Source organism: Ursus americanus, chromosome 26 (genome assembly GCF_024610735.1).
Source record: "Ursus americanus isolate L20-20 chromosome 26, mUrsAme1.1.p, whole genome shotgun sequence".
NCBI lineage: Eukaryota > Metazoa > Chordata > Mammalia > Carnivora > Ursidae > Ursus > Ursus americanus.
In genome coordinates this window covers 7624440-7696528 of record NC_142152.1, presented here as the reverse complement: position 1 = coordinate 7696528, position 72089 = coordinate 7624440, and the positions used below count along the sequence as shown (strand labels likewise).

Below are 72089 nucleotides of genomic sequence, written 5' to 3'. Positions count from 1 at the left end.
TCTCACGGGCTGGCTGTGGTCTCTGAGGGGCTGGCCCAGAGAGGGGGCCCAGCCCAACCTGACTCTTGAGAATGGGTGCTGACTAGCCAGCCCATCAGATCTTCTCCTGGGGAATTTGGATGAAAGGTCTATGGAGCTCATCAGTTGGTGGTAGCAAAAGTAGTAGAAACAAGTTGAGTCACACGTGCAGTGGAATCCTGGACGTGAACAGAATGGCTGCCCATGTGTCAGGGGTTAGAGCTGGTATGTCCTCGGATGGTGTAACCCTGAGGCTTTGTCTAGCTGAAATTAAATCTATACTTAAAAACATGTTTACTCTTCTACAACCACCATCCCAAAATATAACATACTATAAAAGAGTTTGGGACTATAAACCGAAATGAAAAACAGCCAAACGGTTTCTTAGCTGAGCCCATTGTTTAGAAATTCAGGACGAGACCAAGCACTGTCCAGTGCCTGCACCTGCTTTCTTCCTCCCCTTCCTCACCCAGCTCTGTGTCTCACATGGCTAACTGGAATGGGGTCTCTGGCCATGCAGGCTGCTGTATCCAGACTGTGGGTCACCGCCTTGTTCTCCAGAGGGGCTGTGGGTTGAGCAATCAAACTGTCTGACTGTTGTATTTCTGGCTGGCCAGGGAGGGGCATTCCCAGGATGTGGTAGATGCAGCTTGAGGTCTACTGTTCCTGTCTAGTGCCAAATAACAGATGCCTTCCCATTGGTGGGGGCTTTTCATCATTTTCTAGGTAATTTTTTTCCCCAACGTGCATTGACTTTTTTTTAATAATAATTTTTTATTATGTTATATTAGTCATACATTGACTTTTTCTATCCTCATTATAGTTTACTTGTCTCTGGATAATGGGGAATTGAGTATTCTCAATAAATCTGCATATATCCATATACATCCATATAAGATGCAAACATATTTACATGATGGGCATTACCAATACATGTGACATCATAACCAACAATAATAACTACATTCTAGGAAATAAGTGTTGGGTTCGGCTAATAACATGATTTTTTTTTTTGCCATGAAGTAAAATACATTGGTCAAAACACATACACCTTGCAAACATGTATTGCCAAGTGTCCACAAAAACCATGGCTATGTTAATCTTCATTCAAGAGTGTATAAGTTCATATGTTCGCACACACTGACCAACACAGGATCTTATTCTTTTTTGTTTTCGCCAGTCTGAGAGGTGACAAAGAACACCTACGTAGCAGCCATTAGTTGTCCTTTTCCTAGTGGGTGGCAGCTGTCAGGAAAACAGAAAATTTACTCCAGCTTTGTAGTCCATTGGTGTGAAGTAACTTAAAAAGGAAACAAAATCTGCTGGCAAAGGAGAAACGTGGTCGAAGGGATTGGAGCCCTAGCATCACAAGGTGGAGTTGAAAAGAACAGATTTGGAGCTGCGCCTTTACTTTCGCTTTGAGATCAGAAGATTTCCATCGTCCCTGGAAGTTCATATTTCTCCTGTGAATTTGCTCTCCATAGACAATGCATCTATTGCTTTTGCATGGTCTTTTTTTTTAATTGAAGTATAGTTGACATGCAACGTTACATTAGTTTCAGGCATACAACATCGTGATTTGGCTTAACATAACATGATTTTGTAAAACTACAAAATCTCCTTTCCCAACCCGTTGTAGATCTGACGACATCCCGCCTGAATGCAGTTAGAGAAAATAAAATGTCACGGAGTTTCTGTTAGGATATTTTTATATAAATGTTGCTTAGAAGACAGTGGTTCCTGAAAGTTCTGATCACAGGTTGGTTTATCTAGGCTAAGACTTTAAAGTGTGGGGTTGTCAAGCAGCAAGGAACTTTGGGTTCTAGTCAAGATGGAGTACTGGGGACCAGATTTATCCTTCCACGTGAAACAGTTAAGGACATCTACAGAATATATGCAACAAAGGTTTTCAGGACATTGGACAATCAGACAGTAAAGCACCAGGATCCCTGAGAGAAGGGAAACATAAAACATGAGCCCGTGAATGCCAGCTCATTGCCTGGGAAGAGGCTATGTCACAGGGAGGGGAACAAGGTGGAGACTGGTGACCCCTCCGCATTGGGCAGACAGAGTTTGCAGCCGGGGGAGCTCAGGCACTAGAGTTCTCAGGAGAGAGTCTCTGAGAAAACTGAAGAGAAAGGGCTCTCTCCTGCAAGTCTCCACTGAGCTCCAAGCAGCACAGCATGTGAGGAAACCACATAACGCAGCTGCAGACCCGCCAGCACTGGATAATGTATATATATTGCACATATTCCGTATTCCAGGAGCCACTGTCTTCTAAGCAACTGAATGTGACTTTGGTGTAGAGAATTGAAAAAGTATCACCCTCTATTTGTTGAATAGAGATGACAGGTTATAATAAAACTCCCTTTTGCACTGGCTACTAGAAAGCCCCAAACCAAGCAAAGCCCCCATGACATGCGTTCTATATACTAGCCTTACTCCAGGCTTAGTCTTTTGCTATTCTTGTTTCGGGTCTTAGTTGGGGCTGCCATACAAAAGTGCCATAGACTGAGTAGCTGATAAAGAACAGAAGTGTACTGCTCACCGTTCTGGAGGTTAAAAGTCCGAAGTCAAGGTGCCAGAATGGTTGGGTTCTGGTAAGGGCCCTCTCATAGGGTGCAAACTGTCAACTCCCTGTATCTTCACACAGCGGAAAGAGCCAGCCAGCTCTCTAGCCTCTTCTCATAAGGGCACGAATCCCACTCCTCAGGCCTCCATCCTCATGACCTAATCACCTCTTAAAGGTCCCACCTCCAAATACTATGACATTGGAGATTAGGGTTTCAACGTATGTATTTTTATATATGAACATATGAGACATTTAAACATTTAACCCACTGTATTTTCCCTAATCCCCAATCTTTCTCTTAAAGTCATTAGTATATTTTTGAAAACTAACTTTGAGAATAAGGCGTAAACAAGTAGTCAAATCAGGACTCATGTTTTGAGAAAAAAAATTCTAGTTTTGACTTTTAGAAAAGCCAGTGAGACAAAGATTAGCAATGAAAGTATGTCTAAAATGTTTAGGACTGATGGAAAATAGTAGAAATCTACAAGATGTAAGAGAGGGAATATAATACTTGAAAGGAGGTGAAGATTGATGTAATGTGCTCTCTGCGATAAATGCTTTTAATAGCACATTATCAATGTCCAGTCTACTCTCCAGGGCACATTATCCAGACTCGAGACCAAACCCGGGGGCGGGGGGCGGTGAGGGAGAAAGCTTGGGAATGGGTGAAGCTCAGAAATGGAGCAGAAGTCAGGATGGGATGGCAGTCAGTCAAAGGCCAAGCTCAGGACTGGAGCAGGGACCATCGGTGGGTTGAAGCTCACGATAAGGAAATCAAGGATGGAGTGAGAATATGCTGGGTACGTGTATTAATTTTTAAAAAGCTAAAAGTCGGAAAGAAAAGGGAAAGCCTTTCCTCATAGTAGAATATAGAAAGTATGGTGTTATAAAATCAGCTGATGCTAAAACTGGGGGTGGAGTTAGATGAGGAAAAGACTACACGGTCTCAAATCATCTCCCCACCAAGGACACATTAATTACAAAGGGAAAAGCACAGACGTCACAGTGGAGACGACCAGCAGATACCACCTTAATCGAGTGATTAGAGAGAACATCACCAAGAATGGGACAAATGGATAAGCGGGCCTCCCGACGCGGTGCATCCGTTCTGTGGTGGTCCCGCCCGGACTGCATCCTCTGAACCTAGTAATGAGAAAACACCGGAAAAACCCAAGTTGAGGGATATTCTCCGAACAACTGGCTTCTATTCATCAAAAGTGGCAAAGTCATTAAAGACAAAGGCAGGCTGAGGAACTGTTCCACAGTGAGGAGACGAAAGCAACAGGACAGCTGATGGCCATGCGTGATCTCGGCTTGAGCCCTGGGGTGGAAAGAGGAGCTAGAAAGACATTTTGGTGCAAGTGATGAAATTTTAATATGGACTGTGGATTAGGAAACTGTATTTTATGAATGTGATATTACCTGATGGTGAGAACTGGGCTGAGATTCTGTAGGAAAACGTCCTCGTTCTCAGGAAACACACGTGGAAGTATTCAGAGGTGAAGAAGCCCCGTGTTTGCAGCTCATCCTCGGGCAGTTCAGAGGACAGCATTGCTGCTACAACAAATAGTGGTGCCTCTGTTTACCCACACACTCTTGCCAGTTGCTGGTTAAATTCACCATTTAGTACGTCAGCTACTGAAGGCAAGGACCAAAGAGTAGATATCACAGGGATTTCCTGGACTTGGAACAGTAACTGATGACACTTTGTATTGTCTCCCTCTGGGGAAGGGCTAATGCATTTTTTTCTTTCTTTTCTTTCTTTTCTTTCTTTCTTTCTTTCTTTCTTTCTTTCTTTCTTTCTTTCTTTCTTTCTTTCTTTCTTCTTCCTTTCTTTCAATTAAGTTCAATTAGCCAAACTATAGTACATCATTAGTTTTTGATGTAGTGTTCAATGATTCATTAGTTGCATATAACACTCAGTGCTCATCCCATCACGTGCCCTCCTTAATACCCATCACCCACTTACCCCATCCCCTCACCCACCTCCCTTTCTGCAACCCTCAGTTTGTTTCCTAGAGTTAAAAAGTCTCTCCTGGTTTGCCTCCCCCTCTGATTTCTTCCCATTCAGTTTTCCATCCCTTCCCCCACGATCCTCTGTGCTGTTTCTTATGTTCCACAATGAGTGAAACCATATGATAATTGTCTTTCTCTGCTTGACTTATTTCACTTAGCATAATCCCTTCCAGTTCCATCCAAGTTGATGCAAATGGTAGGTATTCAGGGCTAACGCATTTCTGAAACTTGCATTATGTGAGGCCGGGAGCATTTGGGGCAAGTATAGGAGTGAAAAAGACGTGGATGTAGATACTGGGAGACCAGCAAGATGATTTCTAGCGGACAGTCACTGTCGGTTGTTGCCGAGTATTCACTCCCCCTCCTGGGCTCTGTTTCTTTTAGACAGCCTTATGTATGGTCTTGGTGCCTCTAAATTTTGGCGTCTGCCTTACTATGAAGCTAAGAGGATAGATCTTTCCTCTAAGTACCATTTCCAAGCCTGGTTTTCTAGCCTTCTTGTAGGTCTGTGAGCTGCTGAGAACCTTGCTATAAATTTCACTTTTTGCTTAAGTTATCTAGAGTCAGGGTCTCTGGCCTGGAAAGGAAGAGCCCTGACTGATCCGTTCACTGCGTGGTGGGCACTGCGGTAGGTGTTTTGTATACCCTGTCAACAATTCTCAGAGCCATCTACCAGGCTCATGGAGAAGACAGGCATATAAAGGCTAATTGCCAGTAGCAAGAACCACAGATCCATCGTCTCGGCTAATCGGGAATTTTAAATGGGGAGCATGAGTGTGGTTTTACTGTAGGAATCGGGGTTGATCGTCACCAGCCGGGGGAAGAACCAGTTTGTAAGCTTTCTGTCTCCAGCCTGTGCCCGGTGTCAGGTGAGGCAAGAAGAGAAATCCATCATCATAAATAAACTTGTTAATCTTTTTTTCTTTAGTTAAATTCAATTTAGCTAACATATACTGTATTATCAATTTCAGGGGTAGAATTTAGTGATTCATCAGTTGCATATAACACTCAGTGCTCGTCCCATCACGTGTCCTCCTTAATGCCCATCACCCAGTTACCCCATCCTCCACCCATTCCCCTGCCCACCTCCCCTCCAGCAACCCTCAGTTTGTTTCCTGTAGTTAAGAGTTGCTTATGGTTTGCCTCCCTCTCTATTTTTATCTTTTCTTTTTCCTTCCCTTCCCCTATGTACATTGTTTTGTTTCTTAAATTCCACATATGAGTGAAGTCACATTGTATTCATCTTTCTCTGACTTATTTTGCTTAGCATAATACCCTCTAGTTCCATCCACGTTGTTGCAAATAGCACGATTTCATTCTTTTTGATAGCCAAGTAATCTTTTAAACAAATGGTGCTGGGAAAACTGGATATCCATATGCAAAAGAATCAAGTGGGACCCTTATGTTATGCCATATATAAAAATTAACTAAAAAATGGAACAAAGACCTAAATTTAATAACTGTATAGCCCTTAGAATAAAACATAGTTGAAAATCTTCATGACCTTGGCCTAGGCAATGATTTCTTAGGTATGACACCAAAAGCACAGGCAATAAAAGAAAAAATAAATCCGGCTTCGCCAAAATTAAAAACTGCACATCAAAAGACACCATCAACAGAGTAGAAAGACAACTCACAGAATGGGAGGAAATATTCACAAATCATCTATCTGATAAGAAATTAATATCCAGAATACATAAGGAATTCCTACAACTCAACACACCAACAAAGCCGAACAACTCAGTTAAACAATGGGCAAAGGTTAAACTAGACATTTCTCCAAAAAAGATACACAGGGAGCCAGTAAGCACAGAAGATGCTCAGCAACCTTGGCCATCAGGGAAATGCACATGCGCACCAGTGAGAGACCGCTGCGTGCCCATCAGGACGGCTGTTATTCAAACAAAGAGAAAAGTGTTGGTGAGGATGTGGAGGACTGGAACCCTCATACATTGCTGGTGGGGGTGTAACATGGCACAGCTGCTGTGGGAAACCATCCTTACCGTCCTTCAGCTCCTCAGTAAGCTGGCCACAGAGTTACAATAGGACCCAGCAATTCTAAATTGAAAGAATTGAAAACTAGGACTCAGATTTGTACACCTATGCCCATAACAGCATTATTAATCCCCAATAGTCAAAAGGTGAGAAAAGCCTGTCCATCAATGGATAAATGGGCAAACAAACTGTGGTATACACATTGTTGGAATAATAGCTATAAAAAGGGAGGAAATTCTGCTATGTGCTAGAACACGGATGAAACATGAAAACATGGTGCCAAGTGAAGTAAGTCACACGTGATAGACAAACAGTGTATGATTTCACGTATATAAAATATCTCGAATAGGTAAACTTCTAGAGATAAGAAAGTAAAACAGAGGTTGCTAGGGGCTGAGGGGAGGGGAGAATGGGAAGGTAGTGCTTAATGGATACCGCGTTTCTGTTTGGGGTGATAGAAGAGCAGGATGGACGGTGGCGATGGCTAAACACCACTGTGAATGTACTTCATGCCACTGAATCGTACACTTAAAATGGCAATTTCGTTATGTACACGTTGCAATAAAGAAATTATGTCAAGATAGTAAAGCTGGTGAGATCTTCCCTGAGAACTTAATTTGGGTGGCTAAAGACCAAAGATGTTCGAAAAAAATACTGTTTTTCCCCCCAGCATGAGTTGTTTTGTTTTGTTTTGTTTTGTTTTACAGGTTGTTATAAATCATGGCTGGAGCTAAGTCTATTTTAATTATTAATATTTCTCAGCTTATACAATAATCCATATACACTAGAATTTCTATTTGTCTTTTCCCTGAATCACAAGAAAATGATTGGAAGGATTGTCACCAAACTCAGAGGCTGGTGTTAAGTTAGTCTAACTTAAACTATAGGCTCTGTGGCAAACCTCAAATTCACTTTGGTGCTCCCAGAAGCGCCGGAGAGAGACACGATCATTATCTGCGGAAGACAAGGCTGAGCCCTGCGGATGTGCTCGGCGCCCCCCTCCCCCACCGCCCGCCCCCGGCGCACAGTGGGCGGCAAACGGTTTCCACCAGACCTGCCGACTGAGTCTCCGATGCAGGTGAGGGGGGCAGTGGAGAGGCCGCTGACCCGGCCGCTGCAGCACAGTGCAGGGGTAGTGACAGCAGGGGTTCTCTAGTTAATACTGGTTAATGATTGCAGCCAGCGAGGAAGGGCAGGAGGCTGCAGCAGCAAGAAGATGAACTGGCCAGTAAGCAGGCAGAGCCCACGTTGGTGCGTTTTGCTTTTGTTTTGTTTTGTTTTGTTTTCTCACCATTTATATTCAGAGAACGTCTCCAAAGAATTACATTTACTAAGAAGAAAAACGTAGGATTGTGTTACGGTGTGTCCTAGCCACAACTGGTAGAGGTTAATGTTTTAGAATGGAAGGAAGGAGGGCATAGTAGGAAGAGGGAAGCTTTCTGATAAAACAAAGCCTCTTGCAAGGTTTGTCTCCAAATTGTCATATTCACAATGAATGGGCTTGGGCAACAGTTTCTGAAGCAGCTCAAAAATATAATTATTGTACATCTTAGAGTAGTCCTATCAGAAATAAGTTGCTGATAAATTGGAGGCTGCTTTATAAAGTGTTTAATTATGAAATGGGTTGTCCATCGTAAAACTTGAAAAACGACAAGCTATCAAATGCTTAACGGCTCTTAGCTGACTCCACGTTCTGAGTGTTGAGGTTATTTTGTTTTGGCTTGGAGGGCGGTGGTGGCAGAGGGCAGCAGCAGCAGCAGAGCTGGAGCAAACAGGAAACCTCAAACAGCATTTCATGTGGTCCCCGCCTCTCTGCTCCCACGCACTTGCCTCAAAGTACACAGTTCAAGTTCGCCCCGGGCTCCGGGCTCATGCTGGCCGCGGAACGGCCAGGCCGGCTGGGGGCGGGGGTGCTCAGCCCGGGTCCTGAGCATGTTCTGCCAGAGCTTCTGCCAAGGCTCCTCTACAGCCGTATCTGATCCAGAGGCTCCAGAACACTCCTGGGGGGAGGACGTAGCAGATAAACTTTCTGGGCAATCAGCCCACATTACTGACCGACTGCTAGGTTTGGGGCGGCCCTGCGCTGGTGGCGCCTGAGGGGGGGGGGGGCCTGCCTGTGTGACTGCAATGCCGCTGGGGTGAGGCTGATTGAACATACGCAACGTCCTAATTCGTAATATAGACTTGGTGGAAAACTCTTCTCAGGAAGCAAAGGACAGAGAAAGCAGGTTTCTTAGTGAGGTACCTTTAAACCTCTGCCATTCCCCGTCGCGGGGGTCCGGGCGCGGGAAGGTCCTGCTAAGCCCGTCCTTCTCACCGCCCCAGCGACTTAACCTTCACGCTCCTTTGCTCATCGGTTTCCTCTGCTTGGAAAACTCCCCGTTTAGCTCTGTCTATGCAAATCTGACCTCACCCTTAACACCAGGTGTTCCACTTCATCCCCAAAGATGCAAGAACGCTGACCTCTCATATTTACGACATGAAATCATGCCATGTGGTCCCAGCCTCTGCTGCCAGCACTGGCCTCAAAGCGCACAGTTCAACAAGACCACATCTCTAGGAGTGTATTCACCGGTCTCATTTTCTGCGGGCACGTACACACGCGCAGGCTCATTTATCCAAGCGCATATTGTGCACCCAACATACTTATTAGGGTTATTCACGAATATTCTGGTTTGTTCCTTTGAGGTCTCCTAAAGTTAGATGTGATTTGCTTTGGCCAATAAAACCATCCGAGTAGAGGGAACAGTAAAGCAAGTTCCCCTAAGACCCCTGGGATTTGAATGAGCCAGGCATGTTCTAGGGGCAGCCAGGAGACCGGTGTGGCTGAAGCAAGGCAGGGGAGGTGGGTCCGAGAGGTCTCGGGGACCACATCAGATAGGGGGCTTCGCAGGCCGCTGTGAAGGACTTTGGCTATTACTGAGTGAAACTGGAGCCACCTCAGGAATTTGAACAAAGTATCCTTTGATCGAGGGGGAGTGCAGGCATTCCCTGGGGATGGCAGAGGAGAAACCTTCCAACTGAATCTTCACTGATGATTTTTTAGGTTTCCAGGTCATTCTACCTTGTGGGCAAGTTGAGAGCCACTGCTTCAGAGAAGCCAGGGGACCCATTAATAGAAGGGAAACCGGCAATCCTTATCTTAAACTTCATTCGTATTGCTTTCCTAATGGAATGTACAAGTGACAGCTGACAACTGCCGTTCAGTCATCCCGCTTACCCGCATACAGGGCCTTTGGAGGGACTTAGTGGAGGGAGAGCAGGGACCAGTGATGCATATTGACTGCTATAAAAACGTAAGGATTTATGGACCCTAATTTATTGTTTTTAATTTCAGAAAAGTAGAAATTACCTTAAAAAACCCCGATACCTTGTTTTTCACTTTAGAACCTCTTCTTCTTGCCCTTAGTATTTATCGCCTTTCCTTCCCCTCCACCACATTCTCTTTTCCTCTTTCTCTCTTGCCAAAAAGAATATTTTGACTTCATTAAATGACTTCAAGTTAAAGTCTAAGAAAATCATGGATCCAAGATTAAAAAGCACAATGATTTTCACATAAAGCATTCAAATTTTTATACCTGAACAAATGATTTTTGAGCAAAAGTGCTTGACTTTCAGCCCAAGAATCTAAATTATTAAAACAGCTCCAACAGATTTAGGGGACCAACTACATGATCTTCAAAAACTGCTATTGCCTTCTGATTTCAGGTCATGAAGACTCGCCTCCGGGAAGCTTCTCTCCGAGCCCTGCTTCTCCTGAGATGAAGCCTTTACTGACACTGTGGTTCTGTCAGATGCCAAATCCATCTGGTCGGGAAGCAGCAAACCTCTCCGAAGGTCAAGTTGAACCAGTAACACTAGCGACAGGCACTTGGAGTTGACCTTCAACAAGGATATTTATATATGCGTATATAACACCCTTATAACCATATTGTCGTTTAAACAGTCCAACCTACATATATTGAGGAAATTAGGACAGAGCACAATGCAAAGCCTTAGGATATGAGAGGATGCAGAATTCAACACCCTCAGACTTTTCTAAAAAAGTATTTACATAAGTCCTAAAGCGAATGTAGTCTAGCAACTTACATATTTAAAACAAAACCAAAGGAAAAACACAAGGCGAGCATTCTGATTTCAGACATAAAAGTAAATGCTAAGGAAGGCAGACACCAAGCAAGCTTCCCTTCTGGGATCTAGGCACATTAGCCGTCTTGTTGCCCTTATTAAATGCTAAGACCTCTGTCTTTTTATTTTATTAAGGATCATTGCAGCAAAGTCTGTCAAAATACATCAAGAAAAGTGGACAGTTATAAAAGCTGAATTTACGTCAGCTACATGAAGACTTGTTTGCTTAATGCCATTAAAAAGTCACTTCCTGGGCCCGGCGTTATGGGTTCGAGCCCCACATCAGGCTCCTCCGCTATGAGCCTGCTTCTTCCTCTCCCATTTCCCCTGCTTGTGTTCCCTCTCTCGCTGGCTGTCTCTCTCTCTGTCGAATAAATAAATAAAATCTTTAAAAAAAAAAAAAGTCACTTCCCAGGTGCTTCTACCACATCAAATCACTAAAACATTATAGTTGTTTTGTTAGGAATGATCTGGAGACTTTTAATTTAGAAAAAGCTTTCAGCTTAAAAAAAAAAAATAAGGGGCGCCTGGGTGGCTCAGTCGTTAAGCGTCTGCCTTCGGCTCAGGGCGTGATCCTGGCGTTGCGGGATCGAGCCCCACATCAGGCTCCTCTGCTATGAGCCTGCTTCTTCCTCTCTTACTCCCCCTGCTTGTGTTCCCTCTCTCACTGGCTGTCTCTCTCTGTCGTATAAATAAATAAAAATCTTAAAAAAAAAAAAAAAAGCTTTCAGTTTTGTTAGTAAGCAGTTAAAAGATCCATGGCTAAAATAATTGAAAAAAGCTCTGCTTGTATAATGATATATAGTGAATCTTTCTTTTCTTCATTAAATAGAATCAAATATACAATGAAGATTGTTATACTGAAAATTTAAAAGACAATCCTTAGAATAGTTTCAGTATGCTAATGTGAGGTACGGATATAACCCATTTGACCTAGAACAGTCACAAACTCTTCTAGCAAACCCTTTACTTTTTAAATACTAAACAATTTTAATCAGTTGGTAGCAAAACAAACACAAATAGCAAAATACAATACAAAAAGGATCTTTAAGGACACAGCATGGCTATAATCTAAGTCAGAGTTTGTCCCCTAGTTGGAGCCCTCATCCACCCATAACAGAGACTACACTTAAAAGTATAATTTTCAGAGACTTCAGTGATGTCTCAGTCAGACTGAGTTGGATCCATAAATCTCAATATCCTTAGTGTTTAAAAGGAACTCTCCACTCACCTCACTTTTGTGTCATTCAAAAGAAAACCTTAAAATCATTTCCCCATCTTATTTTTATGCTATATCATAATCCAGCATTAGCACTGAAGCTCAATATTATTTCCTCTGGGTCCACTACTGGAATAACATTTCCCATAGCAATGTCCAAGCAAGCTGATCTATACTAGAGTATCCAGAGGGGGCTTTAGGAAAAGCTGAAACGATGAAGATTAAGTAATTTAAAATAAAAACTTAACTTCAAAGTGGGAATTATTTGGTATTGTCTATATTTATCAAACTTCATGTATGCAAATTTTATATATGTATTTTTCTTTAAACCTGTCACCCAGTTCTAAGGGTCAATTCTAAGGAGACATGATTAAATTGAAATAACAAGAGAAGTACTGACTTGCAATCTGATCATTCAAGAACAACTAACTTCAGAAACTATGAAATTGAACCAAATAAAACTGCCATTTTTGTAGATCAAAAACGGTCAAATTACTAATTTGAAATTAGAAATTTCAATTAAAGGGGTGCCTGGGTGGCTGGCTTAGCTGGTTAATTGTCTGGCTCTTGATTTCGGCTTAAGTCATGATCTCAGCGTTGTGGGATTGAGCCCCAGGTCAGCAAGGAGTCTGCTTGTCCCTCTCCCTCTGCTCTCCCCCCACCCCCGTTTGCTCTCACTCACTCCCTCTTTCTAAAAATAAAATCTTTAAAAAATAAAAAAAGAAATTTCAATTAGAAATTTCAATGGTTCTAATTAACATCTGGAAAAATTCTTGTGTACCTATAAGGAAAGCCATAGAGAAAAGTGCTTTGGTTTGGGAGACCCAAGCCCGGACCTAAACTATAAGCAGAGGAGGACACATAGGCAGTACATTTAGCTAATCTACTATCTAGGTAATGGTACAACTATTAACATGAAACACAATCTTATCAAAAGCTTTTTAGATTCTCTGGATCACCTTAGATAAGGTATCGGAGAAATTACTGTGAATCTCACTTAGACAACAGGCAGCAGCAGAGCACGAATCCTTCCCTTATCTCTGGTAAGTGGAGGGGTTTGTGGCAGGTAAACCGAACCCTATGGACAGCATGCAAACTAAGTTTTTCTGGGGTAGTTCATTTAAGAACCGATTTTTCAACTAGAATCAATATTTGATTTGATGGGAATTTCAGTCTAAGCAATTAAGTGGTAACAAGGAAAGGGTTCCCCAATATTAGTTTGGTAAGTAATCACTTAAAGGGAAAAAAATAATTGAAATAAACAATTTTTACTTTTAAAAAAACCCTACCTTCAATGTTTAAAAGAATAATTACAAAAACCAAAAACGGAACTCCACGATACAAAATTACACTGACAGGTGAACAGATACTAGTTACACGTAAGCCGAATAAATTCCTACCTGCCTCCACCTTATTCTAAGACTTGCTACCTTTAATTTATTAATGTGTTTTCATTACACATTCTATAATGAAAATAAGCTTTTGCCGTTCACAGGACTTCACTTACAACACCAATTCAATGTACTTTAAAATCCCTAATTCAATTGTGCAAGCCGTATAAGTCACACTCTCAGACATGAACACAGGTAATAAAACAAAATATCACAATTAGCAGAAGCATCAACACACATACACTCAGATACACACAACCCACTTGAAGTGAGCACTACACCAGGGACACCAAAGAGGTAAGTTCCAGACCACTCCCAATTCCCGATTCTCCAAGGGAGTAAGAAATCTTTATCATCTGTAAGAAGACAAATGGGAATGTTCTTGTCAAAGAGGAAGGACTTCCGGCTTGTTTCTGGAATGTTTTTATGAAAATAGCCATCAATTCAAACTTACTTGCTTTCAGTAATCTTCCTAAAATCAAGAAGGGGCAAGTCTAGTTCAAATTATGACTATCAGTTCTATCTTTAGCCAATTAACCAAACTGAATTGAACAAAAATTCTCTTAAGGTATCCTAATAACTAACTTCAAAGTTTCCCTGTCTCTAGGCAGAACAAAAATGCTGCCTGCAAATCAGACAATCATAAACACACGCACATTATGCAGTTGCCTGTTTATTTAGTGGCACCAGCTTTGCAAACTAGAAATTACTTCTACTTTTCATCTCACGTACAATCTGCAATCATTCACAGGCTGAATGCAATTTCTTCAACAGACTTAGAAACAAAAAGTACATTCTTAAAGTTAGAACTGAATCCACATGTTTTCTTTGGACCAGGAAAATGGTACATAATACAAAATATACATTTATGGAATTTCTTTAAAAGTTTGGATCACATAAATGGCAAACAGCGGGTGAGTTAACTGTGGATAATTTTGTTATACACTGTTTAGGAAAAATATTTCTGCAGTTTTATTAGTTTTACATTTATAGATTTAAAAAATGAATATATATATATGTGTGTGTGTGTGATGCAACATGCTTTAACATGTACATGGTCTCTCCACTCATAACATTTATACAAATTAAGTGAAATAAATCATTTCAAGAATGAAACCAACTACTACTGGGGCATATTACTACAAACAAGGAATTTTCCTGCAGATACGCTGTTGCCTTAATCAATGGCTAACTCCAAGTAAGACAATGGTTTCTGTGTTTCAAAATTCCCACAAATGGGAATTAAATGAGCTATAACTGAACATCCAATTTTGGCAACAAATGCAACAAGCTAATAAATTTTTTCATGGTCGTTATATTTTAGTAGAAATCCCATTAATTCTGTACATTAATGGCTGTATGTTACATCCTATTTTAACATTCTGTATCAGTAAGTAAATACCTAATTCCTTAGAATCTGAAGTGAATTAAATGTTTAATGAACTCTAAGACCAGGGAGCTCAAAACCTGAGTGAGATCTGACAATTAAATGTGTTGTGAATATACTGTATTTGTACTATGCAGGGAGGTCAGAAACATTCCAAACTTTCAATTTCCATTTTTAACCTCTTTTCTGTTGAGTTTCAAGTAGCAAACTTAGAGTGATGTTATCCTCCAAAACTAGTCCAAATGCTCTATTTTATTCATTTTTAATGACTCGCTTTTCCCCAAAATACTGTATTTTCATATCAGGGTCTAGCCGAGGCTGCATCCACCTCTTCTATCTTCTAAAAAGTGAACCACTTCCTTAAAATAGGCTCAAATTATTTTGATGCCCCTGAAATTTTTATGGGTTTTGCAGGAAGGAGGCTGATGAACCACTGCAATATTGTAAACCTTGGGGAGTTATGGACCTTATATGAATTTTCCTGGGTAAGGAAGTCCCGAGGATTCACCAACTTCAAAGGGCCCGGGAACCTAAAAAGTTAAGAACCACCTGCTAAAATGAATTTGTACCACTCACTGCACCCAATTATTTCCAATTTTGTTTGGCAGCTACGCAATCTCCTACACAAATCTTACTTCACATAGTACCGTACAAACACACGTTACTCAATGTCCTTTACTGGATCATAAAAGAAAGGAAAAACATTAAATTTTTCTAAACATTTAATTCGATAGGAAAGCTAATAGGAAACTGAGTTTTGGAGCAATTAAAAGGACAAAAGGATTGGGTTTTGTGGTGAATATACATTGCATTTATTTTTCTCGGTTTTTAAGTTGAAGCAGCAGTGATTTTTACCATTATCTCCCTTGCTGGAAAAATCAAATGATCTGAGAAGCAAACGTTGGTTCTTGCTGGTTTATGTGATGCAACAGTTCTTAATAATATACAACTAGGCCCAAGGAAGACCTTCCAAGGCCTTAGAAAATAATTAAAGAGTAATCCTGTCTTCCTCAGTGGCATCTCCCCACCCCTCCATCTCCCAAGTTTTCTTATTTTTGGCCCACTTTTATATAGTGTTAATTGGCCTTGGTGAGATAATGCACCCAAGAAAACAGAACTGGCCTGCTTAGAGAGAGAGAGAGAGCCATCACCAAGAAGATAGTAGAGGAAATCAAGCAACATTTCATGCTGGACGAAGGAGGGAAAGAAAAGTCACTTCTTTGTTGTATCAATTCAAACAACATTTCCCCCCCATCTAATATGTTGTCAACTACAATTTCAATATATCTGAGTTTTTCTAGTTGGTGCACCCCTACCTGCTGGTAATATAATCGCGAAAACAGGAGAGCAGAGGCCACTAGGTTAATATATAAAGCAGGTAAAAGGGAAAGAATGTGTGAAGGTGAACAGAAGTAGAAATGTTCATTTGGTAACAAAGTAGAACCAAATGCCTCTCATCATTTCTGAATGGCATTCTGATTATCAGTAATAACTAACACTTGAGACTTATTATTCTGACCAACAAAACAATACAGTATTTTACTCCCAACATTTAGAAAATGTATTCTTAAATATTTCAAGCATATTCTAAAGTAATGTATAATTTAAAAATACAATCCAAAACTCATGGCACATTATTGAAGGAAATAAAGTAAAATTAGGCCTCTAAAGTTTTAAACTATAGAGAAGTCGTTCTAATGACTAAAAGAAAAACTAATTAGAAGACTAGATCAATTACAAAATGGTCATCTCACCAGCAGAATCTGCAAGCAAAAGTATGAAACTCTTTAAGGTTCCTTCAAAGAAAAACCTCAAAAGAGAAACATTTATGTACTGATATATTTACATATTTTCTACTACCAAATCCTAACATAATACTGTACAAATAACAAAACATTATAGGCTTATACCTCTAATTCAAACTTTATGAATTAAAAGTATACACCATGAAATTCAAAATGAAAACAAGAAAGAAAACCTGTAACCAACTTTGTCAGCTCTTTCAGAAATCACAAATTGAATTCCCATATGAACTTGTCCAATAAAGATGGGCAGTGAAATTATTTTTAAAAATTAAAACACATAGTAATCATTTGGCTAAAACTAGATATTAACACTGGCAGTGTGTTTTCAAAAAACAGATTTTTTTCTTAAATAAGATAAATTTAGCTATATATATATATATTTTCTTTCAAATGCCTTAAACTCAAACTCCACCAGTATTTCCAGGGTTGGAGAATTCTAAGAAATCCATTACCTATTTCTCAGACTGGCTGCTGTCAGCAGGAAGAGTAAAGGCCATTTGTTAAAGGTAGTCAAGCATGCTGAATAGAGTTGAGTCTCCTCAGTCTAATTTTATTACTGTGCTGAGCAAAATTTTCTTCTGAATGAGATTTTTAACTTTGGGGAGAAGAAAATAAACGGAAGAGTTTTCAAGTAAATAATGGAAGTACAAATGAGCTCTTTTAGGGCAGAGAGAACTGCCCTGTTCAGGAAGATTATCTGGCAGACAGTAGGAGGGCTGTAACTATTTTTTTGGATGAGTGATTCAGTTACAATATTAACATACATTAGATTATAAATTGTACTCAAATGTAAACTCCTTGAGGGCAAGGACCTACTCAGTTCTTTATAGTTCCAAGGTACTTAGCACCTAGAACAGTGTTTTGCAAATAACACTCAACACATTTTGTGGAAAAGCTGTATTATTAGTGGAATTAATATGTGGTCAAATAGATGGTCACTAAAGGTGTTGGTATAATTCAGATTATTTGAATTACATAATTTAGTCTTTAATCCAAATTTCTTAATGTGGTAAAAAAAATATGTGGCTGGAGCAGTACACTAATTGCATAGTACTCTAGAAGCAAGCATTATAATTAAAGATGTTTGAAATAGTTCTATAACTAAATAGGAAAAATAGCACTTGGATTTTTAAAAGTTAATGCTAATATTGAGAACTGCTTCTGTTATCCATAAAAGTGTATTCCTTAAGGAAGTGGAAATTCACAGAGCTTACTTTGCTAAAACACGAAGAGATCAATGACATTTTTTAATGTTAGGGTAACAAGAGTCTGCTACACAAACTGAATTTCCTATTAAAAGCAGCAAATGAGTTCATCCTATTAAAACACTTCAATGAAAGGACATTTTGATGGTATATTATCATCATACAAGAACTTTCACCCTCCAAAGAAAATAACATATAACACATCAAAACGTTTTGAGGCATTGCCCTGAGTTGCTAATTAGCCCCCGAAAGGGGGTTGGGAGGGCAAGAACTTAAGTGGTACAAAAATGAACCACAGCAGAGGTGCAAGAGTGCCGTTTAGAAGTGTGGTTGGTTCCCACCACCACCACTGCCCCCAGGAATCAAGAACACACAGTCTGCTAGTATAATGTATACGTCCTTTTTGACAATGAAAAATTACAGATAGTATGGCAATGCTGACTCATGTGGAAAAGATTTAGTCTTCTCAGAGAACACTTAATAGTTTTCTCTCACTTCCAAGCTGCACTTCAGTACTAATAATTTTAACAAGGAATATCTTAACCTCTTCTTTTTTATTTAAAAACTCTCAAATTAAAAAAAAAACCCTCTAAATATGCTGTTATGGTTTGAAATATAGCTTTCCATCACATATTTTTACTCATGACCTACAATTTTGCATTTCAAACTCTAATTGAAATTTCTAGAACTAAAAAATTCAGTCTATTTTAAATATTAAGGAGCTGGCTTCTTCTACTAGGAATCGAGTCTTCAGCACTAGCAGGTCTAGGAATCCCTCTACGCGGGAAGCCCTGCCATCCGCGGACTGACTGCACACGGAGGTGCCTGCAAAGCCTGACGGAACGTTGTCACACTTCGCACTCTACCACAGATCGTTAGACACTGAGCATTTATTTGTAAGTCTGGAATTGGTTCTGTAATTCCAACTGTTATGAATTTCTAAATATAAATAGTACTTGTTTTTCTTCATTCATGCTGGATTGCGTTATAAATTAAATACAATTAAATTACATTGACTCGCCTCACAAGTAAGAGGGATAATGGAAAGGTTTTGCTGGTATGTAACTACTTAGATCGGAGACATTTCACATTACTTTGCCCACTACTCCCCTAACTTTACATTAGTTTTAAGGCTATATATACAAATATGTATATTTCTAAGTTAGGGAAAAAACAAATATAACAAAACTGATTATACTACCTTTTATACAGAGTTTCGATTTTGTATTCAATGTTGTATTGTAATCTTACATGTTAATAGTTTTCTAGTGGGGAATCTGCCTACTGAATGATTAAATTACACAGCAATAAATACAATATCCAACCTAGACAGACAAAAATACAGAAGGGCACAAAACAGTAGTCTTTTCTGCGTGACAGATTTAAAAACTTACTTTCACATGCTTAATCAGAGGAATTTAAGCCTAAATTAAATTAGGTTATTTTTATATCTACAATTCTTTAAGCTTTGAAAGTTATTTTTAAAGGCCAACAGCTAAATATTAGCAACATGCTATATTTCAAATCACAAATACATCTTAACTACTTGGATTCTAAAGACATGGGCCAATTAAGAATCACAGGCAAACGCGCGCGTGCACACGCGTGTGCACGCGCACACACACACACACACCCCTACTATAGTGTTAGATTGTCAAGCTCTGACAATTATTTTAATTAAACAGTAGGCAAATTCAAGCTGATCCACATCTTAATGAAAAATAAGCAGCCAGAAAGAAATCCATTAAAAAACACATTAAGAAACAACACAGATTGAAATCTTGTAGTCTTTCTAATGGAAGGGAAACAGATCCATCTGTGCCTTGAGTAACACTATTTCCCAATTAAAAGAGACTAACATCTTTCCCCATGAGAAACTCCTCATTTACAATGGCATGGTGTTTTAAAAGGGCAGGGTAAAGGAGGAATTACACATACATGATTAAATTTCTTGTTTGTTAAATCAAGCTTTATTGATAAAATGGAATTCAGAATACCTTACTAGGAACAGCAGCAGGCCCAGCCGATTATGATAGCAAAAACGTGGCAGTCTCCCACTGTATGTAGGAAGCTGCTGCTTATCAATTAGTAATTCAACGTAAGGACTTGTAAAAGAGGTGCAAAGAATCAAGGCATTTTAGCCCCAAGATTGATATTCTTATGAATATACTGTATTACCTGCAATACTCCTGGCAACAAGGCGAGAACAACCTAAAAGACAGTTAAATGAAGGGACCAGCTTTATCAACAGTGCCAACCCCACTGCCAAGATCGTTTTCGGTTAACTCCCTGATGTTCGGCTTTGTAAGATTTTGGAATTATTCTCCATAATCGTGTGCAATTTGAGCGTCTAGCTGACATGGCTGCTGCTCTCCCTGTCCCGACCCCAAGTCCAAACACAACATGACTTGAAAGGACTATTTATCTGCTGCATCACACAACAAGCCAAACAGTTTTTGTAACTTTGATAGTGATTTAAAGCAGTTCATAATTAAATATGAGCATTTTGTACAAGGACAATTACACTTTACAAAAAACAAAATCATACAACAAAAATTGCTGGAGTCTGATTTACAACATGAATTATGGTTTGAAATCACGTTTACATAAGTCTCAAATTTACAAAAAAAGAAAAAAAACAACCCAGTCCTGGGCTAGCTGTTGTACTGCCGAGTTCTCCGGTGTGATCCACTCTCACCCATGTCCTGTGTCCCTCTGTGAAGTTGAGGATGGATGTTTAAAAGGTTCAAGGAAGTTGAGCTGTACTCTCCTTTGGAGGTGAAGGTAAACTCCATGGCTCGATGAGCAGTTTTACCACATGTCATCAGTTGACGTCGAGTCCTTGATAAAAGGAAACAGAGCAGAACAAGGAACTACATTAAAGCTGAGAGGTGCCAAAGTACATTACTTTCTGGATAATGCAGAAAGGTAAGGTTTTGTGAAGCTGACATTTAGACTCTACGTGCTTTTTAAAGTCTATGTGTATGTGTGTATATGAAATATCAGTATCCAATCTGCTCAAAAAATTGTTAACCCTTTGTTTTATTTTGGGATAAAATATGTGAAATACAATTTTACCATGAGATTGACCAAATGTATTTCTAAACCAGTATAAATACTAAAAAAATTTTATGTTCTTCAATTAAAACCCAATTTATCTTCAGAACACTACTTTTATAAACTTTTATTACATAAGAAGAGACTGAGGCCTCCAGTAATATGAGATTTGAAGAGGCTTCATAATGCAATATAGATCTCAGAGCTGTGCCCGAATGATTTTAAGTTACCTGTAAACACCACACTACAACAGAATTCTAACAGGAAATTTAACTGGAGAATAGGACATTCTAATGTCTTTTTCACAGAAGCAGAATTCTCTACTTCAGTATTTAAATGAAGTATATATTTTGGGGTTCTCAGCAAAGGTATTTCCAAACATAAAAACTATTTAGTGGAGCTGAGCATTCTGAAGTTCTGTTGCAGCTTACAAAACTCAGAATAATTCAAGATTCTGAGCAGAGGTATTATTTCCAACTTCAAAAAATCATTTAGTGGAAGCAAACCTTCTAAAGCTGATTGCTTCTAGAGGCTTAAAAAAACAAGAATAATTCAAAGGGGCTTTCTTCTTTTTCAAGACAGGTGGCCACTCACCATGATTATGTCCTCAATCACTAGAACTGTGGTGCAGCCAGAGTTCAGAGCAATCAGTCAGGGGTGTGTGTAAGAGAATGGGTGCAGTGAACAGCTCTGCAGAAACAGGTAGGAAGGATATGCATTTAGAGTGGAGGGGAAGGGAAAGCGACGGAGCCAAAATGTTACTTACAGTGTCATCATTTTTGTAAGGATTCAGTCTATTGTAAACGGCTTCAATTACATTCCGCCTAAATTCAAAAAAATGCAGAAAGTTAATTCTTTAGAGCACAAAACTTTAATAATTCATAGGTGCTCATTAAAATGTCAAGATAATCTTACACTTAGAAATTATTTCAATTCTATTTCATACTGTCAATAAGTGATCCTCACTTTAAGGTATTTGAGTCCCAATGTTAAACTAGAGGTGAATTTACTCTAAGATGGAACATTCCACCAACCCAATTAATAGAAGACTAAAGTCATGGTATAAAAAAAATCCCGTCTATATATGGTCTGCTTCATTTGAACTGGCTTATGTGGTTACGGTTCAGCAATGACGATACAGTTTTAAGAGATAATACTAATATATATCCTGGTTAAGAGCTGAATGTTAGTTTTGAAGTAGAAGTAACTTCAACATCTGTTGCGGTAAATTTAGATAAATTTTACATTTAAATTTCTGCTTTTTGTAATGCCCTCTTTAAAAAAACTCTATTAAAGCTAAAATGTCAAATATGACATTTCCCTGCCAAGTCCAGGATTTTTTGAGTAACATTTTGTTAAAAAAAATCTGTAGTGGTATTTATAAGTTAGAGCCTCCCCTACTTCCAAAATTGATCTGAAGCAATTTCATAGACAGTCATTCCACAGAAGGTCATATTGGAAGAAAAGGTTTCCAAGAAATACAGGTTTCAAATAGGAATTTTAACAATTACTACTCAGAGAAATGATTATAAAGAACATGGTTACATTTACAGAACACAGTAGAGAATCAAGGAAATTGTCAATATATCTTTCTAGGTCCATTATATGAATATCGGAGGTAAAAATGTTTGAATTATAAAACTTCTTAAAGTCTCCACTTAGTTTATAAAGATGTAAGCTTAATATCTGACACAAATTAGTCCAGTTCTATGAACTGAAATGCACATAGAGAAAGGCAAGAAATACATCCTCCTATCTTCCCTCATAACAAAATCCAACCAACCAGGAATCAACAACCAAAAACACTGGGAAAATCAGAGATGCAGAAAAATGGCCTAGATGGAAGAAGAGAAAGATGTGCATCCTGGGGTGCTAAATCATCCAGGGACTGACAAAATCAAATTAAAACAGTAGCAAAAAAATGACAGTTAGAATTCTGTAGTGCTACATAATTTAGCTTAAAAAATTATTTCACTTTATTAATTTACTTATGAGGAAATCAATGTAACCCAAGCCTTCACTAGACAGCTTTCAGTATAATTAGTTACACATAATGAGATTCTGACACCTATTCTAAACATGCATCATGTATCATTAATAATGAAAAACACGGAATCACAGGCTAAACATTTTGAACACACAGGTAACTGTATCACTTTAGAAATTAGGTAAATATACATCTGATCAATGAACACCTAACATTTTTATGTACTGAGATAATTTAAGAGTATGCAGAATGTAACTTACTTGCTTGCCAATTCACCCCCTGGTGGGAGGCTGGGGATGTTCTCACTTGCTAATGTGCGCATCACATGGACTAAGTCAGGGACGCCTTCCCCCTGCTTCTTTATGATTTCTGGGAATCAGAAGTACTTTTTTTGTAAGTGTTGTCCAAATTTAATTAAAAAAAAAACTGAAACAAAGATAACTTAGGTTTTTAAAGATGGCATTTACCACATCTGAGATTTTCTAAGCTGGTATTAGAAAAGAAAATCAAGTTGACCTTTGAAAATTTATGACAAAGGGATGCATAAAAACGACACAAAAAAATGTGATACTTTCCAGATTAACTTCAAAGCATGAAAATAAACAAGATAAAAATGTGAAAAAAATTTCATGTGAAAATCAATGTATTACATAATCAAGGATATGGGTATACAAATGAGAATATTCTTAAGGTGCCAACTAGTTACTTTTTTTTTTTTTTAATAACCAATTTCAAAATTTGAAAGAAAAAAAACCCTTTAAATATAAGGGAATTTTTTGATTATATACTAACCCAAATCACTTTTACATACGTTTATATTTGCAAAGTGATATTTAAGTACCATGTGCAGATTAAGTTATATAACTGAATACCACTCACAGCTTAAATTTTGTCTGAAGTATCTTTAAGCAGTAAATAGATATACAGTACCATTTCATCAGTTGATTATTTGAACAGGGCATATGGAATGGAAAAAAATCTAAATTTCATGATAAATTTTTACAAAGAAAAAATCTGATAAACCATACAACTGCACTTAAAATTGTTAATTTCAAAACATTCAGTTACTAAATGGGTATAGTGATATGATCTGCAGTGTTGCCATGTAGACGTGTACTGTTATTCATACCACAGAATACCAACGAGAATGCACAACCAACTTAAAGAATTCTCAAACTATCAAGTACAAGAAGTCCTCACTTGGAGTTTTAGCATATTTATTCTAAATGCAAGATCATACCAAAGGTATCTGTAATTTAAAAGTTCAAGTTTTGCTCAATTTTCTGTTTTTAAAAGTTTATACTAAGAAGTTCTCTTTGTCATCATCAGGGCAAGAAAACTGTCATTCTAGTTCTCAATTTGTAAATACCTTTGAAAATCACAATACATATAAAGATCTTCCATCCTTCAATCAAGTCTCAAAATATCAATTCCTCATTAAAGCCACATATTAAAAGACAGACGTTGCTACCCATATTTTAAATGAAATTGTCCTTTTGGAATTAAGGCCAAATTTTACCACGTATTATTTTTTTGCCTTTTTTTTTAAAAAACCAGTCTTAAATCTGAACAAAAAGCAAGGATCTCAGATTTGGTTTGCCAAGTTCCTTTATTGTATAATCTTTAACATCTAGTATTCTACATGGTTCTAATGCTGGAAATCTTCTGTACAAAAATAAAGGATTTTGATGTTTACCTAAGCTGCACAATTTCACAATCTAAAGCTGTAATACACTTAACATACAGTCTCTGCTAAGCCAATACAATTACTGGATAGATAACTAAATACAATAGAAATGAACACTGATGATAAATTCAATCAATGATAGTTTCAGGTCTAAAAAACATTACCTTGATTCATCTATATTTGATGTATCTTACATCTCCTTTATTAAAATATATATTAGGGTATTTTAATTGTGAAGAAAATTACAGGAAGACAAATTCTTTAAAAAAATTAATGTAAGGCTTTAAAAACAGTTAATATCTCCTATTCCACAGGGGACAACACATTTAAACTGTCTTACCATTAATACTACACTAGCATTGCTTCTTCTGCTTTTAAGAAGGAAAACAAGATGAATTTTATGAAATATTCCTTTAATTGCTCTTGGACTATACATTAATTAGAACTGTAAAAAGACTGAATGCTTTTACTAAATAATATATGTATAGAAGATCTGTTTCCCATACTCACATATAAACACATTCTGCTCTTCCCTACTCCCCTCCACACCAAGTCTGAGAGATCCTATCAGTTATCTCCAAATCAGCAACTTTAAAGCTTGGGCAGTCAACAGAAAAGATTTAAAAAGTATATATATATATACAAGTACAGTCTTAAATTGGCTTAGAAGACCCACAACCTCAAGTGATGTAGTTTAAATTATGAGCTGAGTCTTTTTATCACAACCTTAGAGAGTCAAGTATTTAGAAGGGCACAGGTAATAGGAGAGCTGAAAAGCCTTTCTTCTTTTCATGGTGTAGACAGAGAAGCCAAAAGTATTCAAAGCAAATAAAATGAGGTTTAGTAGGTCACAGCAATTTTGAAGACACGTATTTAACCAAAGAAAAAAACAAAGAAAAAAATATTCAGTGCCTGTTTTGGAAGCTGACTGCAGTATTTTTTACTTAGAACAACTTCTGCAATGTAAATAGTTACATTCTATGTTTTAAAATATAGTAGCAATTTTAATTAATGTAGTATTTATTTTCTAATTGCAGTCTTATCAAACCTACCTCAATAAAGAATATGAAATTTGATTTGTGACATAATAATCTCAAATTGAATGACACAAGTATAATATTTCAACATATCAAAAATATTGAGTATTGATATAAACTCTGTTCAGGTGGAAATTCTTCCTTGATAAAAAGCAATATAAAACTTAATATTGTAACATAAAATTGTGTGTTAGAATTGCACCAAAAACTTAAAAGAGTGCACACTAACAAGAAGAGCTGTAATTCATTTCTAAAATATGATTGTTTCATAGTAAATAAAACTAAATCACTTATTCTTTAAATCAATAAGAAAACATGTACACCCAAGTTACTTCAAAGTGCCAATAAGTCACATACCAATTTATCCCAATACATATTCTTACTCTTTCATTTTTTTCACTAGCCAGCAGTCTGAACCAATGTGATATGACTTGGTAGCATTCTAAATATTGTTTTATTGAATTATATATAAATAACATACCAAAATGATTCATTTAAAATATAAAAATTCCAAGAGCCTTGGGTAATAGTGAGAAAACAAACTCAATGAATAGTATGTCCAATGAATGAAATACTAAACAGTACATACACATACTAGATATATCACTATCAAGTGGGGGAGAGCAATAAAACAAAACAGCAGCTCTAGATAGTACTGAAAATCAAAACCAATCATGATTCTAATAGACTGATTATAATTGATATCAAACAGTAAAAGGGGAGAAAACAAAATTAAAGTGCATATGAATTTTAATAATGCAGGCACAGCAGGATATAATACCGTGTAGGTCAAGGCTTACATGCTATTAGATCTTTAACGTGCAAATTCATGACATTAGGAGCCCAAAATGCATTTTAACGCTATCATAGGCATGTCGTTTTCTTGCTTAAAAGAAACTGCATAATCTACATGCTTATTGCATATATGCAGCAAAATGGAATTCTCTGGGGAGATTTAGCATTTAAAGCAGTAGCTGCATAAAAGGTTGTTTTTATTTTTTCAAATATTTAAAGGCATTACACTTGAGAGTTACAAACATCTAATTGTCTCAAAGTAATTTGCAGAATTATGACAAATATATTCCTGAAATTCCCAACTTATTTCTTGCTTTTATTCAGCATTTATATTTCTGCCAAGTAGAGACCTAGTATATCTTCTATTCAGGTCTATGTTGTCTTGGTGAGGAAGTTTATGGCTTAGGCAAGAAGCCTTAAACAGTTTAAAATAAATTTTTAAAAGCTGTGGCACATGAAAGTTGCTAATAACCAGGCTGTGATCTTCAAGTTATTAAAAAAAAAAAAATCCTAAAGACCTTAAATTCATATACATAGCTTTACAAAGAAAGATGGTATTCAGATTATCACCATCATAAATAATCTGTTTATAATTAAATAAACCACAAATCAGACTTTCCTGGCATAAAACTACTCATGCCAGTGAATTCATCAAGAATTTTAAAGCATACAAACACTTTGTAGCCTTTTTAAACAAAAGTATCCTGAACAGAATGCACAGGGTCACACTAGTTCTTATTTCTAATATAACTATAATAGGACAATCAAAAACATCTCACAGTTACCACAGAAATGCCCTTTCCCACTTTTGTACACTAAACACTAGATGTCAAAGGCATGTAAAGATCTAAAAGCTAAAATATTAAAGTTTGATTGTGTTGAGGTTTTTCTTTAATAAAGCTACTTATTTTTGTTAAATGATCCACCTTCTACTCTGCTTTCCAGGTACTTGTCCAATTCCGCCTCCTTCTTCACTGCTTCTGGTGATACTCTGGGTGCATTTGGAAAACAGATCAGTATCACACTCATGTTGTCTCGACTTCCCTGAGGAAAAAGTTTGAGAAATATTACGCTTTCTTCTTGCTCTTTAAAGCCTTGAAACCCTTTACAGCCATGCCAATTTTAATTATACTTGCTCTAGTAAAAAATATATATATTGTTTTTAAGGAGAAAAAAATCTGCATATGTGGAGAGGCACCCGCCACGTACATACAGTTTATACGGTGCACAGTATAACCAACACTCCAAAAGGTCGGAGAAGCACCACGGGTTAACCTCCATTGCAACAATCATTGTGTTTAAATGCTATAAAACAGGAGTATTTCCAAACATTTACTGGTGGCTTACTTAACATGAAGATACTGAACACAAACACACATGCGCACACACACACGGTCAATCAACAAAACAGAAAATTCTAGAGGATTTGACCTATAGTTACATGTATACTCAACAAACTTATATTTAAAATAAAGTATAATAAATTTGGGGGCTAATTAATTTGCTTCATAATAAATAGAAACATGGAATTAGCAGTAAAACTAAATATATATAATTTATAAACCAGTTTTTTAACTTTCATAATTTAAAAAAATGGCTTAACTTTTAGGAAGTACATTCATTTTTAAAGACACCTAGCTACTCAAAATGCTATAATTAAGATACTTGAATCAACGTTAGCCTCCTCATATTCCCCTCGCTATTAGGAACTGGAGTTAACTTTTACGTTTTAAGTATTTGATTCCTCAATATGGGAAAACTGACCTTATACCTTTAGTTTAAGCAAACCATACAAAGAATTTAATATTACAAAGAATCTTGGGAGAAAAACAGTATAAAATGTGTAAAATGATAGGGTACTGAATAATTTTTAAAATGGAGAATGCAGACAAGATAAAGTATTAGCTGAGTCATAATTTACTAGTGTCTGAATGTGACAATTCTCTCCAAGAAAATAGCTTTTAATTTAGCCAACTATTTAATTCTCAAGAGCTAAAGAATAAGACCAACAAATAGATACTACTTTTATGTATACTAAAAGGGACAAAGAACACGTGTCACTGTTCGGTTCTCCTCAAATTCAGAAATCAATAGTGTGTATTATTAAGGCTTTTTTTAAAACCTGTGTGCTGGATGTTACATAAACTTGATTTGTGCTGGATGTTACATAAACCTGATTTCTGAGTATGATCAGATTTTAATTAAGATTTTAAGTGGAGCTGGCAGTATGCTTATAAAACTACAAAGAACATTAAGATGACTTCCTATTTCTGCACGTTAAAAGAAAATCAAACATGCAGTCTCAGAAGAGTTTTATAAAATCAACATTTGTTAGAGATAAAGGAAAAAAAATCAAAGAATTAGTTAATGAACATCACAAACAAAAAATCTGATTCCTCAGCAGTCCTATGAGTTAGCTACTGTTATCTCCACTCAATAGCTGAGAGGGGTAGAACTGGTCTGAGACTGCAGAGTACGAAAGCCACAGAGGTAAGCCTGCCTCAAGGCCTGCCTCTTCAGGCCGCTTCCTCTCGCTTCAGCCTCCTCAGCTGTAAAATCAAGGGGCTGAGCTGACTCATCTACATATATGACCCCTTTCGATCATCCCAACAACTCCATGAGACAGGGTGATTATATCTCTTACCTTTTTTACAGTAAAAGAAACTGATTTTCCAGACAGCTTAAATAGCTTACCTGAAGTCATACTCAGTCTCATACCAAGTTCTTCTGACTCCATGTTCAAGGCTATTTTTATTACATCATACCAAGTGATCACTAAATTCTCTTTGCTGGTGCTACAGATTCATTAGACTATAGTCTCAAAGTACTTTCATGAATGTATGGAGATATCACATGATAAATATAAAATATTAAAATTCTAAAATGCTTTTCATTTATTAGACACAAAGGCTTACCCCTCCCCCCATGCCTTTAAGACATGCGCTCTGTTCGTCTTTTTGCCTTTCCTAATCTTCTACAATACTAAAAAGCTGAGGTAGTCGTGGTTACTAAAAGACCATTTAGATTATAATTCTTGCATATTTGGTAATTGGGTAATTTATTTCTTAAAAACATTCCTAATTTTTGTAATTGGCCAAGAGTATCCTACAGTTTTGCGCCAAGAACTTATTTCTGAGAACTACAGTTTCTAAAATGATTAAATACTAGAGTAATAGTTAGTGACATAAAACCATTTTTATCTTTTAAAAGAAAGTCTAACTACCTTATACAAACAGGTGTCGACTACTTCATTGCAAACTTTCTCAAGGTCATCAGTGACTTCAAGTCTGGATCTTACAAAATCACAGAGCTCTTCATTTCCCATAACATCCCAAATACCATCACACGCAAGGATAATGAACTGATCATCTTCTTCAGACCTTTCAATATCATGGACTTCAGGCTCTGGTGAGACAAGCTGCTCTGTAGGGCCTTTTCCATGGACACATTTGTAATCAAAGTCCCCAAGGGCCCTCGATACAGCCAGAGAGCCATTCACACGCTGAATCATTACAGAACCACCTGCATTCTGAATTCGTTCTTTTTCCAGCGGATTACTTGGTTTGTGATCTTGTGTGAAGAAGTGAACTTTCCTGTTTCTACAAAGTAACCCCCTCGAGTCTCCACAGTTAATGAAGTAAGTATGTTGAGGAGAAATTAAGACACCCACGGCTGTTGACCCACTTCTATCTGCGCCATGCTTCTTCTCTGACATAACTCTCATATGTTCATCAATCTCCAGAAAACCTGTTCTGATTCCATTCTTTACATTTTCCACAGAAGGTGCTCCTGCAGACCCTTTAAAATCCTGGTTATTGGTGATGTGATCTAACAAATGCTCACAGCAGTATTTGGCAACCTGAGAACCAGCATGCCCATCATACACAGCAAAGAACGACCATGTTTCAAGTCCACTTGGCAAACCGATCACAGCCGTATGTGCATCCTCCATTTCAACTCGCCAACCTTGCATGCTGCTTAGCCCATATCGCAACCCATTACCCTGCCCCTGGGCATTATGTTTTTCCATCTTTGGCTTGTCTAAAAATGCTCCCATTATGTCTTGATATTCTAGGTCTGCAAAGGAAGAGAAACAGGAAAGTTAATAACTATCTTATATACAAAATACATATTCAACAATTTTTTAAGAGTAAAGAAGATATAAAGAAAGCTTTAAGTAAGAAATCACAACTCATAAGCAGACACTCATTGTGTTGCTAACTTGGAACCTAGAGATTAACAAGAAAGAACTGGGGGAGAGGCTGATCAGGCGCAGCTTAGAACGAGTAACAGACAGAGAGAACTGAAGCATCAGGATAAAAGTAGCTGACCTGACACTCCCCCACCAGGCACAACCACTTGAGGTAGAAAGGAGACTGGCAGTGAGCATCAGCTTACATGAACCAGGCCAAGTGTTTCAGGGTGCAATGAATATGTGCATCTCTTAGCGAATCTCAGACCTAAATTGTATGTGTATGTTAATCAAGAAAAAGCCAAATGAATTTACAACATACCAAAAGCCTATGAAATCAAACATCTTGGTTGAACATTTAGGATTTTCCAGTTTTATTCTGACTACCTATAGTTTTATTCTTACTACATGAACCCTCTGAAAAAGTAAAAAATGATCTACTCACAATGATCCAAATTTGCACACTCATTCCTTTAAGCCTTTGTTCATGTCAGTCCCCTTAACTGGAATCCCCTGTCCTTCCTCCTTACTTATAGAAAAATATATATCCATCTTCTAAAGTCTAGTTCAATTTCTATCTTTTCCATAGGTTTTTCAGTCTCCGACAAAACCATTAAGTTATTAAATTATCACGTACAACCTCAACTGTCAAGTTGCAAAGCAATTATATATACATACAACAAAGTTCGTTATATATAACAAAGTCAACCTATTGTGGTCTACTGATGTTCTATTAATTTAGCAGTAATAACATGTATCATTATTATTATACTCTATGACCATTAGGTATAAATAGTAAAGGAGATTAGAGGGTCTAGGAACAGCCATGTGGGCAAGGATTAGCTAATCTAATCCTTTCCCAATAATCAAAAGCTAAAAACTCTGGTCTGAAATGGGCCCACACAACACAGGGGGACAGCTGGTCAGAATTTAGGTTGACCTTTATTTGAGTAATAGCCTTGGGATGTAGAGACATGGGGTCCAAGTCATCAAATAAGTCACAACTGAACTCAAATCAATCTGAAAGGAGGCTAGAATTAAATTTAATGGAGGTAAAGTAGGGAGGCAAAATAGGGAGGCAGGTAAAAGTACCTATGTAAATCAGGATGCAATTCTAAGACTAAGGGATTGATGATGCTAGTGATGCTAGGCTTTGAGAAGAAGCTGGGAGAGAAAGGTTTAAGAAAAACTCCTTAGGTGGGGCGCCTGGGTGGCACAGCGGTTAAGCGTCTGCCTTCAGCTCAGGGCATGATCCCGGCGTTATGGGATCGAGCCCCACATCAGGCTCCTCCGCTATGAGCCTGCTTCTTCCTCTCCCACTCCCCCTGCTTGTGTTCCCTCTCTCGCTGGCTGTCTCTATCTGTCAAATAAATAAATAAAATCTTTTAAAAAAAAAGAAAAAAAAAGAAAAACTCCTTAGGAAGGTCACAGTGTTCCAGTAACCTTTTCCCCCTTCTTTTCCTAGCAGGGCCAAACTAATACACAAGACAGAAGTCTGGCTGACTGGTGTGATAAAACAATATCCTGCCTATTCCTCTGTCCCCTATTACAATTCCACTAATGTAGGTAAATAATGAAAACTAGCCATCATATATTCCTTACGGTAGTATTCATCAGATCACCGGATACCAAGTTGATATACACTATTATGACAAGAGTGACTGTTTTGATTGGACAAAGGAATAACATAATGATGATACCTTAATAGCAGACAATGTTTAAGAATAATTCTAAATCATTCATTCTCAACAACCCTCTAGAGTGAGTAATAGTATCTTCAATTTATAGATGAATCTCAGTGAGACTAAAGAACTTGGCCAAGGCTAATCAACTGATGAGTTCAGAAGAATCAGGACTCTAATTCAAGCCTGTCTGAATCTAAAGCACCATTTACTACTAAGGTAATGGTCTTGACCATGGATATACAAAAGAATTATCTGTGGACTTTTTGAAAAATTACAATTAAGAAATCAGGATTTCCAAGGTAGGGCTGGAACCTACGCATCTGTGTTATCTGTAAAAAAGATTAGATGAGATGCCTAGATAGGTACATCTAGATGGCTAGACGATGACTGAGGCATGGTGAAGTCAAGTCATCTGCTGAAGGTCAACTGCAATTTGCCTCATCTCTGTACCTCAATTCCTTTAGCTAGGCTAAAGGGGAGGAGAGAGATACAGTTAAGATGCTTGATGATCTAGCATTCCTCATCCGTACAATCAACATACTTATACTTACCTCTGAATGTCGCTTCAAAGTTTAAATGAGGTAGGCAAAAATAAGGCACTCAGCAAACTATCTCATTATTACTACATTCCTAAATATACAGTCACACTAGATTCTGATACTACCTAACAGGGAACTTACTCTCTTTTGCAGAAAAGTCCAGTAGCTGTTTTCCAGATATACATATAAAACTACCAAATAAAAATTCTTTGAAGACAAATGGGTAAAATTTCTAAAAACAAACCCCAAACTTTTGAAAAAATATGTTAGAAATGTAAAAATGTAACGAACCAAGTCAACCATCTGATAAAATTTTAGGTCCACCCCATAGCAAATATAAAAATATACATCAAGGACAAATTAATAATTTTGTGGTTGGACTTTCACATAGTGAAAATAAGACCATTCAGAAATCTTACCTCCTGGGATTCTGAGTAATTTGTAGAATCCTAGTGAAGCAGCCAACAATGGCTACATAAATACAGCAGATGGTTATGTAAATATAATACCAGAAATCACTCACTTATAAATACTATGTTTACACAGTCATCTTCCAGAAGTGGACTACTAATTATGTAGTCAAATTATTAAAGTGGCATCTATCTATAAATAGTAAATCCCTAGGGGTTCAATTTGCCCATGAAAGCTTAAGCTAGTTTCTGAGAGAAATTCTAGTTCTCGCCTTGTCTTAAATCTACTCTGAGCACATGCTGGATGGACCTCACCGCAACACTAGCTTAATCAGCTGATCTGAAAACAAAGTAGCAGGACAATCAAAAGACTGAACTCGTCTTTGATTTGGTAGCAGTGTACACAACATGGCAAAATTCAACTCATTTGCAGCGGGATGTGGGATGTAAACTCTTAACTGCTACCAAATATGCAGCATATTGTACATTGCCTACTAATGCTTACACGTGAATATACTCTGTAAACCTGAAGACAAATGCTCAGCTGACCCCTGAAATGCACATTTATTGAACGATAGGATTTAAGCAATATATTGTAGAGCGGGAGTTCAGTGAAGAAACAGACTCCTTGTGGCTGTATCTCTGCAAAGGATAATTTAAGGTACACAAACTACTTTCAACTTCCCAAGCTATGAGACATGTTAATTCATAAATTTTATTTTGTAATCCAAGGCAGCCATGTCAAAGTTATCTATGGTAATGACAAATAAATGCATGAACAAAACTTTATACCAATTTGACAAAAGAAAAAGGCTAATCTTTGGGTAATTTTTCTCTCATTGGAGTCTGAGATTTCTCATCAACCCTTACTTTAAAAAATGATTACACGGAGGCGCCCGGGTGGCACAGTTGGTTAAGCATCCAACTCTTGATTTCAGCTCAGGTCATGATCTCAGGGTCCTGACATCGAGCCCTGCGTCATGTTCCATGCTAGGCATGGGGCCTGCTTAAGATGCTCGCTCTCTCTCTCCCCCTGCCCTCCTCTCTTAAAAAAAAGGATTACACGTATTTATATTTACAAATTTGATTTTGATTAACTTGTATAACTCATCAGAGCCAAAATGTAGAAATGATCTGTCTAAATCTATTTTACAAATGAGAAGGCACACAGAAATAGAATGATTTGCTGAAGGTCACAAAGCTAGTTCAACAGTAAAAGCTGAGAACAGGACCTATGTTTCTGGAATTTTACTGCAATTCTACACATCCTGTCCTGTGTACTTGCAAATGAAGTTAATGGAAATCTAAAAACAGACTTCTTAGAAAAGAAAACACACAAAGCAGATAAGTAAGGAAGACTGTCACAGAAAAAAGCTGAAAATACCTTAAAGTGCCATTTCTTCCTCTGCCTATTCTTAACTTCTAAACTTCTATACTGCCAAAGATAAATGACAAAAAAGAAGGAAAGGTGAATAGAAAAGGAAAAAAAGCAAGAAATCTAAACTTTGGGTTTTTGTCTGGGACTGACAGAAAACCAGAGTGAACAATTTCTGGCAAAGCTAATCTCAAATACAGAGGCTAAATAAAATGTAATAATGAGCAAAGAAAAATAAAAGGATATATTTTTAAAGGTTCAGAAGTTACGGGGAGGGCGCGGAGCACACACCTCAATATTCATTATCTCCAAACTAGAAATTACCCATTAAGATACGAGATATGAGATGACACTAAATGAATAACACTACTACAGGCTGTCAATTAAAAAAGAAAAAAGGCACTCTGAACGTAGGTACATGGAAAGGAAAAACAATTACTGAACTAAAAATTTCAATAAAGACAATGAATAGCCAATTGGATACCACAGGGGAAAAAAAAAAAAAAAACCCAAACCAATAAATGAGATCACCTCAAGGAATTCTTTTAAAACTCAGGTCTTTCTCTTCATCTTGTTAATTCCAAACATACAAACCCACCCACATCTGTACCCATCCTATCCTCATACCTTCTGTTATAAAAGAGTACTCTCTGTGCTCTCACTTAAACATAAATCCCTCTATTAGAGCTTTGAAGCCCGTGCTTCCAAGGAATCTTATACTACTTACATGTCTTCTCCGGAACCTTACAACACTGTTATCCTCTTCTTCTTTATATTCAACCTCTCCTTTTCAATCAGAGAACAATTTTTAGAGACACTCAGATGTCGACCATTACTAACAAGTCTTTATGTGACTCCTTCTCCTGTAGCTACCCATCTGCCTTTCCCTTCCCTTTGCAGTTCACCTTCTTAAAAACACGTGTTGATGCTTCACACTGTTGCCTGGCCATTCCACCAAAATAGGCTCCTCCAGGTTGCTTAATCCAGTGGACATTTTTAGCCCTCGTTTCATTGACTGCTTACAACAGCATTCAACACTCTCTCTTCCAACTTCCCACTGGCTTTTCAAGATGCTACACACTCTCAGCTTTCCTCCTGTCCCTGGCTTTTCCGTCCTTGTTCCCTTTGCATGCCCATCTTCATCTTCCAAGCCATTAAATATTGACAGTCAAGGCTTAGACCTAAGCCCTTTTCTCACTTTATGCTGGCTTCCAAACTATTATTCATGTGTATGGGGGAAAGGGAACTAGATGATATTTTAAGATACACAAGGACTCAAAGTATACACTCATACTTTTTTAATGAGAAATCCAGCCAAGCAAACATCTACTCACTGTGTTTTAAAACTTAAGTTCATCTCTATGACTTGTCATTAGTTTAACTCTTAAATAACCCGTTTCTTAAAAATAATCTAAAAAACAAAATCCCGTATATAAAGTAAAAAGAAGTTGGGAAGTTGCCCACTTACTCAATTTAATAGTAAGGAGACACCCCCTTTATGTCTATAGATGGAAATGCCTTTTTTTAAATTTAAAAGTTTTTAACTTAAAAAGTTTTAAACTTAAAAGTTATAGATGTATCCAATATGTGACTTTGGACAAATACTTTAGCTTAATTTCTTTTTTTTTTTTTAAAGATTTTATTTATTTAACAGAGATAGAGACAGCCAGCGAGAGAGGGAACACAAGCAAGGGGAGTAGGAGAGGAAGAAGCAGGCTCATACCGGAGGAGCCTGATGTGGGGCTCGATCCCAGAACGTCAGGATCATGCCCTGAGCCAAAGGCAGACGCTTAACCGCTGTGCCACCCAGGTGCCCCTAGCTTAATTTCTAACTCTCTTCATTGATAAATAAACAACCTTGATTAACCATTTCAGAACAATTACCTTGTTCTGAAAAATGTAGAAGCAAGGAGTCTAAAGTTCTAGGAATACCTAGGTAAAATGGGATTAGTAAGTAATACTTCAGTCTAAAATCATACTGATGAATTCTACTTAAAAATTTTTATTCTCAACACCAAGATGAAGATTATGAGATAAAATTATTTTACAACAGAAAAATCAACTTGTAGAAAATGAAAAAACCAGCTACCAACTAGGACTACAAGCTGGTAGCCTGAATGTGATCTTCACATATATTGTTAGCCCCTGCCCCCGAACAACATGCATTCTCCAGTGCCCCTACTACTCCTCATGGACCGCACGGCATCTGAGCTTGCATCATCTGATAAAGAGGACAACACCGTGACTATAACAGCATACAATCCATGAGGATTTACTCTAATCTGATTTTTCATGAAGTGGCCAATCTCATCTCGAAGTAGCAAAACAAAATGATACCTGTAAAAAAAAAGCTGAATAATGGCTTCAAAGGTACCAGGCCTGGATCCTACAATGTTACCTTATTTGGAATCTCTGCAGGCATGATTAGTTAAAAAACTTGCAATGGGCGGATTATTTTGGATTATACTGGAGCCCCAAATTGCAATCACAAGTGTCCTTGAAAGAGAGGCAGAGGAAGAACTTTCACAGAGGAGAAGTGAAGTGAAGACAGAGCAAAGAGAGATTTGATGATGCTCGCCCTTGAAGATTACAGTGATACATGGCTACAATCCAAGGAATGCTGCATTCTTCCTAAAGCCTCCAGAGTGAACACATTCCTGCCAACACCTTGACTTTGGCCCAGTGAAACGAATTTTGGACTTGTGCCCTCTAGAATGGTAAGAGAATAAATGTGTATGACAAATAAGAAACTGGAGTATAAAAAGTATTAATAGAACTAAGGAAAGAAATTTAAGAGATAAAAATTATTGTAATGTTTTAAATGGCAAAACAATAATGTGCAAAGAACCTATAGAAAACATCTGCAAGGGGTAAAATTAAAAATAAGAGAAAAATCATCCTGTATGCAGATAAAAATAGAGATAAAAGTGAGTAGATTGAAGATACAAACAATGCAGATCCAACAATTTAATTAGTGTACTGTAAACAGAAAACCAAATAATGGAGAAGTAATAAAACTTCAAAGAAAAAAGAAATTAATCCCAAACTGAGGGAAATTTTGAATTGATGAAAGTGTTCATCAAGTAGTAATTTTAGTAGAAAGGGTTCAATGCCAAAGTATACTTTGATAATGAATTTCAAGAATACAATTTAGAAAAATAAAAACAAAAACAAATCAGGCTGGCCTCAAACTTCTTTGAAGTTTGGCCATATAATGAAGTAAGGCCTATAAATGTTGAGGGTAAAGAGGGATATTCCCAGAATTCTATACCCAGCAAAGCTGGCATTTATATGTGAAGGTAACAGAAAAGATATCATGAACTATGCCAATACTAAAAAAGTATCATCCAGGGGTGCCTGCGTGGCTCAGTCGGTTAAGCAGCCAACTCTTGATTTCAGCTCAGGTCATGATCTTAGGGTGCTGTGATAGAGCCCCCCATCAGGCTCTGTGCTCAGCCGAGGAGTCTGCTTGTGGATTCTCTCTCCTTTTCCCTCCGCCCCTCCCCATGCTCAAGCTCTTTCTCTCTCTCTCTCTCTCTCTCTCAAATAAATAAAGCTTAAAAAAAAAAGTATCATCTATGTACCATTAATGGAAAACCTATTTAAAGAAAGATTAATGCCAAGAGATTAATCAAAACCAGAAATTCAATAAATGGAGATGTCAGAGTATCCAGGACTTTGGGGTGGACAACATACACTATGCAAATACAACTGTCCCTTGAAAAACATGGGTCTGATCTGCGAGGTGCACTTATACATGGATTGTTTTTAAATAAATACAGTACTATAAAATGTATTTTCTCTTATGATTTTCTTAACATTTTTTCTCGAGCTTATTTTAAGAATACAGTATACAATACAAATAACATGCAAAATATATATTAATCAACTGTTTATGTTATCAGTAAGGTTTCTAGTCAACAGCAGGCTATCAATAGTTAAGTTCCGGGGAAGACATAAGTTATATGTGAATTTTTGACCATGTGGAGAACTGGTGCCCCTAACCTCCATGTTGTTCGAGGGTCAACTGTATAACAGAAGTCAAGGGTTGGGTGCCTGGGTGGCTCAGCTGTTAAGTGTCTGCCTTTGGCTCAGTTCATGATCCCAGGGTCCTGGGACTGAGCCCCACATAGGGCTCCCTGCTCAGCGGGAAGCCTGCTTCTTCCTCTCCCACTCCCTCTGCTTGTGTTCCCTCTCTCCCTGTATCTCTCTCTGTCAAATAAATAAAATCTTAAAAAAAAAAAGTTAAAAAAATTATTAGAAAAAAAGAAGTCAAGGGTTGTGATTTTAATTTCAGAGAAAGAAAAGCATAAGGAATAAGTTAATAAATACAATGACTATCTTTTTTTAACTGATGAGTGTGTACTCTAAAATTATAACTTAAAATACTTTTATGCCAGATAATTCATACAACCCTTCAAAAATACTATGTGCTGAAATTAAAACTATATTTTCTGTTCAAATATGCTTAAAACATTAAAAACCAAGCATTTATTTGATTGTATATTGGAAAACAAAAGCTGTCAAGTTTCCTAACATACTCCCATTCACCCTACTCCAGGAACCACCGCCCCACCCCCCACAAAAGAAAACAAATGACACAGACTATATTATCTGACTTTAAAACGGTAATAGTAGATGTTGGTAACAATGAAGAAAGAAGAAAACTTTAAACATCTGGAAATTGCTTTAAAGGCATGCTTCTCATCAACCTTGCAGTGAGTTTGTACATTTTTACAATTACAGAATATTTAGAAACAATAATGATAAGTAAAACCTTATATCAAATTTTATGAGAGGTGACCAAACGTTACTCAGGAAAACTAACACTTTCTTAGTAAAAAAGGTGAAAATCAGTACATTAAATCTCAACCCAAAAAGTAAAAAGACCAACCACATGCATACACACAGACCTAAGGAAAGAAATATATTAAGGAATATATTAAGAAAAATTTAGGTAAACGTGATGTCATATGAGTGAAAAATGAGTAAAACACGTAAACCACTAATTAGTCTGAGAAAAACTATTATTCAAAATTAGAAACCAAACAAGCATACAGCCTGCCTCTGAGACAGGTGTTTGTTTTGTTTTATAAAACACACCGTACAATTCTTTGCTAATAAATTTGAAAATATGGAGGAGACAGACAATGTTCTTGAAAAACAAATTACCAAATTTTTTTCAAGCAGTGATGAAATAGAGACCAGTAACTCTGGAACAAAATGAGAAAGTTATCAAAGAACTAACCCTCAAAAGAACTCTAGGGCTCATGAAAAACAAAATAAAAAAAGCAGAAGAACCATTCCAGGTTAAAGAAGACCAAGGAGCTAGGACAATAAAGTTTAACGTGCAATTGTGCACTGGCTTATATATGTGTGTGCAAAAAGAGTATGTATGCGTACATACACAAAGAGGGAAAAAAGAAAACGTATAAAACAAATGTGGGAAAAAAGTAGTCATTTAAGTAAATATGAAAGTTCACTGTACCTTTATTTCTTCAAATTTTCTGTAAGTTTAAATTGTTTCCAAAATAAAGTTATTAAAAACAAGTGTATCAGACAATTTCACAACCAAGATCTTGCAAGCCTTAAAACAGTAATCCTGATTAAAAACTGTCAAAGACAGTACCAAAAAATAAAACTATAATCCAAACATAGTAACACGGATGCAAAAAACCCTAAGTATAAGCAAATCACCTAGAAGAGCTCATCTTAAGAATTTAACTACGAGGGGCGCCTGGGTGGCACAGCGGTTAAGCGTCTGCCTTCGGCTCAGGGCGGGATCCCAGCGTTCTGGGATCGAGCCCCACATTGGGCTCCTCTGCTAGGAGCCTGCTTCTTCCTCTCCCACTCCCTCTGCTTGTGTTCCCTCTCTCGCTGGTTGTCTCTGTCTGTCAAATAAATAAATAAAATCTTAAAAAAAAAAAAAAGAATTTAACTACGAGCCAACATTCAGAGACTTATTAATTTGCCATCTTTTTAAAAAAGAAGTCCCAAGGGGGGCGCCTGGGTGGCTCAGTCAGTTAAGCGTCTACCCTCAGCTCCTGTCATAATCCTGGAGTTCCAGAATCAAGCCCCCGGGGGGGGGGGGGGCAGGCTCCCTGCTCAGCCGGGAGTCTGCTTCTCACTCTCCATCTGCTCCTTATCCCACTCTTCCAAGCGCTCTAATAATTTTTTTTAAAGATTTTATTTATTTATTTGACAGAGAGAGAGACAGCCAGCGAGAGAGGGAACACAAGCAGGGGGAGTGGGAGAGGAAGAAGCAGGCTCCAAGCGGAGGAGCCTGATGTGGGGCTGGATCCCAGAACGCTGGGATCACACCCTGAGCAAAGGCAGGCACTTAACGACTGAGCCACCCAGGTGCCCCTAAATAAAATTTAAAAATAAAAAATAAAAATAAAAAAGTTCAAAGGAAAAAAACCACATGATCGAATTTTCATCTGATAAAATTCATTCTATAATATGATAATCTATATTTCAAGCCAAAGAGGAAACATAGTGATTAGAACAAGTCCCAGAAAAGAAACGAACACAAGGATACCTATTCTTATCCCTAATATCTAGCAAGGTCCAGAAATAATAATCAATACAGTTAAGATTTTTTTAAAAGGCATAAAATTATGAAAGATCAAATTGCTATTTGCAGATATTAACTATGTGATGGCAAACTCAAAATCTAAAACAATATTAGGAAAAAAAGTTCAATAAGGTTATCTGACTACAGAAAATCCTTAAGAAAACTATTAAAAATAACCACTTAGAAAGTAAAGAAAAAAATGCCAATATGTCTTTATATCTAAATAAATAATCAAAGAAATATTCAGAACCTTTAAGAAGAGAGCTTCAGAATAAAAGACACTCCTATTTCTGAGACAGGAAGATTCAATATTGCCAAGACAGTTAACCTTCCTTTCTTAATCAATAAATTTAGTATAACCACAACTGGGTCTTTTTGTTCCCAGACCTTGATGAAATGATTCCAAAATTCATATGAAAGAATAAATGTTTGGGAATAGCCAAAACATTCTAAAAAACATTAGCATTTGTCACATCTAATATTAAAATAATTTCAAATTATGTTATTTAAGAGGGAATACTAAAAGGATTCATAAGTGGAACAGAATTGAGACTCTGGAAAGACAACTGTGGGAACAAAAATTCAATAAATGGTGTTAAAACAGCTGGCCTATTTCAATCCTGCCCTCCCATGGAAAGTAGCTGAATTCCTATTACACATCTTAAAATAAATACCAGGTAATTAAAGATTTAAGTTTGAAATACTGTAATAAAACCATACAAGTACATCCAGGCAAATATTTCTATAATTTTATTGTAGGAAAGAATCTAAGTATGACATTTTTTTGCCATTGGGGAAAAAAAGACTTCGTAAGTCTTTTAAAGAAATAAAAAGCAATTCCAGAGGAATAAAACTTCTACACTATAAAACCAAGCTCATAAGCTTGAGAGGCACATACCTTTAAAACAAGTATTTGCAATATATATGGTAAAGTTAATATTCCTAAAATAGACAGAAGTCTCTTATAAGGCAATAAAATGAACACTTTGAAGGGAAAGAAACGAAGAACACGAACAGATAATGCAATTCATCAAAGAATACAAATGGACAATAAGTACATGGAGTAATAACTAACCTCACTAGCCATTAAACACAGATTTATTTTTTACACATTATCGAGGCTTAAAAATGGGGTGCCTGGGTGGCTCAGTGGGTTAAGCGTCTGCCTACGGCTTGGGTCATCATCCCAGGGTCCTGGGACTGAGCCCTGAGACTGGCTCCCTGCTCAGGGGGGAGTCTGCTTCTCCATCTTCCTCTGCCTGCCCCTCCCCCTGCTCAGGCTCTTGCACGCATGTTCTCTCTCTCTCAAACAAATAAAATCTTTAAAAAAAGATTAAAAATTTATAGTGTCCAGTATTGGCAAAGGAGTAAAAAAAAATATATGCTTCTCATAGGTAGAAGAGTAAACTGCCACCTTTTTAAAGGATATGTGGACACACATTAATTTTAAATGTTGAATTCCATTTAAATGGTTTTCTATATGCACACTCTGAAGTACCCTTCTATTCTAAAAATATTTTTAAAATAAATGAACTATAAAACAAAATTAAGAAGACCAAGTCACCTGCTAAAGATAAACTATTAAAATACAAAGCTTTTTGTGAAGCTGAAACTACGAGCCTCCTGGGTTCAACTAACAGATGGAGAAGAGTCTACATCCTGTAGGGATAGTAACCAATTAAAAATGCCCTGTGCAAAGCTGGGATAGAACTCAAGCTCACTGAAACTCATGCCTGGGGTGGAGGGGTCTGTTGCCTATAAAAGGAGCTGGGAAAAGCTACTTACTAACCTTATCACCTGGAGCTATAGTTTAGATGAAGTTAGGTGCCCAAAGAGCAGAAGAGTATAGCTCTTCTTCTAGTCTGTGTCTTTTCTTGGAGAGAGCCTGATCCTGATCTTATCAAGAATCAGGAACCACACCTCCAACATAAGACATGGTTTCAGACTGGGCACCCCACGGCCAAGATGTAGGCACGTGCAAAAACACTGGATAAGAAGGGTGAAAACAAAGAAAACAAAAAACTTCCATTTAGTAAGAGAACAAAAACCAAACTCCAAAACACATGAGGGAAAAAAAAAAAAAACTATGATGGACAGCCAACAAAATCAACAATTGTAGGAATTCAAACTAGAAGGAAAAATAACAATCTGAAAATAACGTAAAATGTGTGTTTAGGATCCTTCCAAAGTTAAAAAAGACAATAGACATGAAGAGGAAAAATCGTCAGAAATCAAACCAGAATAGGTGTCTATTAGAGAGGGAGAATCTGAAAGGGAGAAAAACATTCACTGAGAAATAAAAACAACTGAGGCCACGTAAACTCTAGCTGAATAAAGTCAAGGGGTTAATTAGTAAATTGAAAAATGATACTTTGGAACTGCCTAGAAAATAACATAGAGATTAAAAAGGAATACTGGAAAAGCAATATTCAAAAATACAGGGACACCTGGCTGGCTCAGTGGGTAAAGCATGATCTCGGGGTTGTATGTTTGAATCCCATGTTGGGCGCAGAGATTACTTAAAATCTAAAAAAAAAAAAAAAAGAAAAAGAAAAATATAAAGGTTAAAGAATTTTCTAGAATTGAAGAAAGATACGCGTCTTCAAATAACAATGTATTTCAAAGAGTACCTCCATACAGCACAACATATACCTCCTAGGCATATGAGCGTGTGTTCAGGATATCAAGTAGGTAGAACAAATACTAACATTTATACCACACTTAAAAAACAGGGTTCTGTCCTGCATATAGTTTACATATATTAATGTAATGACTGCTACAACCCCTTACAATACAGATACGCTCTCATCATCTCTGTTTAGAACTTGCCCAAGGTCACATAGTGAATAGTGGTGACAGGATACAGAAAAGGAATCTTTTTAAAAACTGGTAGAGAGAAAAATTAAATACAAAGGCCTAACAACTAGGTAGAAACCAGACTTCTCAGAGATCCAAGTTTCATAAAACAATGAAATATCTTGAGGGTACTAATAGGAAGGGGGGACCTATTAACCAAGAATTCTTTATTTGCTATAAAAAAAGGAAAATAATGTATAAAATATACTTTCAGATGAAAAGTACAGACATTTATAGGCCACACTCTGTTACTGAAAAGATTACTAAAAGACATACCTTAGCAAGAAAGGTAACTCCAGTAGTGAGATACAAGGAACTGTCCTCACTGAAATATTTGGCTGATTAAAGTAGATATTAAATATAAAAAAGAAAACGAAACTTTTTTATGCTACAAAAAGAGGAAATAAAATTGTAGACAGTTATACTGATGATGAAGGAATGTTGTGTTTAATCAAATTTGAGCTCACAGAAAAAAAAAAATCACCAAATATACAAGGGAACAGGCTGCAATGAACAGGAGTGACATAACAAATATGTGATATAAAATAACTATGTATGAAACATTTAACAAGACTTTTCACACAAGCACACACACACACCAGGAAAATGAGAAGAAATTATTTAAAAATTTACCAAGGAAACTGGGAAAGAATTAAATACCACTTTTGGAAATTAAGAAAATCATTGATATTAAAATTTCAAAGGATGACAACAGATTAGAAACAAATGCAATAAATTTAGTTCACTGAGTTAAAGAAATAAAATTATGTTCACTTCAAAAAACCTACAACCAAAGGATGAGGGGGAAACGGGAAGGAGAAAAGAAAATCAAATTCTCCAACAATAAATAGTTAAGTAGCATACATAGTCCACAGAAGTAGCTGTAAGTTAAGACTCAGACTTTAGAGTGCCTCTGAAAGCCCAAAAACTGTTAACTAATCTCTCTGTTGATGCCAACTCCCTAGAATATGGCTATGGTAGTAGCAGAGTTCTTTACACTCTCAAGCAACATTTATTCCACTGAGAGAATCAGAAAACACCAGCAAAATAACGGCACCTTACTCTATAAGGTACAGCTTAATCTAACAAACGCTCCTCTGGTATCTCATTTTCTAAATATACCTAAATCACAGCAATCTTTAAATTTGTATATCTTTACTTTAGGGAGAGGTAGAAGTTTCCTGTGGGGTCCATAAGTTTGCAGCTCACAGGGCTTAAGGCCTCTGGAATGTTACTCCAATCTCCCTCAGGCCTAAAATATTTTCACAGGTTTCTCTGCTTAAATATTCTTTTAATAAAGCTCAATTTTAGATTAGTCAGTTAAATCAACAAATACTCTTAAATTTCTCCTACAATATAAGTAATCTATAAAAGTTATGAAGAAAGAGGTGTGGTTTTTTTTTTCTTTTTAAGATTTTATTTGACACAGAGAGAGAGAAAGCAAGAGAGAGCACACAAGCAGGGGGAGTGGCAGGCAGAGGGAGAGGGAGAAGCAGGCTCCCCGCTGAGCAAGGAGCCAGACGAGGGTCTCCATCCCAGGACCCTAGGATCATGACCTGAGCCAAAGGCACACACTTAACCGACTGAGCCACCCAGGTGCCCCTATAGCATTCTTTTGAATAGAAATACTTATTTTAAAAAAATATAATTTTGTAAACTTGGTTTCCAATACTAAAAATACTCATTCAAATCAGATAACATTTTATATGTTAAATAATGAATCTCATTGCTCTAAAGAAATTAAGTATCTCCATCACCTGCTCCTTTAGAAAGTTATATACAAAATACTGTAGGCAATATTTCTGATAAGGAACTGATTATGGGGTTTTAAACATATCATCCAAGATATAAAATACAAATACAAACAGTTCCCATTAGTTTGCATTCCCCTCCTCCCAAATTTTGAGTCTGCTTATTACAGGACTTTACTCCTTTAAAGCTGTATGTATGACTATGGCTCTATGGGGGGCACTTTTACTGATTGTACCTAAAATCCCATAACAGTCCTAGCCCAACCAGAAGCCCTGCTCTATCAAATCAAATTAGATTTTCTTTGGCAGCAGCAATCTCTCAATTAGCGCCATTCCCCTGGCTAATCTAGATCCCTGAAGTAGTCCACTGAGTATGGAGGCATCCAGAACAGGATTCTACCTCTCCAATTTGAAAAGCCTCAAGGGACAGTGCCATTTACTTCTCTGTGGGATTTCTCCAAAGTATCCCAAGGTGATAAGGGTCACCCATGCTACACTGGTTCAAACCTGAAGATCTTCAAATAACCCCCCCCAAAAAAAAACCATAATTCAACTTTTTAAATTCCTATACAAAGTTCTGGAAAGAAAATACGTCAAGGGTACTAAACCTCATCAGAAAATGGAATTATCATTTGTGCTTCACTGACATTATGACTAAAATTCAAAGTTCAGAACGGAGAATTAAAAAAAAAAAATCTTATCTTCTACTACATAACATCTCTGCCTTTTTTTTCTTCCTTCTAGGTCTTATTCTCTCCTAAGCAACCTCCAAGTTTTATTCTTCTGTTCACAAACTCAGTCTCCTCGCAAATTCTGTACCATTTCTATTCCTGTTCTCATGAGGAGAACTCTGTCCCTCCCCAGCCTGATCAATCTCAATCTCCTCTTCTATTTTCCTGTTCTTGCCTTTCTCATTCTTGGGTTTAGGGGAGTAAGAAGGTAGAGTTCAGGCAAGTCAGCTGCTAGGGGAAACATTTCAGTGAGCTCATGCAAGCAAGCCTGAGCCTGCAACTTTAGAAGAGAAATGGCTGCTAGAGCAACACTTCAGGGAACGCTGAGGGACTAATGAGCAACCCCCAGGAAAAAGCACTTCTGGATGAGGACTAATGGTATACACTCTTTGAACTTATAATACTAGTGAAGAGGCTGATTCTTGGTTTAAAGTTGGAATCAGTCTTCCAATTACTGAATTAATTATTCCTGGTCAGAGGAGGAGGAAACAATCATTATTTAAGCTATATAAGGAGGCTACATTACTCACCACTGGTTCAGCTCATAAGATATACAAGATGTTTATAAAGGCTAGAAATTAACTGATCAAAAACTTATCAAGATTGTACTTATATGAAATATCCAAAAAAATGTATAGAGACAGAAAGTAGATGAGTGGTTGACAAGGGCTGGGGGAGAGGAGAATGGGGAGTGACTGCTAATGAGTACAAGGTTTCTTTGGGGGTGATGTAAATGTTCTAAAATTAAATTGTGGTTAATGGTTGCACAATTCTGTGAATACACTAAAAACTTCGGAGCTGCAGACTTTAAATGGGTGAATTTTATGCTATGTGAGTTATATCTCAATAAAGTCATTTAAAAAGACTGCTATGGGTTTGTATGGTTTTCTGTATCTATATTTTATTTTCCATTAAAAGATTTTAAAAGATGACTACAGATTATATGGAGCAACATGTAATATACTATATTAAAATTTTTCAAAGATTATCTGAAAACTTCCTCAGCTGCCCAATATTTCATCTTATAGCTTCAATTAAATACTGACTTCACTCTTTGAATAAAATATTTTTCCAAATAACCAAATTTCATCCAAATAAATTATAATGCAAAAGACTCTTACTAAGTTAAATAATACCTAAATTTAATGCCCTAAATTAAAACCTTAAAAATGAAATTTGAAAAAGCAAACCAAAAGAGAACAAGCAAACCAACCAAAGTCAGTCAGATACAGTTCTTCTAGGCTAAACTGTATTTCCATGAAGTCCATGACACAAGTTATCTTTTTTCTACCAAATATCATTTAAAAATAGTCTTTGCTGAATTGGGTAAAAATTTACAACTACCCAAACCATAGTTACATTGTGCAGGTATGAGCAGCAGTCTCAGTTTCACACAGTAAGTGTAGACAGAGCTTGCTGCTTTTGATATTTCCTTCACGCTTAATGTATCAGTATCTTGCAGACATGTACTGTGATATGAATTACATGCTCCATAAGGTAGTCCTCTTAAGTTTCTACAAAGGTATGTACTGCGCAATTTTTAAAAGTAAACTTCAGAAGGACATAATTGCCTGAAAAATATCTAAGCTCAATTTAGTTGGTGGGTTTTAGTGACTATAAAAATTAGATACTGACCTATTTTCACTTACAACTACAGCATAAGCAAAACATTGAAAAGATGTGGAAAGCACAGAGCTATCTAGTTTTTAAAGTTTTCTAAGAATGTTCTACAGTATTCATAATCTCAATTTGCCTCATCTGTTAATTATTTCAAATTTCTCAGTTTTTAATAACTTGCCTACAGAAGTGGATTCAATTTCCAGTTTGCTATTTTAAACCTTGCATATTTGAGGATTCAGACTCAGACTGACCTAGAAAATAATAACTGACTCCATTAGCCAATCCATTCTTTTTTCTTTTGCTTAAAACAAACAAAACCCCGTGTGTGACAGTACATTTAAAAATGTATGCTGGCAACCTGAAAGAAGGGGAAAATAAAATTTATTAAATATTTAAGATGATAAAAGGCTTATTCACAAACAAAATATGTAGCAAATTTTAAGTATTTTACACATACGAAATGCCACTGCTAGAAAAAAGAACCAAAAAGTATCTGCCTCTAAGAGAAAGACTTCTGTCCATACAATCTAACCATTTTTCAAAAACAGATTCATTCACTGAGTCCACAAGTTTTGATGAGATGCTTTGTGTGTATGGAAAAGGGTGTCGGGAAAGTAAGAGAAAAAAGGTTTTTTTTTTAAGTGAAAATTCCATCTTTCTAATAGCTTAAAAAATACTATCTAACTTCCCCCTGTACTTGATTAGCCACACCTCAAATGACATGACCTAAAATAAATTTCTCAATTCCCTGCCACTTCTCCTACTGAGTTCCCTGTCTCAGGAAATGCATCTACCATTAGTCATAAGCTCACAGAATCCTTATTTCACCCTTATCATAGTATATAAGACCCTATGAATTCTTCTCATTTTAGATTTTAAGACTCATGAGGGAAGGGGTCATGTCTTTTCTAATCATAATACTTTGCATATAGTGAGACACTTGTTTTATATGTAGGACAAAGGAATGATAGCCATTATCATGACTTTTGTCAACAGACTCAGGAATTCTTTTCTACCGAGGAAAAGGTATTCCCATACAAGAGGACCTGCAAACAAACTGTATCCTACCGTTTCCATTTGTTATTCTATAGAATGCATAGTTCTAATTTTTAAAATCTCTACAGAAATATAATTGATTTCTAGTAAGAAAATATTGGACTCTAATGCACATGTGCAGCTTACCAATTAAAACTCTGATTTTCAGATTGTGTTAATGATTTTTTTTTAAAGATTTTATTTATTTATTCAACAGAGAGAGAGACAGCCAGCGAGAGAGGGAACACAGCAGGGGGAGTGGGAGAGGAAGAAGCAGGCTCCCAGCAGAAGAGCCTGATGCGGGGCTCGATCCCAGAACGCCGGGATCACACCCTGAGCGGAAGGCAGACGCTTAATGACTGAGCCACCCAGGCGCCCCTGTGTTAATGACTTTTAAAAGTTTCTTGACATCATTAGTTGACATTCTCATTCCTGTAAACTGCCACATAAGATATACTGGAGGGGACAAAAGAGAAAGATGTAGTTTTGACTAGAAGTTAGAGCCTATACATTCTCTTTCTGAGCTATTTACTTATTCATCTGATCATTCAATCAATAGTCATGAATGAGTAAAATTTTTAAAGTGTTTTCTACATGAGAAGCAAAGTATAAGGTAATTTAGACACAAAGGAATAATTTCTGAGAGCTCGGAAACCCACTTTCAACGTACTTCAGACAAAAATATTTTTAACTTAGTCTGGGAGTTTTACTGTATATAAAATGAATTAATCCCATATGCACTTAAGGAGCTCCTTATTCTACTGATTGTAGCAAACTAGTATAAGATCACACTAGATGGCCGACTAGTTGTGGAAGTACTTGCTTACACTATGAGGAAGCATTTACACAGAGAAAAATGAACATGACAGATATGGAATAATACAGGTTAAGCTGTGGGTTGACAGCAGAACAAAAACTGCCACTTCTAAGATCAGCCCCTAACATCCAAACAGCCCTACAGACTCTCAGCAAGGATAATAATCTACTGCTTCATAAAAAGTGAAAATTTGATTTACCATCTATTTACATTCTGAAGAATGATGGCATACTGCAAAGATGTTTTTCTAAAGCCTGGTAAATTTTGTAATTCTGTTTGCAAAATAAAACCAAAAAAACAATGTACAGCCACTCCTTGCTTATTCTTATCATTAATATTTTCATTTCTGAAATTTGGTAACAGAGGTAAGTAAGCAAGCTGCACCTCCTATAGACGTAATATCAAAATAGACGTAATTTTCTACCACTGATACTAAAGAAAAGAAGTGCTAAAAAAAAAAGAAAAAGCCAAGGCATTTATTCAAAATCAGTAATGAATTACATTCTTAGAAATAGCACAATAGTTCTTTTTTTTTTTTTTTTTTTAAAGATTTTATTTATTTATTTGACAGAGAGAGACAGCCAGCGAGAGAGGGAACACAAGCAGGGGGAGTGGGAGAGGAAGAAGCAGGCTCATAGCAGAGGAGCCTGATGTGGGACTCGATCCCGGTACGCCAGGATCACGCCCTGAGCCGAAGGCAGACGCTTTAACGACTGCGCTACCCAGGCGCCCCAGAAATAGCACAATAGTTCTTGAATAACATATTCTTTAAATAAAATAAGTAGGCTACATATAGACTGACTCAAAACAAAATACACACAAAAAAACCTCATTTATCTACATCCTTGCCTGAATGGTCATATCACAGATGAGTAAAAAGAACCAGCCTAAATATAAAATGGATTACACATGACCTACGCTCTCATAATTTGCTATACTTCTGGTTCACGTGCAATTTTCTTTGTCATGTGTTCATCAGAAAGTAAGCAAGGAGACTACGAAGATTAAACAATCATATATTGAGCATCAACTTAAAACAAATAAAACCCTGTTCCTGCTTTCAAGGAATTTATTTTTAAAAATATTAATATTGAAATATTCCATTTATAATATAACTTCTATTGTAAATCCAATTAGGTAGCTTGTGTTTAAGACTATCTTCTTAAATTCACTAAGAATTTAATCTGAATAAAGGATTGATGAAAGCATTTGTCAGTGGGTTGCAAAGTTATGAATAAGCCATAAGGCAAAACTGTGTATGGCTTGTGGTACTAGTTGTGTATTATGCCTATATCTTATATTTTTCTTATATTACAAAATTTAATAGCTCTTGGTAAAAAGTTCTAAAGTGAATTGACATAACATATGACACTATACTTTTCAAATTTAGTATACCCTTCCACCTCGGATCCCAACTCAATCACAAGATTCACTCACTGGGTACAATGGAAATGTAGTCATACCCTTCATAACCAAAGATTTTCTAAACCATCACAACTGCCCAAAGTTTCTTTTAGCAGGAGCAATAAAACTACAGTGATACATATATACAATAACTATGAAAAATCCAAGGACATGTGTTTAGCTTCTATTACCAGCTGTGAAACTTTGGACAAGTAACTTAACCTTTGTCTCAATTTCTTCATCTGTGAAGATACAAGTAATAATAGTATCTATCTCATATACAGAGATAGGAAGATTTAATGAGACAGTAATTAAAATTTTTCTATGATAATGCCTGGCCCACTGCTCCATAATGTTAGCTATCATTGTTAGCAGCTAATGTTAAGGCTAGAAAAATTTAAAAGGTGCACAAAGAATTAAATTTTTGATTCTGGTCTCATTAGTATCATACTCCAATAAATGAGTCTTAGCAACCAGACTGCCTATATAAAACTATCCATTTAAAAATTCAATAAAGGAAATTTTACTATGCATTTTCCAAATACTGAAAACAGTTTAATAGTTTGATACGGTTTAAAATTTAGCTTTAAGGTTTATATGAACATAGACTATTCATATATTATGTATTTGTTTTGGTTCACATCAAGAGTTATCTCCCTTCTTTAACACATCATCTAATTACTGTGACTCCACAACTCCCCATTTAAAAGGTTGCCTAGTTCACAGTATCTGCAAATAAACTCTGGAAAGAGATGCAAGACTATGAATGTCCTACTAACCCTCAAAGTGAAAACACTGGAAGTTAAAATGAAACCTTTAGGTCTAGAATCAATCAACCTAATTTTCTATACCAACATAAGAACTCTGCCACATTTCTGGTATGTATAATTTTCACACTTAAATATCCAGGTTCAGCCAAAATAATATATAGGAAGAAAAGTAGGAAATGTCTGCTACCTGAAATGTCTGCTACCTGAAAGCTCTGAACCTTTTCCACCACCTCCTACAGCAATCACTTCCAGTCTCAGGTAGATTTTGCCTAATATTTACAAAATATCTGAATATCTACTACCCACAAGGCACTGTGGTAAGCTCTGGGGATAATAAAAAGTTATTGTATTTTCCCCTTCCGAATTTTATAATTAAACTGAACACACAGTTATAATAAGAACACAAATACCCAGCAATAAAGTATACAACTAAAGCCATGCAAATAATACAATAGATATTGCTATAGAAGGACAGAGAAATGAGAGATGAAACACTGAGATCAGAGATGGCTTTGTGAAGGAAGAAATATTAGAAATGAGCTTTGATAGAGAGGAAAGCAAAAGCTGGAAAAAGAAGGGCAAGAATTCCAACCTACCAATTAGCATGAACAACAACCCATTGAGGTAAAAGGACAGGGTGTGCTCCAGAGATGGCAAGTGTACTGGTTCGGTTGAAATAGATCAGTCCTGGGACGCCTGGGTGGCTCGGTTGGCTAAGCACATGATTTGTGATTTTGGTTCAGGTCACGATCTCATGGGTCCCAAGACCGAGTCTCATGTCTAGCTCCCGCCTCAGTGGGGAGTCTGCTTGAAATTCTCTCTCTCTGCCCCTCCCCCAACTCACTCACACTCTCTCTCCAAAATATATACATAAATCTTTAAAAAAAGAGAAAGAAATATATCAATCCTGAAGTTCAATTATGGAAAGTCTCAAAAGCCCAGCAAAGAATTCTAAACTTTCTCCTAGATGAAAAGGGAATCACAAAGCATATTAAGCAGAGAAATAATATGATACAAACAGTTTTTTAGAAGGAGTTTGTGATGGTTTATAGAATGGGGAAGGGAGATGGCAGCACAAAATGAAAGTGGGAAAGACCAGCTGGAGTACTAAAAGCATGGTTTGGGTATGAAATGATTAAGATCTGTACTACTTTAATACAATTTTTCAACCTTAAATAACACAGGACCCACCTGTAAAGCCTTAATACCTTCTCTATAAAGACTATTTTTTTCAGAAGAACTGTTGATTAGAATTTAGTTTTCTTACCCTCTCTTAGATTTTTTCCATAGCAGTATCTTCTAACCCATTTCTAATCATGAACTGTAACTTCTCTTCAAAATACCAACCCTTATCTTTCTTCCCTTACTGATCATTCTAGTCTGAGCATTCACCTTTGCTTTATTACTTACTCTTTATCCTCTATTTAACCATCTATTCCCACCTAACCATTAACTCCAAACCCATGACCTCTCCAGCTTCATACAGTCAAACAAATCTACTCATACTCAACTTTCTCTTCCAAACGTCTTAACGTTTAACTTTTACATATAAATACTATATGCCCACAACCTTTATAACTTCTTCTAAAGTCTCTACTCAATCTCTTATAGTATGGTTTCTAGGCTCACTGCTAAAACTGTACTCAAAGACTCACACTCAGTAAATCTCTATTCTGGTATCTTAAGATTTTACAAACTCAATAGCAGCTACTATTTATATACACAATCATCTCACTTAATGTTTCAGGAATACCTTACGAGCAGCACCTGGGTGGCTCAGCTGGTTTAAGTGACTGCCTCTGACTCAGGTCACGATCCCGGAGTCCCAGGATGAGTCCACGTGGGGCTCCCTGCTCAGTGGGGAGTCTGCTTCTCCCTCTGATCCTCCCCCCTCTCATGCTCTGTTTCCAATAAATAAATAAAATCTTAAAAAATAATAATAATAATACCTTATGAGAAAGGCTTTCCCATAAGACAGATAAAGAAAACTGAGGCTTAAAGAAATCGAGGAGCTTGCCCAAAATCACCCCACTAGGAAATTTTACCATCACCTCCTCTCTAAAGTCTTTAATGTATGTACTTAGAAACATTTCCCTTCATCCCTCATTAAGGATATCTACCATTTGAGAATTTAATATTGATTCCATTCCTCAATCTAAACAATGATAGTTGAAGACATAAAACTATTTAGCTCTGCTGACTTCAGAAACTTGGGGAATGAAAAAATGAACTTAACTTCTTAAATCTTTTCTGAATGTTTCAGAAGAGACTCCTGTATTGGAAGACTTAATTTATACATAAATATATAGGGTGTCTTTTAATTCTGGGAATCTGAATCAACATTCAGCTTCTCAATTTTTGACTTCTAGGAACAAGAAGGCTCATCTAGTTGGGAAAAATTCACTCAAAGTATTTTGAAAATAATTTTGTACCTACGCAGTTCTGATCCTGGCATGTTACTTAGATTCCCTGAGTCTGTATTTCTTCATTTGTAAGACAGAAATAACATCATATACTTCAGAGAGTTGTGGGAAAATCAAAGCCTGACAAATGGTCAATACACTGTGGCTTTCATTATTCCTTTATTCTGTTATCTAGAGGTAGTTTGTTCTCATAGGATTTTAATCCAAATCATATCAGCTACAAAAACACTAATGACTTTCAATCCAGATCCTAAATATGAATACTCCATAAACTTGGTCAACGGAGTCCAAATAAACATATTAACGATTATAAAAACTCAAGCTCCCTCCTTTATCACACATTTATTCAAGGAATGTTTAAAACACCTCTAATTTCATAAACACAGTATCAGGAGTCTATTAATACATATTAACATCTAGTACTTTTCCCCCAGTTTCTTATAAAAAATCTAAAGTCTATTACATTTTTGATAAATGTGTACAGAAGCTCACCTCTTAATCGTTTCCTTTCTCTAGCTCCTCCTACCTGCCTCAGCAAAAGAAAAGCTAGGTAAAGAGATTATCTAGGTAGTACATAGATAATAGGACACTCAAAGGTCAAAATCATCAAGGAATGAGGCTCAACAAAATATAAAATTTTTACTTGTGTGATGTGAAGCACATTCGACATTAGAAAGAGCAAAAGAATATAATCAACCTTTTGATTTTTATATAATCTAACCCAAGCTCCTTTCATATAAGGGTGGTTAATAATCCCAGGTAGAAATTCAGAGAATTTCTTGGCGAATAGTGCAAAAATAAATGAAGCTCATGTTGCCAACATTATTTGAGATGAAAGAACACATTCTGGCATAAAGCTACTACCTAAGGTATATGAAGATACAAACTTTTACCTAGTTGCCTCATACCTTCCCCTCACCCAAGGTCCACATATTTCACAGGGCCACACCTTGTTTTTATCTTCTTGTTTAACTCTTGGAGGACTCCACTTGAGCCACTTTCTTACATGGCTGCCTCCTTCCTCTGATCTAAGGATGGAAAGTAATCAGGACCACTCAACAGGTGCCCAGGCAAGAATTAGATAATCATCTGGGGAAGGGGGGAATCATCAAAATATCACCCTATAATGGATTATATCTACATGATCACAGATTTACACCTTAAGAAATTAATCCAGCTCCCATGGGTGAGCATTTCAGGGACAAAGAGCTCCCTGTGGACACATGTCAGTCTTTAGTTTTAAATTATCAAATAAATAAGCATTCACAGCTAAGCCGAATCGGCTACACATCCTATTAGCTACCATAATAAATGGTCTAGGTATAATCTGAACAAATTCAAAGACTGTAAGTTTTTGGTAACTGCTTAGCAATGTTTACCATGTGACAATATGATGTTGCTATAGATTCCTTTGAAAAAAATTAGGTATAGGAAACAAATTTTCAGACAAAGGTTTATTAGCAAGATAAGCAAGACCCAGCTTGAACTCACAGAAACATCTTCATAATGTGTGCTTATAATGCCCTTCATATCAAACTACCAAGGGTCCTGCACCTGTTCAAACCTGTAGTCTCAACCACCCTTTGTCTCCTGTGGAATCCCCATCCTTCTTCCTCCCAAGAGTTTTTCTAGACTTCCCAATCCCAAGAGAAAAATCAATAAAGCCTACCTACATGAATATCATCCCGAAAGATCAATCACCAACTTAAAATTCTTTTAAAGAAGACACTTATTTTTAAATAACATGCAGATATAGAACACTGAAACATCTAAGTGCCTGGTATATGTATACCAGGTATTTGGTCAAGGCATACTGAATAGACAATGTTAACAGAATAAAAAAATTTAACAACTGGCCATGCATTTGATAGTACAGTATACCACTTTGGCTTTACTGATTTGTAAACTGAGACTCAAAAGGTTAAAGGACTTGTCCGTGGACACAGATACTTTGGGGCACAGCCATGACTAAACAATTCTTATCTCCTAGTACAGTGTTCCCTTCAACAGGTTATACTGTAATTATGGTCATCACTCCAACCCTTCAAAACTAAAATATAAAAGGATACAACCTGTGTTTTTAAAAAAGGAATGTTTAAATAAATTTATGTAAATTTCCACCAAAAAAGAAAAAAAAATTTTTTTAAGTAGGTTCCATGCCCAGCAGAGTGCCCAAGGCGCGGCTTGAACTCACGACCAGGGGATAGAGCAAGAGTCCAAGGCTTAACCAACTGAGCCACCCAAGTGCCCCTAAAAAAGAAATTTTAATGATTCTAGCATTCAACCCTGTTATTTCTCAAATATATATTGAGGTTGCTAGCCAAACTTCCTGGTCTTATATACCTCTCCCATAATAAAATTACTAATGTGAAAAACCTTTTGATGCTATCAATCAAAAATGTCTTCAGTAATTTCCATGTGCACTTCTCATTATAGTTTCAATAACGTGTCACTGCTGCAACTTGCAGCTTAAAAGTAATCATCCCTACATGATTGAATGTTTATTCAGATATATGTGAGTTACACATAAGAACAGAACTGTAACATCAGGCAAGCAATGTTACTTTGTGCTTCAAATTATTTACTGACAAAGAAACATCAATAAAGGTAACATCTATGATTAGAAAATAGGCAGTGGGGTGGGTCACTATCTCCCTAATCAATTTTCTAATCTGTAAAGTGTTACAGAAATACAATATTTGTAAAAGGCCCAATATGTAAAAATATAAAAGTTATTAAAAGTGAAGTTCCAGTTAAAGAGGAACTGGGGAGTAAGCCCTGCTGAACTCCTGTGAGCTCTGGAACCCCTAAGGCTCAGGAGAGTACCGTTTAAATAAATAAATCCCCTTACTCTTCAGAGCTCTTTCCATATAAAAACTAGTTGTGTTTAAAATCCCAACACGCAAGTTTGAAAAGATTAAGCCTTTTTCCTCAATTTTTAAAATTTTTAATTTCTTTCAATAATATCGAAATCACCTACTCTGGGAAAATACCTATATCCCACTGATTTTTACACCTCCCATCACTCTTCCAATCACTTCTTAAAATACATTCCGCTCACTAGTGTAACTTGCAGAAAATTCAGGGGTGGGGATGGGGGCGGCGCGTATATTTCTTGGCTTGGACAACTTAAGTATGACCTTTGTGGATCTGTTGAGTACCATGCGGTGCTTGAGAAGAGAGAAGGAAAAATACCTCAGGTGATGAAATTTTCAAAACGCATCTAAACTGCGGTTGGTAGAAGGCTCTCCACAGCCAGCTGTCTTTCAAGAAAATATTTAAATCTACAAGCAGAACAGAATCATACCTCAACCACCAAACTCTAACATGAAGAACTTTACCACACAAATTTACACAGTTAAAAATACAAGAAATCGGTGTGATTTACTTCAATGGATTTGTTCGATGCCTTAATAATGAATGAAGTGGAGGCATCACAGACTTTAGTTCTTAAGAAGCCTCACTCTCAGCTCAGACCCCTGTAAGACCCGAAGCAAATGCTCCAGAATTTGGTGCCTCGAAGCGAAGTCCGGTCCAAAGGAAGCCTACCCCCTTCTTTCTCCAGGCCTCCCTCCCAAGGGTTGGAACCCAGGGCGGCCCTGCGAGTGGGGGCGCCGCGACGCCCCACTCCTCGCTCCGGAAAAGTTCCGCCCGCCGTTCTCCGGCCAGGGTGGCCTGGGCCCTCGGCCGCGTCCCGGCCACAAACACCCGCCGGACCTCGGCGGCGGGAGGGTCGCGCCCCCTCCCCTCGCCGCCGCCACCAACACCCCGCCCCCGCCTCCCGGCCGCCACCGCCCTCGCTAAGCGTTAACCCCTTGCGGCCCGCCGCCCGGCTTCGGGGAGGAGGCCGGGCCAGGGGGTGGAGTTGTCGTGTCTCCTCCCGGGAGCGCCCGGGCAGACGCCCGGCTTGTTTACAGGCCCCAGGCCCAGGCCTGGCCGCCACCGCCGCCGCACAGGCCCGCGCCGCCCGCCCGCCCGCCTGCCCTCGGCCCGAGCGTCGCGCTTACCCGGAGCAGCCGCGGGCGGGCAGGTCCCTGGTCGGCCAAGGCAGCGGCGGCGACGGCGGCCGGGGAGGGGGCTGGAAGGGGGTCACCGCGGCGGCCGCCGGCCAGGTCAGGCCGGGGAGGGGGCTGAGGAGGGGAGGAGCGGGGCTGCGTCCGGGCCCCCGGCTCTCGGCGCCCTCGCGGCTCAGATCATCCGGGCGTTGGAGCGGGAGGCGGAGAGCGGGTCCCGGAGGAGGAGGAGGAAGAGCCGAAGATTCATCGCTTTCGCGCCCCACCTGCCTGGCGCCCCCCCACCCCCCCTCCCCGACCACCCGTTCCGGCGCTGCAGCCGCCCGAGCACCCGAAGCTGCGGGCCGGGCCGGCGCCGAGACCACTGCTCCCTCGCTCCCGCGCGCGCTCCCGCCCGTAGCGCCGCCGCCGCCGCCGCCGCCTCGAGCGCGTCCCCGCGCAGGCGCGTTCACGACGGCGCCGTGCTGCCCCTCCCCGACTCCTCTGTCCGCCCCGCCCCGCGGGCTCGGCGGCCGCTACAGCTGCGGCGCGGCGGAGCAGCTGGAGAGACCCGGATGTCGTTGGGCAGGAACTGCGGCGAGGGCCGGCAGGCGGGGGAGGGGCAGCCTCAGATGACATCACTGCCCTACCCAGCTTCTCTCGCCGCAGCCCCCTCGCGGCCCGGGCCCCAGGCCGAGGCCGAAGGGAGCTTCCGAATCCCGGATCGGAACTGGGACTGGAGCCTTTATGCCCCCGTCCCTGGAGGCTGGACAGAGTGTGTGAGTGTACGGAGACCTGGCCATCGAGAGCTTCTCCAAACCCGGCAGTCTGTCGAGCCGGGACTCGGGAGCTCCCCCTAGGGCGTCGGCTCCTCCCGCCCCGGCGCTTCCACTTGTCTTAAATACACACCCCACTCCCTGCAAAGACGCCGTTCTCAGGACCCGGAGGACCGACCCCGTGCTTTCGACCTCTCTCGGACGCAGTCGCGGCCTAGTTGCCGCCTGGCTGCTGCGGCTTGAACTCAGTGTTGCGTCCAGACCTCCGCCAGACCCCCTCCCCCAGAAACCCCAGGCCTCGGGAGCCACCCTCGCCAGTGACCCCGGGAGCCCCACGCAGGTGCCCCTACCATACACCTCTGGTCCTGGAGGGCAGCAACACCCTACCACCACCCACCCACATGCTAGTGCAACTGATACACGCACAGGGCACATGCTCTGAGTTTCTGGCAGGTTTTCCATCTGTAGCTCATCGGATTCTACATTGTATTTATTTGCACATGTTAGACAGTCACGTGATTCTGTCACAGGAGACTTCCAACGACCTCCTGCAAGGTTTAAGGAACACAAGATTTTTCTTGAGAATGATCGGAAACGTAACAGCTGCTTCTATTAAGAGTTAGAGATGAAGTGAATCTAACTAAAATTGCACATGCTTGCGGCCAATATCCAGTTTAGCTAGCTGGACTACAGAAAACCGACCCACGCTGTTTGCAGACGCCGGGATAGAATGACAAACCCTAGGCGGCCAATGAATCAGAACTGGGAGCAGTACATCACCAGCACGAGTTCCCATTGGCTGGGGTGTCTTTCCCTCTCTTGTCAGAGGCTTAACCTGTTCTTGAATTTGACCTATACCACATTGGCCGGGAGAGTAGTTTAAAAGAAAAACGGTGTTTTTAAAAAGATGGTCTCGAATCTACAAAGAAAAAAACAGTCAGTGTAGGAGGCAAGTACTTTAAAAAGAACACCTGAAAATATTAGTCAAATTGCGTTCTGGCCAATAAAAAGGTAAAATTGTGATGAAACCTCTCCATTTTATCTCAGGAACTCACTGTAGCATTTATACCCTGTACTTTGTATATCCTAAAAGCACTTTGTTGCCCCAACTCTTAGATCAAAAGCAATCTGTTTATTCTTTCTGTCATTCAGGGAACACTTAACTGTTTTTGAAGCTGTGAAAGTCATCTCCAATTTTTTCTACATGACTTTTTTGGGAAGATTCTGTCCCTTTCACATTTAGGCCTGGAACCTGACAACAGGATAAAACAGTTTCACCAAATAGTCACTGACTGGCCAATTCTTCAAGAAACCCAAAAATCACTCTACCCAATATCCATGGTGTTAGAATTTCTTAGAGTAAGACGAAGATGGATCTTTTCCAGGTATACAACATGAAAATAAAATTCACTTATGCATTTGGTCCCAATATCATCTGAGGAAACATTTCCTAATTCTCTGTACACTTGCCAAAAAAAAGGGAAATTAGATCAAAGATCTTTGGAACTGTGCCATACTGAAATTCCTAATACTTAAGACAAGTAACAGCATGATTAGAATGCTAGTGGACTCATTACAATTGTGAAATTAAAAAGCCCATGTGGCAACCACTATTTGAAGTGCCCCTGGAAAGCAAATTTTCTTATTCCTAAGGCAGAGCCTGGGTAGCCAATGACAGTAGTGGACCACAGGGAACTTGAAGGGCTTGCTTATCTTTCTGCCTCCTCCCTTTAGGCTTCCATAGCTTTCTTCTCTCTGCTCTACACTTGTAGGAGAATCTGGGTCAATTATAGCAGAAGAGGCAAAATAGAAAATATGAGCATAAAGAGATTTTTAAGGAGGCCACACAGTGTACCACAGACTGCTGATAAAGCTGTACCTTCCTACTATTTCTTACTTCTGGATACAGCTTGCAGGGACATTTTGGTATGAACTAGGAAACTCATGGGTTATAACATTTTAAAGTCTGGAACAAAGGTATCTTAATATTGTCTGAATAAGTATGCTTGATATTATAATACCCCCTTCCTTATTATATTAAACAGTATGATCCCGAAATATTATGCTATGGGTAAAACCCAACTATTTTAGAAGGGAGGAAAGGACATTGAAAAAAGAGGGTTAAAAGTTTTCTTTTTGTTTGAACTACAAGGCTTTGCTTGGGCCTCCTACACATATTTGGGATGTTCATAGTGAGTTTCTGTGAAACCTCAGTGAGAATATATTCCCATAATTGTATTTTAGTAATTCTTATAAGTATATTGTAAAACTATCCTACTCTGCTTTGGAATTCTGTTTACATTTCAATTACCAGAGAGGAAGAAGATTTTCTGAAAGATTGGCTTTCAGTTCCTGAATTTAACTGTGTGCTATTAGCCTAGTAATCGGGAGGCCTGGGGTGAGGTTGGGGGCTGAGGTGAGGAGTGTGAAGCTTACTCTGGTTAGCAATACTCTCTCCTCTTTTCCTCCACAATCACAATTTAAAGTGAAGGTTACATTACTTGTTCCCAAATTACTGTTGTGAACCCATCCAGGAGAGTCACCCTTGAGACAGCCTGGCTCAGGCCTCTCAAAATAAAGGTCAGCAATTTAAGTGAGCGCTCAGGGGAGTACTCGAGCATTCCCCTCACTTGAGCCACTCAAGAGTCACCAAGCCAAGCAGAACAGAGGTTCAACTCTTCCCTCCTCCTCCACCTTCACTACCTGTTCCACGTGTCTTTCTCAGAAATATCCTCTTCATATGTCCTCCTCTTCTCTCTTTTCTTCTTATCACTCTTCTCCCTTTCTTCTGTTCTTTTTTAGTCCCCTTTGCCCTTCTTTTCCCCATTCTTCTCTTCTCACTTTTTCTTAGCTTAGTCCAAATTACAGCCTCTGCTACCCACTTTCTCCTGAAGCAGTACATATCAGTGGATAGTGCCCCTAAACTAATTTTGTTGGTGGGGGGTGTGCCCCCCACCCTGCCCCTCTTTTCTCCATTCCCCCCCCCACACCATATAGGGTCAAGAAAACCTGAGGTATTTAAAGGACTGTCACAGAATGAAAAGGATTAAAGAATCCTGTCCTGTGTGACATCACTGAGGCAGCTCCATCAGGGTGGAGCAGATGGGAGCCCCCAGTCTTGTGTTGCCACCGTGACTCCTCCTGGACCTTTTAAGAGAAAGGTGGGTCACCATGAACACCACAGGCCAAGTCCTAGGGAATCTTCAGAGTAGGCTCTCGCCTCAAGAGAACTGTATATGGCCACAGCCCCACGACATTGGTGCAGGTCCTTTCAGAAAAATTCATTTGATCAACGGATAGTTACAGTATGCTAGGCTGGTAGTAGATAAGGACATGAATGGGCAAAAAGTCCCAGCCCTCAAGGACCTGATATTATAACCAGGGGTATAAACAAAGAAGCAAACAAATAAGGAAATTAAGACTGGGATCAGTGCTATGAAGGAAATAGACTTTTGTACGAAGGTAGCATTTCAGCTAAAGGATGAGGAGGAGTCAACTTTGCAAAGAATCAGGGAAGAGCTTTCTTGGCAGAGGGAATCAGCATAGGCAAAGGGCCTGATGTGGGAGAGGCTTTGGCAGAAAAGTTTCTACAGACCAAAGCGAAGTTCAGCAAACGCAAGGTATATATTTTATAAAGTCAATCAAGTTTAGAATTTCAATTTGGGATATTTGGGATACTTAATCCAATTCACAGTTAGAAAACCACCTTAAGCAGAGGGGCATGATCCATGCCAAATAACTTAGTGAATTGGTCTGGCCCAAAAAGCACAGCAGCTTGAAAAATCAAAATTAAAAATCAAAGGACCTTTATTCAACTATTTTTTTTTAAAGATTTTATTTATTTATTCGACAGAGATAGAGACAGCCAGTGAGAGAGGGAACACAAGCAGGGGGAGTGGGAGAGGAAGAAGCAGGCTCATAGCGGAGGAGCCTGATGTGGGGCTCGATCCCATAACGCCGGGATCACGCCCTGAGCCGAAGGCAGACGCTTAATCGCTGTGCCACCCAGGCGCCCCTGGACCTTTATTCAACTATTGAAAATAAGCAGCATTTTACAAGCCCAGGGAGAGATCCCTTCAGACAACCCAATAGCAGCTAGAAATGAGTAAAAAGAAGCATTTTTCTCCCAACATTGTTACTCTGAGCGGGTGAAGACTAGCAAAAATTTGGACATCTCAAGAAAAATTTTTCTGGGTGTTTACTGTCTACCACAGGCATTAGAAAAGATCTCGAATTAAACCGTATCTTTGAAAGCTGGGACATATTTTGCATCCTTAATGACAGTGGCCTGGCTGAGAACCAGTGATGAAATAACCACCATAATAAAGGCTTTTTTCTCTGTCTGTAGTGTTCAAAGCATTGTCACTTAGGGCAGCCGATCTAATCCTCACAACATCCCTTCTGGGTAGGCAGGGTAAGGACTGTTGTTCTCACCCTTTACAGAAGAGAAAACAGGAGTGTCAGGCAGCAACAACACAGGAGCACCAGAAGAAATCATTGGTACCCAGGTTTCTCCCCTGTTTGCTACAGATCGTCTCTAGCAATTACACTCCAGTAATAAAAGTAGCAAAAAGACTCAGTGGAAAACTCATGGACTTCGAGTCAACAGTGGTGTGTGGAACTGGCTTCTGCTGGCTCATGAGAGCAGGCTGTTTAACTTTCAGGAATTTTGCCAGCTGTTTGTTAAACAGAGCCATTATGAAAAATTAAATTATATAAAACTTCCAATTAAATAAAATTTAAACAAAGCTAATGTATATTAAAAAACTCATCACTTCCAAATTATTTTAATGGATCTTACTATTATCTATGCTCTTGAGGTTACTTAACATGTATTGTGTCTGTGTAGTGAAGATTCTCTATAATGTATTACTGCACATCTCTTCCAATGCTGTATTCAGTGACTTCACTTTGGTAGCTTGAAATTGGCTATGAAAGGAGTATTAACACCATGGAAATCAGCAAGGGCCACAAATCAGGGCTTGACTTAGGCTTTGTTGATTGTCTAGACTTAAGAGAGTGACAGAGAAAACTGTTAATGCAGATTCAACTTTAAAAAAGCATATTGTATAGGGGCGCCTGGGTGGCTCAGTCGGTTAAGTGCCTGCCTTCCGCTCAGGCCCTGATTCCAGGGTCCTGGGATCGAGCCCCACATCGGGCTCCCTGCTCAGCAGGGAGCCTACTTCTCCCTTTCCCTCTGCCTGCCGCTCGCCCTGCTTTTGTGCACGCTCTCTCTCTCTCTCTCTCTCTCTCTGTTAAATAAATAAATAAATAAAATCTTAAAAAGAAAAGAAGTTTCTCAACTGATTTTATTTTAAAAATTAAATTAAATAATAAAAAAATAAAAAGCATGTTGTGTCTATAGCTGTGACATGGTGAATGGCACAGAACATCCAGTTCAGCAAAGTAGTCCTCACATCATTGACAAGTAAGTTCTGTTTACATGTTTGCTGTTTCAGTTCTATCTCAAGTACTAACCAACAAGCATGTCAGAACTACATTTGGAAAGCTGGTTGTTAAACATTTACCAGCATTCCACTGGATCTGCATCCACTGTGCCAACTGGGCCACTTCCTGGCTCTGTGACCTTAAGTAAGTCACTTAAATCATTAGCCTTAGTTTCCTTCTCCATGTTCAAACCTCTCCAACATGGCAGGGGTTTAGAAGGAAAGACCCCTGTGCATTTGAAAATCTGCACATAACTTTTGATCCCCCAAAACTCAACTACTAATAGCCTACAGTTGATCAGAAGCCTTAACAATAAGTTCATTAACACCCATTCTGTATATTATACATATGTAAACTTGAGAAAAAATGCTATTAAGAAAATCATAAGGAAGAGAAAATACGTTTACAGTACTGTGCTATAAAAAATCCATGAGGTCAACACACAGTTCAAACCCATGTTCTTCAAAGGTCAATTGTATTTCCTCTCATTGTATTGTAAGATTTAGAATAGATGAGCACCCTTGACCACCATGTCCTTCTTCCTTCTCACTGGTAGATCCTCTGTCACTACAGTTTGTATATGGATAATGCTTTCCCAGTCTCCTTCGTAGCCTAGCCCACAGTGTCCCAATCGATGTGCCAGCACACACTAGTTTGTCTTGAATGGGTTACAAATGCGACAAACTATTGATCCCTTAAGTCCTTGAGTGAGGGTCAGCTGCTGAAACCTGAGACTGTCCTGTTTGGCCACAAGCAACCTCACTCAGGTACCCCTGTATGTCATAAAAACATTCTCTTTCTGTTTGCGTCATGATGTGAAAAAATTGGGAAGCACTGGCTTAAGGCATGGGTATGTGATGCAGTTCTGACCAATGGAACCTGAGGAAAAGTCTTGGGAGATGGATCTGGGAAAGATTTTCGTCCTTAATAAGAAGAGTCACCCAAGAGAAAATGGCTTCTTCAACCATATGCTGTTATGTCTATCTGTGAGCCTGCAACTTCTGAACCATCTTGCAAAGAAACAGTGTAACGCGGAGAGGGTGAATGATGACAAAAGTTGGGTCCTGCACATTGTTGAGCCATTGGGCTATCCCTGCAACTGCCTACCTTGGGAATTTATTTTGGGAGGGGGAGTGGATAATATTTCTCCTTGTTTAAGCCACTTTTATTTTTGTATTCAGTTATTTATAGCTAAAAGCAGCCAAATACAGAAGAACTGGTACATCCTTGACACCCCATGAATGCTCAATAAGTTTAGCTAATTACCAACTTAGATCCTTTGCCTTTAGAAAAGCTGCATGGTGAGATGTATATTTACCTAATTTCTTAATATTTGAAGGACTTGTTCAGTATTTGGATTCACTTTTAATCTTTATCTTGATTCTTTCTTAAAAGTGTTTTTAATTGGGTAGTTAGACCAGTAATTGAAAAATTAAGTCATTTTAGGCTTCAGAGCAATTGATACAGAGATGTTAATATGCATTTTCTTTCCTTGAAAGTTCTAGACAAACTAGAGCTTTATCACATGAAAAAGGTGATAAATCTCTTTGGGTTCTGCAGAGTAGAACAAGAACCAATTCATGGGAATTACAGCGAAGGCAATTCTAGTTCAATATAAGGGGAAGGGAATATGTCAAGCTCCATACTAGGCCCCTTATGGGTGTTATTTAATTCTCACAATAACTTTGCAAAAAAAAAAAAAAAGATATTTCCTCTCCATCTCTCTCACCCCCCATTTTACAGAAGAGGAAACTAAGGCTGAGAAAAAGAGCTCTTTTGCAGACCAGGGACCATCTGAGTCCAAAGCCATGGCCTTTTCTGTCCCAGAAGCTGACGGGCCTTCTTGAGCTGACTTTCTTCTTGCGGCCCTTTCTACTGCAGTTTCCCATCCAAGGAAAAAAAAAAGTCCAAAATGGTGCCCTTGCTGAAGATGTCTTGGGAGAGGAGGTACACAACACACTGAACAGCAAAATATTTCTCAAGCTCCATATAAAATCATCACTTACCTTAGAATTTTGTTTCCAGCTGTCGCCAATTCCCTTCTCCGGCTCTCTCCACTCAAGGAAAACTCTCTTCCCTTCTCCTAAGACTCTTTCCTTTCTCTTTGGCTGATTCTTTACAAATCCCGCTTAGCAAGACAAAAGCCAGCATTAACAGCCATTGACCCCCAGCCCAGGGTCCCATCCTCTCATTGGTACAAACATGGCAGAGGCTTCTTCGTAGAGAAGCAGCAGGTCAAAGGAGGCATTCAGATTAGCATCAGAGACTGACAACTCTAGAGCCTATGGTAGGGGCCAGGCAGGTCCGCCGTAAGTGTGAGACAGGCTCCGTCTGACAACAGGCAGTGGTGAAAACTATGGAGGAGGAGAGCATATTTATTTTGTTTGAAGGTATTCATAACAATCGTTTTTGAACATTTTAAACATGTTCAAGCCAAAGAGGCTATCCCAAAGCCTATCTCTGCTCTGTTTATCCTGTGGACAAGTTATTAACCTCTCTCAGCCTTGGTTTCTTCATCAGGAGCACAGGAATAATCACCTTGCAGAAAAGAGATGAGATTTTGTACAGAAAGAACCTGCCACATTGCCCCGTGGTGTGTAGATACACAAGAAAATGTAACTGTTACTTTAAAGCACATCATGTGATACATTTAATACTAACGCATTGTAAATAATTTGACATCTTCCATGCAACTTTTTATCTCTTCTGTAGGCCTACATAGGTTCACAACAGAGTTGTCAGTTGTAGGGCTAAAATTATTCTTTTCAAGATTTATTTTGGCTTCTAGTCCGTTGGCTTCCTGAGGGCCGGTGGAAATGTAGGTGTGACCTATGCCAACGGTCCTCCGCTGGAGGGTTCTGCCACCCCCATCACTGCTGACCCTTTTAATGTGAGTTTCTACTTCATGCCATCTACACCAGAGGTGACCATTTGGTTCTGAACCTAAACTCTAGATTGTTCTTCCTATACTGTTTTTAAAAAAGGACTCCAAACCCTATATTTTATGTGTTATAGTATTTGTAATGTTTATATTATAGACTTGAGTCACCATCACGCATTTTATCTAATCGATGGTATTGAGTACCTCAAAAATGCCAGGTAATGCTCTAGAGGCTGGGGATATCAGGGTGAAGAAGAAAGGCAGTTTTCATAGCTCTTACTTGGGGTCAACAGAAATCAAACAAGATTCTTACAGGGGAATAAACACTGTAATAGCTGTAGAGCAAAGTATGATGTGGGCAAGCAGGATGGGAGAGGGAGCAAAGGAAAGATTACTTTATAGCCACTGGTCAGAGAAAGCCTGTTACAGAGGTGGCAGCTGGGAAGGCCCAGATGACAAAGGAAACCACCAGGTAAAGATCTAAGGGAAGACCCAGGCAGGAGCAAAGGCCCTGGGGTGGGACTGCTCTTGACATATCAAGGAACAGACAGAACTTTGGGATGTCTGGGGCATGGTCAAGGGGGGAGAGAGCGCTAGGTAGGCAAGGTGCCTATAGGCCACAGTAAGCATTTTGATTTTATTTTAAGTGTGATGGAAAGCCACTGGAGGTTTTTATGAAGGGGAATGATGTGATCTGATTTATGTTTTGCTCTTGCTGCAATATGGAGAAGAGATTTTAGAAAAGTAAAAGTGGAAGTAGAAAAATCCTTTCATGTCAATTTACAAATCCTTAAAGAGGAAGTGAAATTAGTTTTCAGCTTTAAATGGCATAGAATGATTACATTTTGGTGGTAGGAATGAGGTCTTCTAGAGAGCTCTTGTTATTGGAGTTTATGTTTTCATTTTCTGAGAAAGATATTTAGATATTTTTGCCAATGACTCATCATGTAGCCTTTCTTTGTAAGTACAGTGAAATGTAGCAAGAAGTACCTTTTAGGAAAGGCTAAATTAAGAGTAGGTAAGATAGACAGCCATTCAAGTGGTTCAATTTCAGGTGAATACCTACTGCCCTCAAAAATACTCTCCTAGAACCTCATTATCCTCTCCCTCTCCACTTGATGTTCTCTTAACACACATCTGAAGGCTGAAGACTAAAATTCTGCTAGTTATTTACACCTCGTGCTATCCAGTGAGAATGGTAGTTTAGGTGGCCTTACCTAAGGCAGATACTTTTACAACTTAATATGAAAATCTTTAGATCTTTTGAATAGTTAAATTTTAATACGTGGGAAGCAAGTTGCATTGACATGCATTAGTGGGATAGGGTAAAGGAAATTTAAGAAGGAACTTGGTAAAGACCTCAATAAAATCAAAGATGAATTTTACTACTTCCACAGCCATATCTAGTTTCAGTCTCACTCATGGACCAATGAAAGAAATACAAGTATTTCACATGTTTAGTCTTATTTGCTACTGAGTTTTCTTCCTTTAGTTTAAAGGTCATGTATTGGTAGTCTTCAAGGTAAACCTAGAATAGGCCTTTAGAAAAGGACCATGACTAATTTTATGCTTAATCTTATAATTAGTACATTATAGATACCCAAGAAATATTTCATAATAAAAATTATTATGGCTATTATATTACACCTGTAGAATCTGTAGTCTTTGCATTGGTGAGCCAAAAACCAATCTCTGATATAGTGCCAGATTCAGCCCATGCACTGGATGGTGTAAATCATAAGCACCTATCATTGGGAAAAATAGTCCATCATTCAAAACTGAGTACTGATTATGAATCTACAATGTGTCAAATGACATTAAATATAGAGAAGGATGCAAATAATAGTTGCTGTAACATATCACAAACCTCCTATTTACCAGACTCTGATATATGTCATATCAATTCCATTAAAAATATCTGTTAGGGCACCTGGGTGGCTCAGTTGGTTAAGCATCGGCCTTCAGCTCAGGTCATGATCCCAGGGTTCTGGGATCAAGTCTCATGTCGGGCTCCTTGCTCAGCAGGGAACCTGCTTCTTCTGCTCCCCTTGCTTGTTCTCTCTCTCTCCCTCTCTCTGTCAAATAAATAAATAAAATCTTAAAAAAATAAAATTAAAATATTGGTTAGAAATAATTTGTTGTTTAAATTACATTTTATGGCCATCGTAAGTTCTTGAAAAGATATTTAATAAAATATATGGATCTGTACTTTTAAAGAACCATATGTCCATCTCGTGGGGGGGGGGGGGTTCAGGAAATTACTGACCTTTGTCCAAGTAGGCAAGACATACAAAACTCTTTTGTGTTGTCAATCACAACAAAAGCATGGAAAGGTTAAAGGGAACAATGTGAGTACTTGAAACATGGGACGCCAAAAAAAAATCTTGGCTTGATATAAAATACCAGTGATTTATATGGCCTGGTGAGTCATGTGTATCATATCTGGGTTCTGTACCCATAAACATTGCCTTAAAGGCAGTCAGACTATTTGGACTGTCATCACTAAACTCATCATCACATGTCAGTCCTCCCTGAATTCAAAACCAAAAACTAAAATACAGAAACACGTGGAACTGACAACATATAAAATTTCTGCTGTCCTACACTTAGATTCCCAAAGGCAATGTTACAAAAGGGTGTTTAAAAGTCCATGAAATGCTCCTTGTAATGCTATCTAATTTGGATTAGATAGATCCTTTTTGGTTATTAATATTTGTTCGAAGCTGTTAAAGGGCAAGCAATTTCACTGACTTAATGAAATGCTCTCGATGATGTAAATCACAACCCCCACACCTATGAAAAGAGTTGTTAGTCAAACACTAAGTTTGGAATAAAAACGTAGTATGCGTCAAATCCCATTAAACACGACAAGAGATGCAAATGATGGCTACCATTTATTGAGCACTTCCTTTTTTGCTAGAATCTTTATTTCCACAGTATCTAATTTAATCCCAACAATATCACTTCAAGGTAGCTGTTATTACTATATTTCACAGATGAGAAATGGAAGTTCAGAAGGGTGAAGTCACTTCTCCAAACTCATAGACCAAGTGAGTGGTTAGAATTTGACCCCATGTGACTCCAAGTTTTGCTGTTTTTTATAAAACAAAATTGAAGCTTAAAATATAATGCTGGTGTCTATTAAGGTATCAGATGATACAAAGACCCTCTGGCCTCGGGAGTCAGAGTACAGGGTTTTAGTCTTGGCTCTGACACTATGCCGCTGTATGCAACTTAGGCAAGTCATTTCATCTTTTTTAATTTTGAGTTTCCACATACGTAAAATGAAGGTGCTGAGTCAATCCTTGCAGTTCCTTCCATCTTCAACATTCCACTACTCTAGCAATGAAAAATCCCTGACCCTGGAACTGAAGTTCTATTTCTTCTACATTCTGGTAACAGTAATGTACATTTCTTTAGGAAGAACCACTTCTTCCTCTCAGTGTAATTCTTTCCTCTGACACCAGAATCTGATGCAAGGTTGGACACATGATCTAAGTGGACCAATTAGAGTAAATTCTAGGAATTGTTTGGGAGTCATTAGAAGAAAGACATCCTGTCCCTCTATGGTTGTTAGCAGTAAGGATGATGAGAGTTTGGAGCTGTGTGGGGCATGTGTAAAGATAACTTCTCCTCCGGAATGTTTAGTTTCTTGAGGCAATACATTCTCTATTTGGTTAAGCCAGGTTAAATTAGGGTTTCTGTCTGGTTCATAGAGTCACAATAGGGATACGCCTTGATGGATAGGTTGGATTTGTATTAGGTTGGATTTCAGAGGGGGAAAGCTATGCCCAGAATCTTTGAGATGGGCACGACTCTCTTAACTGGATTGAAAGCAAAGGGCAAAGAGGCAGTTTAGATATCAGGAATGAAAAGTAGTATGAGACTGAATTGTCAAAGATGTTGTAAGCTTCCAGGAGGGGATGGTTATGTCAGATTTTATTTTTCAGAAAAGACCTCTGTCATATTTCGAGTTCTACCTCTCCTCTTTCGAACCTTGCCATTCTTGCATCAAAAGGTGGGAGAAGATTTATATCTTTTCCCATTGATCTTAGGTAAGTCTTTAAAACTGCCTTAACAAATAGAATGTGATTGAAGCAATACTGCATTACTTTCAAGGCGAGGTCATACAAGGCAATATGGTTTCCATCTGGTTCTCTCTCTTTCAGAACATTTGCCCCGGAAACCATACTGCCATGTTGTGAGCAGAGACCATGTGTCAGTGTTTTAGTTGACAACCTGTGTAATAAAGAATTTGGCCTTTTCCCCTAGTTCCTGGGAAGTAGCCTTTAAAAGTGATAGGAGTATTTTTATTATTCATCATGTTTCCGGATAGTTTACACTGATGAGTTGCCTAACAGTGGGACCTTCGATAATTTAAACAAACGTGATGACTCAGGATAGAAGCAGCCCAGGCCAGAAACACCAATCGTGTGACTAGAGGTTTGGGGTTTTGAAGTGGATGATATTAGTCCAACCTATGGGAAGGAGTGGGGGGTGGCTGGAGA

General features: G+C 38.3%; 1 protein-coding gene across 2 annotated transcripts; it reads right to left on the bottom strand.

Annotated features, from left to right (window-relative positions):
- Window positions 1-13994: 13994 nt before the first annotated feature.
- Window positions 13995-58630, bottom strand: PPM1A (protein phosphatase, Mg2+/Mn2+ dependent 1A). Of its 2 annotated transcripts, XM_045810307.2 has the most exons (7): window positions 58492-58625; window positions 57680-57768; window positions 29523-30376; window positions 27226-27343; window positions 23041-23149; window positions 21560-21617; window positions 13995-20577 (listed from the first exon to the last, which is right to left on the bottom strand). In XM_045810307.2, the coding sequence occupies exons 3-7, from the start codon at window positions 30354-30356 to the stop codon at window positions 20548-20550; spliced, it is 1149 nt and encodes a 382-aa protein (XP_045666263.1). In that variant the 5' UTR covers window positions 30357-30376; window positions 57680-57768; window positions 58492-58625; the 3' UTR covers window positions 13995-20547. The 2 variants fall into 2 exon arrangements, with proteins under 2 accessions (XP_045666263.1, XP_045666262.1); XM_045810306.2 differs by lacking the exon at window positions 57680-57768 and having other exon boundaries at window positions 58492-58630.
- Between the last annotated feature and the right edge of the window lie 13459 nt (window positions 58631-72089).

Bases quoted from the DNA above. Each gene is read 5' to 3' on its own strand.
- PPM1A (XM_045810306.2), bottom strand. From the start codon at position 30,356: ATGGGAGCATTTTTAGACAAGCCAAAGATGGAAAAACATAATGCCCAG. The intron at 27,344-29,522 runs GTAGTTAGACTT...CTTTTTCCTCAG, and splicing joins TCGACACCTGTTTGTATAAG to GGAAGTCGAGACAACATGAG. The intron at 23,150-27,225 runs GTGGATCATTTA...TCTGATTCCCAG, and splicing joins CCTGGAAAGCAGAGTAGAAG to AAATCATAAAGAAGCAGGGG.